Below are 52066 nucleotides of genomic sequence, written 5' to 3'. Positions count from 1 at the left end.
ATTCCTCACAGGACAAGTTCACAGTTTGTCGGTCAGCAGTCTCAATTATTGAAAAACAAATTGCATTCTTTAACTATGATTCATCCTTTTCAATTCGATTCCCAGAGTTTGCTTCATTTTTCCCTTGAGATTCGTACATTCTACCGATTTTAGAGCCCAAATTATTCTCTTTTTCTCACTCAATATTTTATTTCATGGCTACTCTGTCAGGCTTCGCTTATTAATTTTACTTAAAAAAATCAACTTTAGTTCTTTGTTTATGGTCCTTCCGTATTTTTGCCACCAAGGTATCTTTTGAAATGTCCAAAATAACTAAGCAGTTTTCTATCTCATTTTTCTCCTTAAAGGTTCTATTACTTGAACATCCGCGATTTAAGCATTCTAAAGATACATTATTGACATTCGGGTTATCAAAAAAAGGATACATTATTGACATTTACGAGAAAAAAATTATTGAACAATATATATTATGCATTATATATTGAGTTGTCCTGAACATTACCGAAATTTAGGTTATTGGACCTTTTTCCTGTTAACTTTAGTTGCTATACCCATTGGGTAATGCATCTTCTCCCTCATTCACATAATTTTATTTAATCTAGCTGTATAAATTTGTAATATAGCATGCATAAAAGTCACTCGAGAACTTCTGTCACTACAACGCTCTCTTCAAAGTAGTGTCACATGCTATTGAGAAGTCATTATTTCGCAAACCAAAAGGAAAGCTATAAATGGAGAAGAATTTAATGACTTAGATGATTAAATATTGAACTACTAGATGTGATATCTTATGAAAGAGGAATCAAATAATTGGCTACAAATGTACTAACAAGAAGGAAAAATTTGATAGAGAAAACGCAAAATACTGAAAGTTTAGAGGGAAAGGAAAAGCAATGTCGTCCAAGCGTTTTTGTCTATAAGGTACTCTAAGTTCTTTGTTATTGACAATCTCTATGCAACTATGATTTCTTACCACTTCATGAAACATGATCTACTCTTTTGAATTGAACTTCATGAAACATGATCTACTCTTTTGAATTGAACTTATGGTTTTCTTTATTAGTTCTTGACAAATGCCTATTTCATTTCCTTATTTTTTCCCTTATGTCTTCGTGAAGATAGGAATAAGCATATGACTAGCCATCAATGGGGTTACAAACCCCTGTACATAATAATAATTGCACAATTCTTGAAGGCAAGAATTGACTTTCTGATAAGAACAGAAGAGCAATAATGTTTTAATTTTTAAGCTTTTAATTAGAGGTGAAAATGTGCAACCACTAATGATTGCACAACAATTGTTAAATTTTGGATTCCTTGCAGTTTTTAGAACTAATTGCGCAAGTTTTTCATGAAAATATTTTGTCTTTGAATCTTCAATTGACACGGCGAACATTGTTTTATAAAACTTTTATTGGATGGTGAAGTTTGGAATATCTAGTGGTGCAGCAATGCGTATGTAGGAAGAAGATCTCCATTAAAATTGCGAGAGTTCACTTTACTTTTAGGGGACCTTAAAAAGTGAAGATTGACAAATCTTGTGCCATAGAAGTGGAAAGGAAAATAATAAATAGAAGAAGAAAGTGGGCATGTCGTCTCATAGATGCTTAGATGGTGATGCTTGTGCCTAGTTTATTGCATTACTCATGGTACAAGTCGTTATTAGGTACATCACCATATTGCTTTCGAAACTAATATCATTTGGGTGTATTGAACATGTGTGATGCTTGTCAGAGTGTTGGAGTGAATTTAGACAACTCTAATAGTGATTCAAATAATGGAGGTGAATTTACAAGGCCATATCTGGAGCACCGCAATATTGGGACATATTGATTGGACAAAGGGCCAACGCAGGTCAGTAACCGTTGTGCTTCAGTCACTTCAGTAGAATATTGAGTTACATATCTTTTTGGATGTTTATAACTTATAACATTTCATGAGTACATATATTTTGTATTTGAGGTAACTGCAAATGATTTATTTTAAATCAATGTCATACTTTTGTCACCTTTCGGTTTGTGCGTTTATCCAACATATATGATTAAGAAAATTCTTGCATTTATATGATTCGTAGGTTTCATATTAGTTTAAAAGTAATCAAATGTTGGGGTCTGATGAGTTTATAACAAAGACAATTGATTCTTGCTTACGTCATAGAAGTAATACATTTCTTTCTATATTGCGATTTGAGTAATCTACCGAGTCTAGATAGCTTCTGTCACGACCCAGCCCCGTAGGCCGCGACTCGTGCCCGAGTTGGACACTCATACGTACCCTTACCCCACATCAGCGTAATAGCAAAATAAACATATATAATAATTAAAGATATTATCAGATGACGCACAAAAGTGAGTATGACGCACGAAGGCCGATCAGGCCATCACGAAACATACATACAATCCCCAACGTACGCAAACTTACAAAATATACACGAACCCACTACACACGTCTACGGACCCTCTGCATCGAAAACATAAACATATGACGGACAGGCCCCGTCGTACCCCTGAAATCCGAATGTACATACATATCAGAAAAAGGTTGTACCAAAATGTAAGCTCCGAACAAAGGAGCGGTGTAGTAGCTGATAGATGACCTAAGCGGGCGGATCTGCAAAGCGCGTGTCTGTACCTGTGGGCATGAAACACAGCCCCCGAAGAAAGGGGGTCAGTACGGAAAATGTACTGAATATGTAAAGCAGAGACTGTAACAACAAAATTGAAAATCAGAACAGGATGTACGGAGAACGAACGAGATGCGTAAATAATCAAAATACATATCAGAAATCATAAATGATGTATGCAGAAAACATATAAAAGCGGCCCGTTAGGGACTCGGCGGTCGAGAGTGTGGACGCCCCGACGCCGGCGCCACAATCATAACATAACAAATGGCCATATCATCAACATAATCAACATAAGCGTACATGGCACATCATACACCGTAACCCATGCACGTATATACCGCCCTCACACCGGAGCATGGCGAACAATGCGAGAGAATTACGCTCGAGAACATATCCCGGCCGGGCTCGGTGGGAAACATTCGAGGCATCCACGAATGGAGTAGTGAGAAACCAAATGCAATAAAAATAACATATATGTTTCAAAGAGACTCGATGAGGCATATCGAATAACAAGTCAAATCGATGGAAATCGGACGGAGACATAGAAGTGAGTTCGGATGTCATAATGAATTACGGAGGCATAACTCTTTCCCGAGATCGTTTCCAAGGTCCAAAACAATTCATAAGACTTAACGGAATATTCGAAACAATTTTTTCTAGAAATAGAAAAGAAGTAGTTAAAACATTTCCTTTAAAACCGCTCGAAAACAAGTCATAGTCACAAAAGGGTAAAATCGGAAATAGTGGGTCCACCTCGGGTCAACCGAGGGGATGGACACAAATTATGTATAATAGGCTTTATGGAATCCATTATAAAGGTTTTAGGGTAATCGGATTTTACTTGCACAAGTTCAGGTGTTTAGACATTTTCCTAACTACTTACAACAACTAATTCATTTCTACCGAAAGAAAATGGGACAATTTCGAACGTGGATTCCGAAGAGTGGAGTTGTCCCCGAGGCCGAATTCAAGCCTAGTATACCTAGGACATGCCAAGAGAGAAGGAAGGAAAGCTTTACATACCTTTTCGCGCTTGTTAAGCTCTCGAAACTCGATCCCGTTTCGTCAAAAATCCTACAAATGGTCATCTTTACCATAAGGCTATTCATGCATTGACATTTCAATCTTTTTTTGTCTAACAAAATTTGCAAAGACTCCCCTATAATTACGATACCCCGAGATTTGACTCGGCTCAAAACAATTAACAACAACCAACAACCACACCAATAACATTAATCCACAACAAGAATCGCAAACCAACACGAATAGTCTTTTCAACATAAAGCGATAACTTCCAAACTAACTTTGCATTTATAATTCAATATCCATATTTTCATACTCATTTACCCACCAACATCATCCCAACATCATTTAGAACATTTCATATAATTTTACATATTATTCGCAAAATATATAAATTTTCCACCGAAGCCATAACTCGCCCAAAACTTCCATTCTTCAATCAACATGTTCATAACACATTATCATTTCTCGAATTCATTAACAACCATCATAACTAGCACTTAAACACTGCATTTCCATATTTCCATATCAACTATGTAAAAACTCATATACTTTCCTACAACACATATATGCAATTCTAATGCCAAGCTTAATCCGTTAAACTTCCATTTACCTTATAACGATCGCGACGACGCAACTAACATATTAAACAAAATAAATTCAACATAATTTCTCCTTCCACATATCACACGGCCATAGGCTAAATTCGCATTCCAACAAGTTTTTATCTATCTTTCCTTTCCAATGCAAATTCTACAATGTCTACAAGTATAGTACAACATAAAACTTAACATAATCATGCTACATGTTAAACATACACACGGCCACCAACATGCATCCACTTCCACCATGCAAACTTCCATGTTTCTATGCTCTCAACTCATTTGCATATACTACAACACAAACAAACCTTCAAAACACAATTAGAAAGGATGAATTCTTACCTTACACTTCCAACTTCTTCACTTCCTTAAGTTGTCCAAGCAACAAAACCAAGGCTTAATCTTCCAAACCAATTACACCAAGTTGTAAAGGAGGCTTAATTTAGTAGGAAAATCACAAGATATAAATTTTTGGAGCAAGATTTTTGGGGGTGAATTTCTTCTATGGCCGGTACCGAATAGTCTCTCTCTCTTTTTTTTTTTTTTTTTTGCTCTTGTTTTCTCTTGTTTTCTTGAATTTTCTTGAACCTTGGCCTCTTTTATAATTGTCTAGGTGGTCACATGGCTTGTCACATGACCACCTCATGGGTTGGGCCAAGACAAGCCATGGCCGGCCACCCTATTCTTTTTGGGCCAAATTTTCATCATTTCTTTTAAGCCCAATTGGTGAGGGATCGTTTTGGAAATTTACGGGTCTAATTTTCAAGATTCCAATTTTGCCCTTAAGCTTCCTTAATATTTCCGCGACAATATTTCCTTCAACATCACATGCACGTTAAGTAGAATCCAATTGGAACCTTATTTCTTAGTATTCCGAATTATTTCCAATTTTTCCGAATACACACGAAATGCGAGGTATAACATCCTCCCCCCCTTTAGAACATTCGTCCTCGAATGTTAAACTAACCATATAGGGGTGTATAAATAATTCAGGGAGGAGTTCCTTTCTTTGTACTCAGTTCCTTTCAATCCCCCAAAGATCGTTGTGCCATCTTCTTCTGCACCGGCCTGTTGGGCCTTAGGCTACCTGTCTTTCGTAGGGTTTCTAGTCACTCCAGATATTCTAATTTCCTTTGGGTTACCCCACACTGCCCATTTGACTTTCATATCTACACTTGCGAAAATTTTTTTGTTCACTTCCCAGGGGGTCGCCCATCCCAGAATTGTCCTGGCCTTAGCACGCTTAACCTCGAGCCTTTAGCAAATTCTGATGCGTCCGCTCTGATATGATCGCATCCACTACCCCGTACGAGCTTCGCCACGTAATTTAAGGCGGGTCGGGATCTTAACGAAATTTCGGAAGATTTTCGTAGTGGGTCCTACTCGATTCAGGGAGGGTCTTTCATTTTCTGATTATATCTTTTTCGTATCAGCTTTCTAAGTCGGCACTATTCACCTTTTCATTACCTATACAACTATATTAGCGGTTCTATCGGACGGTACTATCCCAATCCTATCAGTGACTCAGAGAAGAAAATATACCACAAAATAGAATCTAAACCGGTCGATACAAATATATATCGAGAAAGAAATGATAATGTACCTGTATCCGCATTTGGTGGCGTCTCCAAATCCTGCCGACCAGTCAGAGCATAAATGCGGTTCGAAGGACCGCCTGAACTGGAAGCGCCGCCACGGCCCTCTACCGCCGCGGCTCGCCGACCTCTCGCACATCCCCGCTCCGCAGGCGTCCTAGCTACGAAGGAGACGATGAACCCACGGCGACCCCGTAGGCCGAGCCACGCCATCCGACCGCCTATACCGGACACTCTCTTACGGCATGGCCTCGACGGCCGCAAGAAACAGGCACTGTAGCGCGATAGCACTCTCCAGGGTGGTGCCTCCCACAATACGAGCACTGGGGTCTGGGTGGTCTCGTCTGACCAGAACCTCCATCCACCTGCGAACCAGCCGGCCTGGAGCTCTGACCTATCTCCGAATACCCTGCATTACCTGACTTCCAGCCTGAAAACTGCGGGGGTGTGCTTCGGGCTGGCTGGGAAGAACGCCTGGTACCCCGCTGCTGAGACGGCCCACTCTGAAACTCTCCAATATATCCACCGATCCGGCCCTTTTCGGGCCGGCTCTCGTCGTAATCCCTCTCGTGCCGACGCCCTCGTGTCGTTCTTCCATGCCCCCGGGCGTACGCCCGTACGCGGGCAATGTCCATACCGGGCCGGGCGCCCACGCCTACAATTATCAATCATATACTTATCCAAACCCCGATAAAACGACGCATCCCGTCGTTCATATCGGCTACCAAAGTAGGTGCATACCGAGCCGCAGTCAAACTCCAAACTATACTCCCCGACACTGCGGCCTCGCCGCCCGAGTGATAAAAATCGTCCAATGCCGGCCCTCCGTAGCTCGTGGCAGAAAATGACGCGTAAAAGCCTCCGTAAACTCATCCCGGACTTGCAGAGGGGCTCCTCACCCCTAGCCAACCTCAGACTCGAACCGTTGGCCGCGACATCATGCAACCGTATGAGGCCAACCCACCGACTCCGTCGGCGAGGCCTTAATCGACCGTAGGGTGCGCTGCATCTCCCTTAATGTGAACTCCCCGGGGGTCTTCTTCAAAGCTTTGTCCGAAGAACTCCCGAGGGTTACTGTGTCAAAAACTCACGGGCCCTCGAACTACTTGGCCTGCGTGCCTCATCACCCCCTGACTCGCGCCGCTGCTCCTGAGCTGCCACCCACCTGGTCAATAACTGCACCGCCTCTCGCATGGCTCTATCCTCTGTCCCTGGCTGTGGGGCTAGAGGCTCAGGTGCTGGGGCTCCCAGAATTCCGAAGCGGGAAGCCGCCCTCGTCCGCATCCGGCGACGGTACGGCTCTAATCCCCTCGGCACAGGTGGCGGAGTCGCCGAGCCGGTGTCTGAGGCACGATCTCCCGGCCCTGCCGAGTACATGGGCCCTAGTAACTGCGGGCCTGACTAGTCTCACCAGGTGCCGTGGACTTGCCCTTTTGGGCTGCCGTAGCCTTACTCGGAGGCATATCCGAAAAGACAACAATTCGATTCGTTAGGAAGGAATCATCCTACTAATACGGTCTACCGCACGATCTAAGACGAAAAGAAGGGTAACTTCCTAAATGCCGTAGCCTCCACCCTTTATAGATGTGGTGCACGACACACCGATAAACGGGACTGCTACTAGACACGGTGCCGCGTAGACATTCCGAGGACCTAACCGCTCTGATACCACTTTTGTCACGACCCAACCCCGTAGGCCGTGACTCGTGCCCGAGTTGGACACTCATACGTACCCTTACCCCACATAAGCGTGATAGCAAAATAAATATGTACAATATTTAAAGACATTATCAGATGACGCACAAGAGTGAGTATGGCGCACGAAGGCCGATCAGGCCATCACAACATACATATACAATCCCCAACGTACACAAACGCACAGAACATATACAAAACCCATTACACGTGTCTACAGACCTCTACAGACTGAAAGCATAAACATATGACGGGACAGGGCCCCGTCGTACCCCTGAAATCCGAATGTACATACATATCAGAAAAAGGTTGTACCAAAATGTAAGCTCCGAACAAAGGAGCGGTGTAGTAGCTGATAGATGACCTAAGCGGGCGGATGCGCAAGCGCGTGTACGTACTCGTGGGCATGAAACACGCCCCCGAAGAAAGGGGTCGGTACGGAAAATGTCTACCGAATATGTAAAGCGAGATCGCCGTAACAACAAAATTGAAAATCGAACAGATGTACGGAGAATGAACGAGATGCATAAATAATCGAAATGCACATCGAAATCATAAATGATGTATGCGAGAAAACATATGCAAAGCGGCCCTGTTAGGGACTCGGCGGTCAGAGTGTGGACGCCCCCGACGCTGGCGCCACAAGCATAACAGATCATAACATAACAAATGGCCATATCAGAACATAATCAACATAAGCGTACATGGCACATCATACACCGTAACCCGTACACGTATATACCGCCCCCTCACACCGGAGCACGGCGAACAATGCGAGAGAATTACGCTTGAGAACATATCCTGGCCGGGCTCGGTGTGGGAAACATTGAGGCATCCACGAATGGAGTAGTGAGAAACCAAATGCAATAAAAATAACATATATGTTTCCAGAGACTCGATGAAGGCATATCGAATAACAAGTCAATCGATGAAATCGGACGGAGACATGAACGAAGTGAGTTCGGATGTCATAACGAATTACGGAGAAATAACCTTTCGAGATCGTTTCCATAGGTCCAAAATAGTTCATAAGACTTAACGGAATATTTAAAACAATTTTCTAGAAATAGACAAAATAGTAGTTAAAACATTTCCTTTAAAATTGCTCGAAAACAAGTCATAGTCACAAAAGGGTAAAATCGGAAATAGTGGGCCCACCTCGGGTCACCGAGGGGGTGGACACAAATTATGTATAATAGGCTTTATGGAATCGCTTATAAAGGTTTTTAGGGTAATCGGATTTTACTTGCACAAGTTCTAGGTGTTTAGACATAAACCTTTCAACTCAAAACAACTTAACTAATTCATTTCTACCGAAAGAAAAGGGACAATTTCGAACGTGGATTCCGAAGAGTGGAGTTGTCCAAGGCGCGAATTCCGATCCTAGTATACCTTAGACATGCCAAGAGAAAGGAAAGAGCTTTACATACCTTTCGCGCTTTTAAGCTCTCGAAACTCCGATCCTTTTCGTCCAAATCCTACAAATGGTCATCTTTACCGTTTACTATTCAGGCTTGACATTTCAATCTTTGGTTTCTATCTTGTCTAACAAAATTCGGCGGCACCTCCCTATAAATACGATACCCCGAGAGATTTGACTCGGCTCAAAACAATTAACAACAACAAACAACCAACCAATAACATTAATCCACAACAAGAATCGCAAACCAACACGAATAGTCTTCTTTCAACATAAAGCGACAACTTCCAAACTAACTTTGCGTTTATAATTCAATATCCATATTTTCATACTTATTTACTCACCAACATCATCCCAACATCATTTAGAGACATTTCATATAATTTTACATATTATTCGCAAAATATATAAATTTTCCACCGAAGCCATAACTCGCCCAAAACTTCCATTCTTCAATCAACATGTTCATAACACATTATCATTTCTCGAATTCATTAACAACCATCATAACTAGCACTTAAACACCGCATTTCCATATTTCCATATCAACTATGTAAAAACTCATATACTTTCCTACAACACATATATGCAATTCTAATGCCAAACTTAACCCGTTAAACTTCCATTTACCTTATAACGATCGCGACGACGCAACTAACATATTAAACAAAATAAATTCAACATAATTTCTCCTTCCACATATCACACGGCCATAGGCTAAATTCTCATTCCAACAAGTTTTTATCCATCTTTCCTTTCCAATGCAAATTCTACAATGTCTACAAGTATAGTACAACATAAAACTTAACATAATCATGCTACATGTTAAACATACACACGGCCACCAACATGCATCCACTTCCACCATGCAAACCTCCATGTTTCTATGCTCTCAACTCATTTGCACATACTACAACACAAACAAACCTTCAAAACACAATTAGAAAGGATGAATTCTTACCTTACACTTCCAACTTCTTCACTTCCTTAAGTTGTCCAAGCAACAAAACCAAGGCTTAATCTTCCAAACCAATTACACCAAGTTGTAAAGGAGGCTTAATTTAGTAGGAAAATCACAAGATATAAATTTTTGGAGCAAGATTTTTGGGGGTGAATTTCTTCTATGGCCAGCCGAATAGTCTCCTCTCTCCTTTTTTTTTTTTTTTTTGCTCTTGTTTTCTCTTGTTTTCTTGAATTTTCTTGAACCTTGGCCTCTTTTATAATTGTCTAGGTGGTCACATGGCTTGTCACATGACCACCTCGTGGTTGGGCCAAGACAAGCCATGGCCGGCCACCCTATTCTTTTTGGGCCAAATTTTCATCATTTCTTTTAAGCCCAATTGGTGAGGGATCGTTTTGGAAATTTACGGGTCTAATTTTCAAGATTCCAATTTTGCCCTTAAGCTTCCTTAATATTTCCGCGACAATATTTCCTTCAACATCACATGCACATTAAGTAGAATCCAATTGGAACCTTATTTCTTAGCATTCCGAATTATTTCCAATTTTTCCGAATACACACGAAATGCGAGGTATAACAGCTTCGTTGTTGCTTCAGAGAATTTTCTTCGGGATACTTGTGTCTTTAATTCAATTACCTCTACCGTTTTGCATATATGGCTTTGACAAGCTCAAGCTAACTGTTTGGGCATCTTCACATGGTTCTGGCCATCAATAACTCCATAGTCTTGTTTTTAGTACTTTTTTCCCCTTACTCTTTGCTAAAGTTAGTACCAGAAAGTTGGTGTTGGCACATTCTCCCGTAAATAATACATAGCCACATCTCTATAGTCATTGTTAGAAATGATAATGGAAGCGGGATAGTTTAAACGATTTATAATTGAAGCTTTTTGTTTGCACCACTACAACCTTTCAAAGTTTGTTAATAAATTCATGAAGCTATTATTAATGGAATAATATCTATTGTTGTTTTATTATTCTCTGGCTTTTATTCCATAGTATTCAAGATGCATTTCATAGAAGTGTTCCTATGTATGCTTCCCTCAAATTAGTGTTGATCACAAAAACTTGTTCTAATCGGAGATTTCTTGAGCGACAAAAGGTTTTCCATAAGTAGGCTTGGAGCCTCCCTTTTGGCGACATTTCAGTAATTCAATTCTATTGGTGTAATTTTATCCATTGCTAAAATATTAGCCTAGATATAGTTATATATACCTTCTTGAGTTGATGGATTTACCTAGAACAAATTTTGGTATGATTTTTGTTGTTGTCGAGAATCTTCTGTTGGTGGTTATGCTCTAGGCCATTGTATGGACCTTATTTGTTAGTTATGTTTTAGATTAATAAAAGAAGTTTTACTTTATATTTCTAATTATTATATTGTTTTCATGTTACATATAATAATATATATCCCTAGTTAATCATTTATAATTTGATTATAATGATATAACACTAGTATGAGCTTAATCGACAATTATGAAATAATTATGTGTACGGTACAAACTAAACTCATAGGTATTTGTTAGAGAACAACATACTGGATAGACCCGTTATGGGATCACTACATGAATTAGTGTCATAAGTGATTCTCATAATAGTTATGTCAATTAATCCTCACACCTGAGATTATCACAGTATCCTACATAAGGAACATTTTTTTTTTTTGATATTCACAAACGTTATCTTTAACCGGATAATCATAAAGTGTATGATTGAACATAATGTGAATTATGTGGAGGATAGTGATTATTAAAGATGGAATTTGTCCCTCTCTTTGAGAGAGATATCTTTTGGGCCCCTCGATTAGTAAGCCTGAGAAATGAATGGCCGTGCTTAGATGAACTGAAAGAGTTATCAGTAGTATTTGACTTATCAGTTTACTAAGGGATCGGGAAATTACATTTGAACAATATAAGGATGACACTATACATGCCTTATGTTCGAATTAAATATCGTGTGACAAAAGGACTATGACATATGCTATTTAATTAGCTTATTACGAACTTTAAATTATTATGACTTGGGTTAGTCATAATGTTTTTCTAGAGACCAATTATGATTTGTAAAATTAATATAGTATTAATTCTACTGCCAACGTAATATAAACCTATTGGGTCGCACATCAAGAATGTGATGAACGGACTGGGGTTATTTTAGTTAATTTGTATTTATATATTATGAATATATAAATTCGTATTTTTGTTATTGCATTATTTAGATAATGTAATCCGAATTTATTTTATGGTTAAAATGTAATTCAGATTTATATTTATATTATTGGATAACTATAAATATAGATAACAGTTATCTAAAGACTGAAATATTTAATCAAGTAAGGATCCCTAGTTAGTTAGGATCTTAATTAATTAGATATCCTAATCAGTTAGGACTCTACATGAGCTATGGCTCGTATTATTAGGATGAATGTATCACTATTAATAGTAAGAGACATTAATATTTCAGTATACAGAAAAACCTTTTGCATAGTTATTTTCGAAATAACTATGACCTAAATTCTGGTAGCCGACTTAAGCTCTGCAACCTGAAATTATACCCCAGAACTTGAAGCTAGCACTTCGTGTCTATTTGTGATCATTCTTGTGTGAATCTTTTGGTAGAGGGTGGTCGTTTGTTTTCGAGCAGCACCTACAGTTCATTTTTGGCAGAAAGTATATCGAGGAATCACGCATAAAAAGGTAAGTAATCTGATCCTTTTGTCGAATTGATTGAAACACATAGATCTTGTATAGGGATTAAGCAATAAATTTTATATTCCGCTGCTATTCTGTATTTGAGATTGCAAGAATTCCCTTCACCTTCGTGTAAAAAAAAGTTGTAACGATATTATGTAAACAAAATTTAATTTACCTTTTTATTTGTTCTTTACTTGACAAGTAGCATTGTTTCTCATAAGACATGGAGCAAATATTGGCATACGAAGAGGGAAAAGTTGACTGCGCTTGGTCGACTTGCTAAGTTGATTCACAAAATTTGTCATCTAGAATGATAACAAAACAGATCCTTTTGTCATTTTGATTTTGATGATTTTAAAAATTTGTCAACTGGTACCTTTTATGCAATAAATTTGGGTTTAAGTGTGTACATTTGAATACTTGAACCTTCCCATTTGAGGGATTTGAAATCAAAGCTATTTATTTCAACCAATGTATCGTTTCTTTAAAAAAAAATGAAGTTTTAATCATGTATCACAAGATTTGAATAGTTGGGACCATCTAGTATCTTAGATACTACTCATGTAATTGTTGAAGATTGTTCGTCAAACTTCAAGTAACATGATAATATCTAACTTTTTCTTATTTGGATGGGTAAAAATGGCGTATTTTCCTCTAGCAAGAGTTCATACTCTGTGTACAATCAAGAACAATGCGTAGTTGATGATGATTAACAGCCTTTAGCAATGAGTGGTAAACATCCCCTTAATGGATGGCCACTCACGGAAAAAAGTATCTATGACGTCGTTTATAGCAAAGGCTAATGCAATAGAGATTCTATGCGTTGAATAAAACTCCGCATTTTCTACATTAAACTTAGACATTTGTGAAAAATTATTATCTTTTAAATAGACATTCACTTTTTAATTAATAATTCTAAAGTACAAATGAATTCAATGATAAGAACATATGAATATGATCCTGAGTCATGGCTTTGTTTTGGGAGAATCTTGCTCCCATTAGGATAGTAATCCTCACATTAAGTTGTCTATCTATTTATTTTTTTTAAATCCAAAAAAATCATGTACATTTTAGGTATTGGCTGTCTTAATGCTTGTGAAGGGTGCTGTTACTCTTACTTGCTGTATGACTTCTTTGCACGCTGCTTTGTAAAAGTCACTCAACTCCGACCTGTAGAATTATGGCATAATGCTTACTTTCTTAGTAACCACATTAAAGACTATTTGTCCAAATTGCTCATCCAAAAGAACATTGATACAACTTCCAAAATTAGAAAGAAAGGGTCACATATTTCTTTGTCCTACAATACACAAATCTGCTCAAAGTTATGGCAAAACTTTTGGGTCTAATATAGGCCTAAGGAACCCTTCACTAAATTGTACTTCTACCTCATAATAAGGCAAACATTGGTAGGTCCAATAATTATAATTACATGTTCTTGAAGCTCTTTCATTGCAGACTGCTAAAATTAGTTAGTTTAATCACATGTATCTGGTATACAATTTTTTTTTTTAAAAGGTTAGAAATAAGCTGCTATAATTTGCTGATGTTGTAACATGGATCTGTAATAAAGAAATCCCCAATATGGTATGTACCATTTAACAAAGTTGGCTCGAAATGGTTTCTTGAAGCTCCTTTTAAGTTTTACTAGCTGCTAAACCTGGTTGATTCGATCACATGTTTAGACGTTGGAACTTTGACTACTCTATATGACTGAAGTTCACTTTTGTGTAATTGATTAACGAAAGGAATTGCTTGTACTTTCTTTTGAATATTTTTACATATGTAAGGTGTTTGTATAATATAATTGAAATGTTTCTTGAAAAACCGAAAACGTAATTCAATCCTCTCATATGATTATATGTAAGTCGAAGTCGAACAAATCATGGTTACCGATTTACTATACCACAAAATATAGGAAACCGAACTTAATATACCAAACCATACCGAATTAATTGGGTATGGTAATGGTATAATATTTTTAAAAACATAAAATCGAAGTAACCAATACCATACAATACCACAGCCACCCCTATTTCCAACTGAACTTAATTGCCTTGCTGCCTCGCCACTAGCAGAAGCTAAGCACTTGAAAAGCATACTAAGGTAACTTTTATTGCCCTTTCGGAACAACAATCCACCAGTAAGGAAGAGAGGATTACTATACATACTAGTCTATCAATTCTTACCTAAGCTTCTTTCTACCAGTTAATTAGGCAGTACAAGAACTGTTCTCCATTTGTGGAAGACACCCATATCCAATCCTCCACATTAATAGTGATCAAGGCTTCATTCTCATATTAAAATGCCAGCCTTCAGAGGAAGTTTTTCCCCGTTCTAATCTGATAAGGGAAGAATTACATCCATCCAAACAAACTTGGTGTTTTTAGTTATTGTTTTATAAGGTATTTAGGATATTTGGAAGGGTATTTAGGTCTTTTAGCTTTTCAACTGTGGCATTCACACTTCTACAGTCTATAGTAATATAGATGAATTTCGTTAGTATCGCAAACTCCGTTATATCTTCATCATACAAGCTCGAAATTATACATCCAACACTTGCAAAATGTTCCCTTCCGCCACAGCAAATTATACAGAATTTAACAACAATGGAAACTCAAACTCTCTCCTATACAAATTAACATGAAATGAATCAATAATGTTTTAATGAAGCACCTGAAAGCAACAAGAATAAAGACTCCTAAAATACAAAATTAATCATGTAACCGGTAACTTAATTGGTTTGATTATCCTAATCAAACAGCTGAAAGACTAGCCCATTTTCCGAGCTCGTAGGGATCAGCATAATAATACAACTTGATTCTATTAGCCAAAGAGAGTCCTGCTGCCACAATCCGGACCCTAGCATCCGAGTCATCCTGCTCTGATGGATCATCAGTGAATGCACCAACATCTCCAAGAAGCCGAAATGAGATTCGACGAGTACTAATTTGTCTAGGAAAATCAAAGTACATTGCTGTCCCCGCCTTCACTTCTGGCAGTCTGTATTCAGCAACAGTGACCATATTGTGTGGTTCCTGTAGATAATTGTCATGTGAATTGTCTACTGTAACTGCTGAAAATCACATCATATGGGTATAACAGAAACCAGATAACAGTTTGTAGAAATAACCAGACAAGTGATTTTTACAGCTCAACAAACTTGTTCATACACTAAAAACCATATCAATCTCGTGTGCCAATTGGAAAACATTTCCCTTTGTGAAGGCAGAAAACAGGAGGGATTTGGGTCTCCGTCCTGTTTTGGGGTGACCTATCTAGTATTATCATGAATTACTTAGCCCAAGAACTCTTACTACACATAGAAGGAAAGAAAGTCCATATCGCTCAGCTAAAGATGTGATTTTAGTGGTCATAAACCAACACAACATTAGCTTGAATTTCTATTTTTGGCATGTTCACCAAGGATGTCTAGATGCTTTTCTTCTCCATGAAGCAAATTCTAGTTGAACTCGAAGACAAACATATTATACTCAAATGTAATAGATCTTTAGTAACTAAGAGAATAACATAAAAATGTCAATATATGTTTAGCTCCTCATGTCTGTTTGAAGCATTGTCACAAAATTCTCACTTTGATCTAGAGGAAGTAAAATTCTGGTCAACCTTAACCATCCATCACTAGCAGATGAATTCTAACGGCGTTCTGTTTATCCCTATGCAAGCAGAGGGAGACACCACAATGGTAAGGATTTATTGCTGGCGTGGCATATTAAACTCTATATATCTACCTACTTCATCAAGGTCCAACACTACTAGCCTACTGAACACAGGGATGGACCCACAAATTGAATGGCAATCAAGAGGAACGGCAAACCACATCAATTACATGATGAAAGAGAAATCACATGAGCAAGAAGCAAGTCGTTAGGAATCTGTATCACTTTATACAAAGTGAATTTTGTTTCTCTTTCATAACTTTTAGTACAACATGCAAGTATAATTGTTGGATTTATTTATTACTCCATATTTTAGCTTAATTTGATTTGGTTTATATGGAAACTGTTTATTTGTTCTATATTGAATTTTTTGGCTTAGCATATAAGCTCTCTAAGCTATTTAGATAGAACTTTGGTCATAATTTAAAAAATCTTCAAATTTTGTCTCTTTCATAACTTTTTGAAAAACATGCAAGCATATTTGTTGGATTTAGTTATTATATTTTAGCTTAATTTGATTTGGTTTATATCGAAAATGTTTATTTATTCTATATTGATTTTTTTGGCTTAGCATATAAGCTCTCTAAACTATTTAGATAGAACTTTGGTAAAAGAAAAAAATTATCTTCAAATTTTTTGAAAGTCTTGTTAAAGTAAATAGATAAATTATTCTAAAGATAAATTTGAATATCCAATTTGTCAAAAAATAACGAACGTGATTTAGAGATGATGATTGCATCATGAGAGCGCGATAAGAAAGAAGAAAAACAGAGTTGCAAGCAATTCTCGCTTGCTACGTCTGATGCTGCTTCTATTCTTGGCTACTGTGGTATTTATTTGAACCCGCTTGTGCAAAATTCTAGGTCCTAGGTCCGCCACTGACTGAACCATTTGAAACATGGCTGTCAGGGGATTACAGGAGTCTTTCTAATAATACAATTCATGCATGTATCTGTGAGCAAGATTAACTTGAATATAGAACATCTCGCACCAGTGCACACATTTGTCAGCATGTAAGTACAAATAAATAGGCATGGAAGAACTATAGCCATTTGAGGGAGAAACTGACATATATGTTACATGCTGGCAAGAGATACTAGAGTAGTTTTAGTTTACTTAAGATGGTACTTGAAATAATTCTTAGGTTATGCTAATCATATCAAATTTAATCACACCCTGCAGGTCATTAGCAAAGTGGCATTTTGCATTAGTGATGAGATTCATCTAAAATGCATGTGTCTAGTACTGAAACAGGGAAGAGCAGTAGCTTTAAAAGATCAAAAAAGGAATCAGTTCGCAAGAAGGATGTCTAACAGTTTGTTGACAAAGAAATATATCAGTCGATAAAATGTAAATCGCATCAATAGTATCCTCATACCTGGAAAGCAGACACTTGAATATACAATACAGCTGGACATATGAATCTGTCCTCCAATATACAAGAAGAAACATCCCATGGATTCACCTGTGAAGGTGGTGAATGGGTGACTCGAGGTTTTATTGCACTAAAACCGTCAAGACGAAAACCTGCCAGCATCGGTGAAACTGGGGGTAGAAACTGTTCTAAAACAAGGTCGTTGTCAGTTAGCCTCTCAACCTCAGTGGGAACCTGGATGTGGAATGGATTAGAATTATATTTTTCTTTTTTATTGCAGGAGTTTGACAAAACTTTAAATGGTAACAATTGCTAGAGAGAGTTGTTGCTGCACCTTAAATCTGTTTAGTGGAGGAGCTTTATCCAACAAATTGCTTGTATTTATCTGGTCAGAGCCTTGACTTGGTGCCCCAACATCTTTCCTCAATGGGCTTCCAACCACCAAGATTCTTTTAGCATGAAGACATGGGTCACTTTCAACTGATCCTCCAAAGGAAGCACGCCTCACAGGCTCCGCAAATGGGTTCTCCTCTAAGGACAAAAGACTAAAGTCTTTTCCAAAATTTACAGAACTCGAGCCAACTTTTTGTAGACGCAACGTTATCCAAATAATGCGGCATCGAACAGGATTACGGAAAGAAAATTTTACATGTCTAGGCACTTCAGAAGATTTTTCTTGTCCACAAAGCTCAGATGAAGAGGTGATCAGAGATTTCATATCCCATTTCCCCACACATGATCTTTCTTCCTTGTGTATTTTACTGCTTGCCCAAATCTGAACCTGCACAGACAGCATAAGTTTCCGTTATTAAAGCATTAATACAGTGGTGTAAGGAATGAGAAACCACATCAATTATACAATGGAAGAGAAATTGCATGAACAAGAAACAAATTGCTAGGAATCTGTGTCATAAGCAAGTTGGTAAACCTGCAGGTAAATAACAAGTTATTTAAAGCATGAATTCAGCAGCACCAGAGGAATGTCAAACCACATCAATTACATGAGAAATCACATGAACAACAAGCAAGTCGCTAGGAATCTGTCATATGCAAGTTTCATCTTTATGGTCAATCTAGGGCCATTTAAACTTATAGGTATGTTATAAGTTATTTAAACAATGAGCTTAAGAGTAGGAGTAATTGATTAAACATATTGCATAAATTTGTAGACTACTTAACAAAACATTTAAGATTGCTTTTTTCAGGGAAAAAAAAAATTCACAGAAAACAGAATGAGAAACATCTTATTACAATCCGTCCTTCATAGGGAACTCCAAAATTTCCACATCTGAAACTCAGTTCTCCCAAATAATATAATGGGAACATAGGGCAAACTAACATACTACTGTAATCCCTCATCTATGGAACCTCCAGAGAGAAAAGGTAAGTGCCACCTTGGGCGGGCAGAGTAGGCTGGAAGAGAGAACTTTAAATTCCATAGAACGTCCCTCTCCACCCGAAAGAAAGGAAACCTTTTTTCCATTATTTCCAGTTCAATTTATATAGTCCTAGAAGACGGCACATTTGAGGCCTTTTTTCTCATTTCAACATTTTACACTTCCGTCTTTGAGGTGCAAGGTGAGATTGGATAAACAGTTTGATTCTTATGTCTCACCATAAGAAAAAAGCATTCTCTGATGATAAAGACAGGCAAATCATGTAATGAATAACCAAAGGGGTCATAAAATATCACATGCAATTTTTGTTAGACAAATTATAATTGCTTTTGGAAGTCAATCTATGAAATAACTTAAGCTAATAAACTATAACAAATTGCACGATAGCATGACATTTTCATCAGGTCCAAACTGTTTTGGCTTCTCCATATTTGAATATGACACAAAACTTGCTAGAGCTAAAAATCTTGTTAAGCGAGGAGTGAACTTACAACAGGAGCGTCAGCCATCGAGTAGCCACAAGGACTAACTAGAAGAACAACACCACAAACATCAGATAAATCGCCAAGGACAATGACAAAGTCAACAGAGGAAGCACTTGGGGGAGCTCTCCAAAATGAATCTTGTGCTCCAGAATTCAATGGAGCAAGCAACGACATGAATGGTGCAGATCCTGCTGCTGTTTCAACCTACACAACAAGGAGAAGGATCAAATCTACTTTTTTTAAGCCCTTCAAATGTTTCAGTATCATATGCTAAGACCAAAGAGAAGGATATGTCCCAAAACTCAATTTCATACTTCATTTAAGCATAAATGAATCACATTTGGTTCCTGAACTTGTAATTGTGATCATACTTATTTAAACTTATGATGGATCAAACATATATTTGCTTGTAATAGATCAAACTTATTTTAGGAACCAAATGTTTTTCGTCAACAACTTGATAAAGGTCTAAAGTTGAATTTGGTAAAGATCTATTTTGCAAGTTCTTTATCATTTAAAAACAAAAAACATATGCCAAAGAAAATATTTCACTAGATCAAGGATAGGGAGTGAAAGAGAGAGCTCAGTTGAACGTAGAATCAGGAGAGAATTAATCAAAATATTTATTGAAAACACAACCTGTCATCTGTGGTCTTAGCATTTCATATTCCAGTATTTTTTTGTCACTTGCGTACTTTTTCCATGATCTTTCTACTTGAGCCCTCAAAAGAAAATTTTAAATGGAACACCGAAGTGGCTAACCTCTTAAAATTCTATCTTCTTTCTCATTTCGACGAAAAGCTCTGGAAGGCAAAGGATCAACGGAGGGGCTCAAATCGGACCATAATAGGATTGTATTTCTAGAGGTTAATTCTCAAGAAACAAAAACATATTCTACTCTTTAAGCACCAGCCAAAAAATGATAATTATGTAACTCGGCATTTGGTCAATATTTGATTAAAGTTAAGGAAAAAGTATTTGAAATTTAAGTTGAAAAGAGTATCTGGAAGTTGAAGTTGTGTCTAGGCATGACATTCCCATGGAAAAAAATTAAGGTTTTGTGGGTGAAAACCATTATTTCACTTGAAATATACCTCAAACCAGTTTTTCAACTTCAAATTTTTTATTCAAGTTGAAATAATGGATCAAATACTAGAACAAATATTGATTTGCAAATAATATTTCAAGTTGAAGTTTAAAGAATGAAATACTATTGTTTAAAAAACAAACGAGAGGCAGGCGTTTGGAAAAACATTATTTGCAAAACACTGTTTTATAATTTTGACTATTTTTTCAACTTCAACTTGAAATGGAGAATTTGAAGTAGAAAAACTTGATTGGTAAGCATGTCAAGTGAAATAATAGTTATAGCTCATGATTTCAACTTTCAAGTACTTTTTTTCAACTTCAGCTAAATATTGTCCAATCAGGGATTTTACTGGCATTGTTTGCAACAAAAATACAGCCTAAATCAACAGAAAATTGTTAGTTAAGTTGATCTTTGCCAACTTGAAAGCCGCCTAGATGGTTTCTCAGGGAACCTTCATCATACAAATCTCTAAATAAATATAAGCTAGATTTTGAAATCTAAAGACCAATCTTATTCTTTCATATCATTTAGCACTGACCCCAGTAGGAACAACATAGTTATTAGCATACAATACATTTTATAAAGTCACGTGAAGAACGTGATGTGATTTGTACAGTTTCTACTGAAGATTTAGTTGTTAACATTAAGGAGCTTATCCAATAGACTTCTATTTGGAATTCAAAAACAGTCTCTTCCCTCCCTTCCACTTTTGCTTGTTATCACCTATCCAGATCCGCCTGGCAGTCTTAAGCCCCGTTACTGGCTACCTAAATTCCGTTCATCCATCTAATACTATCAACTCTTGTTGCCATCTCAGAACAAGCCCAAAATAGCTTAGAGACCTCCATTCTTCCTATACCAAATTTCAGGCAAGAGAATCTGGTTTTCTCATCAGGACAAAGATAGAGAACTGACTTCTTTAGGAAGTACGGTCGACAAGAATGGCACAATGTTTGAGCTAAAACCTAGGCTTCCATCAAATCAAGGTTCCCCTTAGTCACTGCATCGTCACTGCAGATGATGCTAGATGGAGAAAATAATTCTTTCAACGGCATTTAGTAATTAGGCAAATTAAGTAGAAGCCTTTTGCGTTCAATCCAGTTTTACATCAACCATGAGATGTTGTGTCACTCGCATTTGATTTCCACAGATTCATGAAAACATGGAAAAGATTAAATCACTCCTCTTGCATAAAGTTTTAGAAAAACTAAAACAAGAAACGGTTTTCTAAGAAGAAAAATGCTGTATAATTGGGATTAGGATAGATCCAAAATATTACCGGGTGCAAAAAACTTGCAAAAGGAAACTCAGCAAGTGATTCCTCTCCATTAAATAATTCCGCATGCGCATTTGGAGTAGATTGACAATTCCTCGAAGTAAATCTGATCACATGGTCTACAGCTTTTTGAGCAGCACTATCTGCACGTGCTTTTCTCCTCTGGCCAACCAAAACCCTGATGTAGTCCAAGATCAAAGCCTCAAGCACAACATCAATGCAGCAGGCTTTGCAAATGACACCGTCAAGTGTCATGGAATGATTTGAGGATAAATCAACTGCGTTTGCATAGATTGCTCCCCCCTGGCTGCTCATACCATTGTAGATAGGAACCTCCTTAGAGTTAAACATAGCAAGTAAAAGAGCTCCTTTCCCTGCACAACAAACTTTACAAACCTTTCTCTCACATTCAGAACACACAAAAGAGGTCTGTGCAGCAGCTGAAGTTGATGATACATAAGGCACATTCAATACAGGCCCATTTTCATAATGAACTTGACATGCCCCACCCAAACATCTTTCGCCGATTCCTGCTATATTCCAGAAATCTATGGCGCTATCATCGGCAATCTCAAGACCAATGGATGCAGTAATTTTATCCTCAAGAGAAGCCTGTCCAAGCAAAGCAAGGACATTTGCTATCCTGCAGAATCCTCCCATACGAGAATTGTCAAGCAGTAGATTTGGACTTATACTGGCAGGGTCAACACCAATTGACAACAATGCCCTATCCCTTTCAGCAGCAGAGAGGTTCAGGCGAAAGCGTTCAATTTCAAGTTTCATAGCTGCCATGTAACTTATCTTTCTCTCCTGCATAGTTAAATGGTCATAATACGGGTGTAAATAGATGACAAATCTTCTCCAACTGGATCAGAGTCGGAGTACTACAAATAAACATGCACATAAAATAAGTGAAACTTTTACAAGTGTAACAGCCCCAAAGGACTATTAATAGCAAAATGGAGTTTCATACACAAATTATTAATAACAAAAAATGGATGGTCATGAGAATCATCTTTGAAGAAGCACTGATAGGGAAATGATGAAAGATATTGAGTTCCCACATTGGCTGTGGGATGGGTATTTGGTCTCCTTATATGGTCTTGGGAAATCCTCCCCTCATGAGCTAGCTTTTGAGGTTGAGTTACAGACAGTTGGGACGTTTAGAAATCCAATGATTTTGTTGTTTAGAGCTTCATGGCTATTACTTTTCATCACATTGTAGTTGCGGGACAATCAAACACTCGTCATGCAAATCTATAATCTTGATAGCATATATAAGCAGCCACCTTCCAACCCCTTCTCGAATTGTCTGGGCCTTCTATTTTCTTTTAGTTATTTAAAGTTCTGTAGTTAAACTTTAATCTTCTTATGGGTTTTTCTTTTCAGTCCTGTTATGAAAATTTGTTGTTGTTATTATTTAAATTAGTGTATGTAAACAGGTCGAGTTTCAAAATTTTCGAAATTATTGGTAAAAGCCCATTTTTGGGCCGAGGGAGTAGTTCACATTAAAATAGTCACTTAAATGCTCTCTTTTATACACCCTCTGTTTTATTTTATATGCCAGTATATCCTTATAAGTCCATTTCGAAAAGAATTCCCTAAACCCAAAACCCTGAAACCCTAAAACCCTGAACCCTGAAACCCTAACACATTTCTATATTTGGAAACAATTTACCATTAAACTTCCCTATTATTGTTAACAAGCATCTTTTACAAAAATATTATGCTATGTTCAAGACCACACAAATGTTATGGCATATTTAAGACCACAAGTTTCAGTAGTCTTCATTTCTTCCTTAAACTACATGTCGTTCAAACTATGTCATGTAAATTGAAACAAAGAAAGCATTTATTTACGTTGCCAATGAGTGTTTCCTGAATTGATATTTTACTTTATCGAATTTCTTTTCAATTTTGTTCATATATTTGTTAGTCCAAAGTGCTAATACTAAATAAATCATAATTTAACTAAACATGAAATCCCTCCTTTTCCTTTTTCCACGTGACAACTTGGTCAACTCCTCAAAGAAACTTCTAAGCTCTACATCTTTGACATACTCAAGTACATTAAACTCCACATTAGAAGCTAAATTCTTTAAAACACACTTCCTAATATAAAGAACAACCTTTTGTTACACCCTTTTGACAAAATGCATCAAAAACTCACATTTAAAAGAAAATTTGGGAGAAGGGAAACCTGAACTTCAGAGATTTTAATTTGGAGAATTGGCTCATATATTTTATTAATTTTTCTATACAATTAAGTAACGATTTATCCGCTAGAAAGAACGTTAGTTTGGACTTCACATTCTTTTCGGTTTTTTTTTTTTTTTTGATAACTGTGGTGTCCGGGCCGGCTTGCGCGCACCTCGACTAATTCCACGGGATACCTACCACCTCCCTTCACATTCTTTTCGATATAGGTAAAGGATATCATCACAATTCAACAAGCTAAGTAACAATAAGCATTTATAACTACGACAAGGTGTTTTCATGATTTAGACTGGCTAAGATCACAGTTTTTGCATTTATAGCCAATTCCTAGAGCAGTTAGGTCATCTGAACATTTCTTCTTGCACTCTTAGCAATTACGAGTGTAGAAACATATAGCTCAGTAGCCTATCATAAGTAGGGGTGGCAAATGGGTCGTTTGGGCTGAAGTTGGGCGAGTCAAGATGGGTTGATGCCCAACCCTGCGCAAAGCTTGTTTGGGCTAAGATGGGCTAAATGATGGGTCATAACCCAACCCGCCCAATTTGACTGAAATTTTATTATTTCCTTTTAGAGATTATCAATAAACTTCTTAACAAATCCACAAAGAAGTCTTCATAAACACTAAATATCATATAGTTTTAAAAAAATTTATCTACTTGTACAACCACAAATCCCTTAGGTGTACTACACTACAAATCCCTGCTACAGACTACAGTTAAGTGGAGAAGTATATAACAAATCCCTTATGAGTACTATACTAAGTAATACTACGTACTCTGCCTAACATTTTAAATAGGAGTGGAAAATTCAGCCCAAACCCATTTGACCCGCCCAACCCACCCAAGTTTTAATGAGTTAGGCATGGGCTATATTACAAATGGGCTAAGTGTAGGCACAACCCATCTTAATTCATGACAAAAGCTAGCCAAAGTCAACCCATGAAGCAGCTCAAACTCAACCCATCACTATCCAACCTTCAACCCAATAATTTGATTCTCTTGTAACTTTCAACCTTGAAATAGTTAATTTATCTTAACTATATAATGAGTACTGACATTACAAAATTCGGAGCTTTAGTCATTGTAATTTGTAATTAGTAGCATGTAATTGCATTGAGCTCATATTAACTAACTAATTCCTGAAATATCAGGCTCCTTCAATCTCATCATTGTTCTTTCTTTATTTCATAGTTTTAGGTTTTCACCTTTGCAATAAAGCATTTCTCATGTGTAAATTCAAAATCAGATTAAATTTTTATACTCTTTACAAGCTAAATCATTTACTTCTTCTAAAGTTAAAGAAGAGATTCAGAAGCATAAAAGTAACAATTCAGAAAGTAATATAAAAATCCAAAAAGACACGTACCATTTGGGGTCCCACAAGGAGTTTGTAACAATCTAAATAGCGTTGAGTGTTATTGTCAGTAGGCCCTTTAGACGTGCTGTTGGAAAAAACGTTAGTTTCTTTTGGTTGTTGGACAAAAGCATCATCCAAGAAGTCAAGCAAGTCATCTTCGCCATGGAAGACAGTTTCAGTCTCTGGCTGCCTGTTAGAATCTGAAATTCTGCTTTCACCCGTTAAAAGGTCTACCCATAAGTCAGGAGACGAGTTTGCTTGTGTACCAGTGGTTAAAGCAGAAGCGAAAGGATTTTCCCTGGGCTCAGTCACAAAAGGGTTAGTAACATCATGATGGGTTTCTGCTTGTTCAGAAAATCCAGTGCCCGAGCCTTCATGTTTCAGTATGAACCTCCATGGAAGACACACTCCAAGTATCTCAATCTGCATTTTTTTTACAACAGAGAAAAATATACTGAAGAGTTGAAAATAATGTCATGCAACAGCATGGCTCCACAATTGAGTAAAGCCATCTTACTTAGACCATGTAATTGCATGATAATAAAAAAAATGATGCTTTCTTTCTGTAATGCGTTTCCAAATTTCTTTTTGAGAATTGGATGAACACTGCTATTTTTTCAATCAGGTAACAAAGATTCCTTTTTTACACTGGTAATCTATACTATTATAAATGTGGGAAGCCCTAAAACCAAAGAGTTGATTGACAAAAATACAATTTTAAAAATATGTTTATATTAATAATGATATAATATAAAAAAACCTGCAAAATATTGATTTATATTGTGTAAATAATTGAGTTCGTTCATTAATAACTAATTTTTAAAGAAACTATTTGGCTGTTCGTAAAGAACTTTTCAAAGGATTAGTTGGTTTATTGAAAGGACGCAACTCTTTGTTTATTTTATAATAATATTATTAAATAATGCTATATATAGAGAGAGAGAGAGAGAGAGTTATTCAATCCAGCTTTTACGGTTGGTGTCATGAACTAATGAATTAGCATTGATTTATGAAGGAATAATTCAATTTTTCCACCAATTGTACAGAATATAAAATGATTAAGCATAAAGGGAGAAAGAAATTAAAATTAAAACATCTAAATTTTCATGTCATATTACGTAGAACAAGTGGGTGACAAGAAATGAATGAAATAGTCAATAAGTACACCAGATGGCATTTATTAAAGGGAGCCAAATTATGGATGCAGCACTCATAGAAAGTGAATGTGTGGACTCAAGAATGAGAAGTGTAGAACCTGGCATAATGTGTAAGCTAGACATTGAAAAGGCTTATGACCATGTTAATTGGGATTATCTTCTGAGTATATTGAGGAAAATGGGGTTTGGAGCAAGATGGTTGAAGTGGATGGGTTTCTGTATCAAAACTGTCAGGTTCTCTATACTTGTGAATGGAGAACCTGTGGGTTTTTTTCCTTCTGAAAGAGGACTCAGGCAAGGTGATCCTCTTTCACCTTTCCTATTCCTCATTGCCATGGAAGGACTCAACAGTATGGTAAGATTAGCTATGCAAAAGAGATGGTTGAAGGGTTTTCAAGTAAGCAACAGGCAGGAGGAAAATGTGGAAATTTGTCATCTACTCTATGCAGATGACACTATCATCTTTTGTGATCCAGAAGCAGCTCAAATCAGTTTTATAAGAATGATACTTATAATTTTTGAAGCTACTTCTGGGCTGAAGGTCAACTGGAGGAAGAGCAGCATTTTTCCTATTCAAGAAGTGACTCAAATAGAAGGAATAGCTGGGATTCTGGGTTGCAAGATTGACCAATTACCAACAACATACTTAGGCATGCCCTTGGGTTACAAGCACAAAGAGGTGGGCATCTGGGATGGGATTATAGAGAAAACAGAAACGAAGCTCTCAAAATGGAAGTCTCAATACCTTTCCCTTGGAGGTAGCCTGACCTTGATAAAGGCAGTGTTAGACTCATTACCCACTTATGTGATGTCTTTGTTCCCTATTCCAGCGGGGGTGGTGGACAAACTAGATAAGCTCAGGAGGGACTATCTTTGGAATGGGAATGAGGAAAGTAAGGGTATTCATTTGGTGAATTGGGATGAGGTTCAGCTTGATAAGAAAGTAGGGGGTCTTGGTGTTAGAAATCTAAAACTTCACAATAATAGCTTATTGATGAAGTGGTTATGGAGATATGTGAATGAAGATCAAGCTTTGTGGAAGGATGTAATCAGAAATAAGTATGGTCAGACAAATCAGTGGCGCACTGATGAGGTGGTCAGTACTTATAGTGTTTCAGTTTGGAGGACTATAAGAAACTTGTGGCCAAGTCTAAATGAACAGATAGTTTGTAAGGTGGGTGATGGCACTAAGGTACTATTTTGAAAGGAATTCTGGATTGGGCAAGCTCCTTTGATGAACACTTTTCCTGATCTATTTACCATTTGCAGCATCCCTGATACTACTGTGGTAGAGTCCTGGACTCCACAAGGGTGGAATATTTGTTTCAGAAGAAATTTGAATGATTGGGAAATTGGCAGGGTGGCTGAGCTCTTGAAGGAAGTTGATAAGTTTAAAGGGATTTCTCCAACTCCAGATGTAATCAACTGGAAACATCACAGTGATGGGAGTTTCTCAGTCAGAAGAATACACAAGTTGGAAGTGCTGGAGCAACCAGGAGGAAGAACAGGTCCATGGACAAAGGTGTGGAAAAGTTTGGTACCATCCAAAATCAAGTGCTTCACTTGGCTTGTGACCAGAAAAGCCTGTCTCACCCATGAAGTCTTACAGAAGAGGGGAATGCAATGGGTCTCTAGATGCTATTTCTGCAATGAGACTGCAGAAACAAACAGTCATTTGTTTCTGCACTGTGGAGTGACAGCCCATCTTTGGTCACTGTTCTTCAGTCTCACTGGAAACAGTTAGACCATGCCAGAACACACAGCTGATTTACTAAGTTGCTGGATTAGAAGAGGAGGAAGCAACTCTCAAAAGAAATGGTGGAGAGCAGTTCCATCATGCATCTGGTGGACAATTTGCAAGGAGAGGAATGGGAGGTGTTTTGAGGATAAATTTAATACTCTGCAGAAAATTAAGTGGAACTGTATTGCAAATTTTCATTTTTGGTGTAAAGAAGCAAATGTAGAGGGAGCAGAACAGTTGGTAGACTTTTTAGGAAGCATGTAAATATTTATCTTACTGCTCTTTGTGGATAACTTTTTGGAGGTCTCCAGCATATCCTTAATGCTGAGGAATACAATTTACCAGTTTTCAAAAAAAAAAAACTATCAAGTCAAGTTTAATTGCAAAAGACGTACATATTCAAACTAAAATTGCAAAAGAAACATTTTCTTTTTGAAATTAGTCTTTATGATCATTAGTTATTTATAAGAAAGTATCAAGAGGGTCTTGAACGTTCTTTAATCAGTACTCTAGCACTTGAACAATTACTACATTTTAAGTTCACATAGACCAACCAAATTTGCGAGAAAATGAAGAATATTACGTTGAATTAACATCAATTAAAAAGAGATATTAAAGGTAATATATATTAATATTAACAGTAAAAAGAAAAGGACGGAAAATTGAGGTGAGCTACGCTTCATAACATATTTGTACCTCATAAAATTGAAACAAGAAAATCAGGTGTATCTAATGAAACATTGATTGTTTATCTTCGTAGGTTTAGACTATATCTAATCATCTTGACCCTGACAAATAAGTTACCATGCCACATTGATTATTTACTCAAAGCTTTGATCTAATAATATTGATATTATTTCACAAAACCATGTACAACACGTCTCGATATTCACGTGCAGTGCACGTGCCGAGAAACTAGTGAGTAACAAAAGTTTGTACAGAAGTTCTTCCCAAAAGAAGATATGCAGAGTTTTTCATATTGAAATAAAGGGATGGTGAAATGTTACTTGCCTATCATTCTGCTTTTAGGAATTTAGGTATAACACAAGTTTCTTCTACGCACGTCCAGTTCCCTTTTAAACATTTATCATTGTAAAAGAAAACATATCAATGAATAAGTAAAACAGCACAATGTACACTGATAACTCCCGCACTAGCACTCGTGAGCTTGGAGACTTTCCGACATCTTTCACGCGCTAGAGGAATCTTAAGAGAGTCATCCAAGACGATTTGACGAAGGTCCACAATATGCTTAAGTGGTTACTTACAAGGAAAAGACCCAAGACTTAGCCCATTTAGCTTATTTTAATTAAGATGTAGTTTAAGGGTTTTTGTGGTAATTACTAATGTCTCATGTAACCCTTAGGATAAATAGTTGTTATTAGGGTTTTAGTACACGAGCTATTGTTGAATTTGGATGATTACTCCTTGGAGCATTGGGGAAGAACCCTTGTATCTCTTCTTTGAACCTGTCTTGGATTCTCCGAAGTAAGGATTTCCATTTATGAGTCAATTCTCTTCTCCCATTAATTTAATCTAGTAATTGAATGTAATTTATTTATTAGATTATCGTTTCATTCTTCAATTTATCCTATTCTATTTCTTCTTGTTGAAAATTGCTTTTGTTACTGCTGATTTACTAGAATAATAAGTAGTTTAGTTGTAGGATGAGTCTACTTTATTCTGCAGATTTTCTGTTGTTAAGTTGGCTATTTAAAGTCCTCCTATGCTTAATAAAATTAATTGAGAGACACTTTCAATCAATATTTTCAATCTTTTTGCTGCACCGTCTTTTAGAAAACCAACACTTCTCCCTAATTTTCTACGTCGTTCTTGTATGTTTACTTGAATTCCTTGCTTCATTGAATTTGGTTGTTATCATTCTGCTTTTAGGAATTGAGTTATGTCCCAATTTTCTTCGACGAATATCCAGTTCCCTTTTAAGCATTTCTCATTGAAAAAGAACCCATATCAATGAATAAGTAAAACAGCACACTGTACATGATTGCCTTCAACATGTATAAAACATGGGAAAAGTAGAAATAAACTTATGATAGTAGATGATAAATGAATATTAACACCACAAGGCAAATATATATATATGTACATCAATAAAAAACGAAAGGACAGCATACAAATGTTGTCCTTTATTTAGAAGCAATTATAAGGTACTTACATAATTCTACCTTATCCAAAGAGGTACTTAAGTAATTCTAACGAGTAGCTCATAGTGGATCAAAGTAGTGAAGAAAAGTTTCACCTTATACAGCTATTGGTAAGTCTAGAATACCTCCATAAGATCAAATCAAATTACTAGTTGATTGCCCTTTAAGTCACAGAGACCTTAGACTTCCCAAAGAAAAAATGAATACGTTCAAAAGCAGCATCTTTAGATCTTAGAGATGCTTTTCAAACAAAAATCAATCAAACTGACAGAGACAAAAGTAAATCAACAACCCCTTGACTATATTTAGGAAATTAAAGACAAAAGTAACAGGTATCAAAAGAATGTGGTCCAGAAAATTTATGTATTGTTTTTCATGCATCTCGTATGCAGCGTCCGTACCTTCTATCAAGTGGTTCATTTTCTTTTATTGGTTTGTGTCTACGACTTTGTTTCTAATATACTCCACTCTATTCACTACTACGCAAACTTTTTTTAATCTATATAACAACATTACACATCCAACGACACTTGGTGGGCTTCATTTAGTCATGCACCGCTGTCAAAACTTAGGTTAGTCATCAGACTTGGACCATGTCTTCTTTTTCATATGCAGAGAGATGTAGTCAACACTTTCACACAAGACTATGTTAAAGGGTGTAAAAGTCTATAAAACAAAGAAAGGGTGCCTAAAAAGTAGAATTATCTTGTTTCTTTGTACCTCACCGAGAGTTATAGGGCCTCCACCATCCGCAGCAGGATAAAACGTGAGTGCAACAACACGAGTAAGAAAATCCACTTCTCCTTCAAGTTCCTCAAAATCATATAATAATGGACGGGTGGATGTATCTTGAGCATGAAGGCGTGCACCTGCACCAGTGATAGCCATGTCCTCTGCGCTAATTGGTCCCGACAATGGTATCAAAATATTTGTCCCGTTTGCACACTGTGGTATAGAAGCTCCCTGTGAATAAATTCATGTAAAAATTGTGAACTTTTGACAGTAACCCGACATATAGGCACATGAAAACTTTTTTAACTATTTTATTTTTCTGTGAAAGGTTTCCGTTTTCGGACATTTGGTAGGATACGTCGTAGCCTGTAGGAATACCAAAAAAAAAAAAAAATCCTTTATCAGGGAAAAGGAGATATAGATGCATGTTGTTTTCCCAGTAACAGATGGAAAGCGCAAATATCGGCCTATCCTACAGACACACCTTTAGCTATTATCAGAATCTAAAAGGCAAGGCACAAAACACTCATCACAGTTGAGAGAGAAAATGCCTATTCAGCAAATTGCATAAGCACCGCGTAGATTTGAATTTTATGAATAGCAAAGAAGCAAGTAACAACCAGGTACAGGCATAATAATTTCACAATAGAAATGTAACAGACCTCCAGAACAAGTTTAAGTCCATCCAGATAACGCCCTGTCCTGACATCAACTGTTGATGGGAACGTTGAATCATCAGGACCATGTGCAACAGTGAGAAGTAGCTGACAAACATGACAAGGCTCGGCAAGGTAAATAAAAAGTTCAACTACATCAGTAGCCTGTGGGGTAACCTGTATGAAGATGTGTACACAACTGAGACAAGGTGCACAATGCTGCAGGATATAGATGAACCTACTGTAGATGAAACAGCAGGGGATTTTATACTGTAGATAATTCTTTTTATCAAATAATTTGCAGTATAAAATGCCGAAAGGTAGGTACCCATGTCATTGCTTTTCTTTTAAAACTAAGAAGACTTGCTCCACCATCAGAAATTGGAAACATGTTCACAATTGGCTTTAGAAAGCATCCAGTGGGACGGGAAGCGACCTGTCAAAATCAGCATAAACTGTGATATAGCCGCTATGTAGTGATAAGAAACGGTGACAGAATAAGTTTCAAATAACTTTCACAATAAAAGGTTAGCCTCAACCAAAGATATAACCTCAACTACAAAAAATTTGACGAAAAATTTCTCTGATTACAAAAACAACACACCCAGCGTAATCCCACAAGTGGGGTTTGGGGATATGGGGACTTTTAGGCTTATGCCACTTTTATCATTCAGCTTAAAGATAATTCAACTGGAAAATAATTTCCTCTTTAGAAGGAAAAAACTTCAGCAAAACTTTCAGGATGTTTTTGAATCCAGGCAGTATGGAAACCAGAACGTCATTTTAGTTTGTAAGTTATTACATTTCCATATGTGGTGTCCTGTTTGTCTTTGTCAAATCATAATCAATGAGTCCACACATATATACACCTCGTAAGTTAGGAATCTGGAAAATAGTGACTTAACATCTTGAATCCCTTCGGAGTCGATTGATGCAACCTATTGTTCAATAATTTTGGGAGTTATCCTTTCCGTTGCCTGTTTCAATATTAAGCCTTTCTTACCACATCTATATTAAATCTTTTTAATTATTGAAAAAACAGTTTTATATACAAGATAGTGCCAGAAAGATGATTCATGGACAAAAGGCATTGCAAGATCAAGAATAAGAGCCTGGCATGAGTGGAAAACATGAATCAAGAGCAGTAAAAGGAAAAAAAAAAAAAGGCAACAAAAGAAGCCTGCATAATCTGCCCGCAAAAAAACATAGTAACAAACCATGAAAGATCCTAGTTGTTATGAACCAATAAGAAACCAAAACAAAAGGATTCTACTCTCTGTTGTGCAGACTCTTCAGAATCCCTGCTGCACCCGTGTTGACAAGACATGGGTGTGGAATCCATACCAGATTTGGTCGATTTACCTTGGTACTTTGACCACATTCTATGACCGAGAACTACAGATTGATAGGGTATTTGGTTTGATTTTTGGGTTTATGTCGTATATAGAGAAAGTTATAAAAAGTAAGAGAATGCTTTTCTATTAACGAGATAAGAATAAAATATTGGTGTTTATAAAGAATGAAGTTTTATTAGTTTTAGTTCAATAACTTTAACTAATCAAAATATACACTCTATATGTCGTAATATACATTACTTGGCTGTATCCCAGCACCTGTATCCGCACTCGGATCCATACCCCCGAATCCTAAAATTTATATGATGAAGAATCCGACCTCTATATCCGCATCCAGATCTAATACCTGCACCCGTATCCGAGCAACATAGATTTTACCCAATAAAACGCTCTTCGGTCATGTACTTGTCCAGGATTGCACTTTATCAAGCTAAAAACACCAAATATCCAATATAGTAGCTAGAACCTCGTTCTCCACTAAAGGTTGGATGAAAAGATGAAAGGCGTGAAGAAGCAACATGGATTACAAACAGTTAGGATCTTTTTTTTTTTTTTTGGGTGCTGTCCGGAAGTAAATGGGAAAGGCAGAAAAAAGTGAAGAGATATGCAGCTTCTCAAGTCAGCATTTCAAACCCTCTGACACTAGAAATAAGTTTCCTTCATCTCCATTCACCCATTAAAAACTGCAGGGGATTATCAATGTGTCATCAAACGGGATCATCTCCTCCCACTGAACCAGACAGATTTCTCCAAAGCAATAGGTGGAGTAAGTTATCTTCCTTTTCACCTTCTCCTCTTCCTTTCCCATTCCCAACAATATCCAAATAAAGCACACTTTTGAGGAAATTATAGAAGTTCAACGTGATTTGAACAAGTTGTGGTTCATGCTTATGGATCAAGAAGAATGTGGGAAAGGAGAACCATTATTGTGATGTATACATAGAGAAAGACCGAGGTTGCTAACAATTATCAAAGATTTGAATAAAAAAGCCACTTCCTCGCTTATATGGTGATCAGGTCAACTAGGATGTGCTCACTGGGTGTAAAGAAATAAGCTTAGAAGAATGCCAGTAAGAAGCTAAAATTGATAATTCAAGAAAACAATAGTTAAAGCAAAAGAAAAGAAAATGAAAGAAACTAGAGTCACATGTAACAGAGTGTAGGAGAAAAATATAAAACATACATGTAATGGCTGGATTGGAATTGACGGGAAATGCTTGAAAAGCCTTAATCCAAGAAAAATCTCTAGTTGCTTCTGACGAGAACTATCTACAACAGCATTCTTATATCTTCTCTGAAGGGTAATTTTCATATTCTGCGCAGCAGAAAACTGTTTAAATTTGCCGGCTTCTTCATTAAATATGCTAAGAATTTGGCTGTGCATAGCTTTGGAGCCAGTATACAATGTTGCGTGGATATCACCAGCAAGCAAAAATAAATCTGCTAATTGAGAGACAGGTGATAAGATTGTCGATCTCTTAAACTCATCAAATGTCATATCAAATCTCTTCCAGGGTTTATCTGGACAGGGATGATTCCAAGTGGTTGTCCTTGTGTTGTGATCAATAAAATATGTTTTCCCAGTTACAGCATCAGTCCGTTTCTCCCAACCAGGGGGTAATGGAGCTGTGTATCCCCCATTGTTGTTATATGACTGATACCCATATGCCAAATCACTGTCAAGTGATATACCTAACCGTCTGCACTGCTCCATAAAAACCTGGAGGGCACCAAAGAAACTAGCAGCATTGGTCCTATCTAAAGAATCAGCGCAATTGAAACGTATCACTCCATTTTGATGCGATCTTAAGCAGAATGCTCCATCAATGTCATCACTGTAAATTACTTCACCTTTGCAATCTTTGATGCGCTGAAGAGAAGGCAGATAATCCCCTTCAGTGATGCTAATAGCAACTGTGGGTGCTTTTAGAAGGTACCAAAGTCCTTCAATTGTTTGTTGTTCTCCTTTCAACTTCACACTGGCGTGCCAATCATAGTTTATTAAATGAACCCGAGTATAAGGTAGTTTTCCAACTGATCTAATATAATTCAAAGATTCCTCAAAATGCTGAACCAAAATCGATTCTGATTTGCCTTCACCATTCCTAAGCAAGTTGACACATATAATTGGAACAAAAGCACTCTTTCGCTGATTTCCACTAGCAGCTATATCTAGGTTTCGTGCATCATATCTTTTAGTTAACCTTTGATAATATTGAGCACTTCCTTTATAAGGGTCACGATTCGAGACATAGATTTCCGCTTCTGCAGCAGTTAACTTCAACTCCGCACCCCACCACATAGGAATAGTGCCTCTTCTCCAGATGTAAGTATTGAAAGGAACACTTTGAACAGCCCTTTTGGGAACCCAAACAAGTTGCTCACATTCAACTTCATTGCCTGCGCATCAATCAGTAGCGAAATTAATAGGGATCATAATTACAATAACGTGCCTCATTTACAGACTCGCAATAGATTACAAATTGACAGATATCGTTTAGTAAACATCTCACAGATTCTTTTTCTTGCAAAAGTATATGTCCAGCATATCACACAAAATTAAACTATCTAAACATCATTAGGTTTTATAAAATATTTAATCAGAACATACCGTGCTGGAAAATTGAAATTAAATTAGATATAGAACGGATACCACCATTCTATGCAGAGAACAGAAAGTATACACTAAAGGCATATAGTGGATCCCTGGCCCATTCAATCAATAATAGAATGAGCACAGAAATGCTCGAGAAAGAAAAGAGACAACTACTTTGCACCAGAGATAAGGTTTGAAACATATGTATTATCGCTAACCAAAACATGCAGATCCTGCAGAACTATGTCAAACAAACAGTAATGGAAGAATAAATGAACAAATGCAGAGCTATTATAAAGGAATATTCTTAACCATATCCATAAGAACAAAATCAACAAAGAACAATAATAACCTGGCCTCCTTTTTCGACAAGTGATATAACTTGTGCTGTTCCCAAAGGCCAACAAAAGGAAAAGAAAAAATCAAATTCAAGATGTACAGGGTAATTTTATGCTACCTGTACTATAGCAGGAATTCAAGCCCCTTGCTAGATACCGAGTCCCAGGGTGGAGCCTACTACGTCGAGCAGTGAGGGCAACAACCCCTTCTTTCTGACCTAAGCTTCCAAAACTTCGGCATTCTGCAAAGCCCTATGGATTATCATCGTCCCAATGAGAATTCATATATCACATTCAACATAATGGTTCATAACAGTAAGACTTTTGACCCTATTTATCAAAAAAAAAAAGAATATTACACCTGAGGTACAAGTTTTTCCTCTTATTTTTTCTTCTCTTTTTTTTTTTTTTTTTTTTTTTTGGGGGTGGGGGTTGTACAGACGGGAGATGACAGATAGTTACAACTTCAGTTTCTGATTCAGATACAGCCAGCATAGGTAGGAATAGAAGAACAAAGGCATGGAATACGCTGGAGCTAGAAAACAGCCCAGACAGTTACCAATAAAATTATCAAACCAGAGTAGTAATGCAGTTCGACCTCCAATTTAACCAACAATCTAATGGTTCTTTCTTTATGTTTTTGACAGTTATCAGAAAGTTTTTGAAGTCCTAAAAGAAGACCATTTGTTAAAATATGATGTGGAATGATCATGTCTTCATCTTACTAGCATTTTAAGTTAAAATGCAGAAGAAGAGGGAAGGCGGTTGATAAGACTTCTCACATAAACACTCAAAACAACCAGGACAAAAGATCAAAAAACAAAAAGTCATCAGATTCTATTTGTAACAGTGACCATTGTACAAAGGACCAACATCATAGCCATGAGGAGTCTATCCATGAAAGGATCAGATGATATTTCTATTCAAGCATAAAAGAATGAATTTGACACATATTTTCATAATTTTATGTCTTCAACTTCTGAAAGGCTGGCACAGAGCATATAACTTATAACTTACTGATGAGCCAACTAAAGCATATCCTATTTTTTAAAGCTCAGGTGGATCTGGAGGAGGAAAACCCTTTTCCTCAATAATAGAACCGAGAGAGCAAACATTACGATTTCACTTCGAATCCTGGTGCTTTGGTTTCAGATTGCTGGAATAGTCACAACCAGTATCTTGATTTTCATAGAAACTGTTTTGATTGGGAAATTCCTAGGATGGCCGTACTTTTAGATGATCCTGAGAAGGTGCTCCTAGAAGAACGGGTACCAGATACTTCCATATGGATTACGAAGGTAGATGGAGTTTTCTCAGTGAACTCTTGCCATAAAATTCTGGCGATTATGGAAGTTGAAAGCTCCTTACGAAGTCAGTTGTTTATGTGGACAGCTTCGCACGATGCATGCCTTACCCAAGGCAACCTTAAGAGAACAGGTATGTGTCAGCCATCTATTTTTGCACTGCACAGTAGCAAGACAGATCTGGTCGCTGTTTTTTAATCTTTTTAGAGTCTCTTTTGCCATGCCCTATGCAGTAAAGGATCTCCTAGCCAGCTGGGCATTAGGGGGATGAGAAAATCAGTGAGGAAAATTTGGAATACTATGTCAGCATGTGTTGGGTAACATGTAAAGATGCTTTGTGGGGAAAATAGAGGCTGTACACAAGATTAAGTACACTTGTTTATGGTTTTTGGCCTTTTGGTGTAACCTGTGGGATGTTAAAGATGAAAATAGTATGCTTGACTTTATAGACTCACTACAGAAGTAGGCTTTTGTATAGGTGGAATATACCCTTTCTTGTTCTGTACGGAATGATCCTAAAATATTTTTTTTGCCTTGGCACCAACTTAGTGCCAGATTTCTGTTTTCAACAACTACTACTTACCAGTTCAAAAGAAGAAGAAAAAAAGGTGTGCAAACATTACGGAAGAAGTGCATAACAAAAAGCTTCCTTCATAGGTGGAAGGAGATGAGAGAATCTACCAAGTTAACTACAATTTTTACATCACAAGGTTTACACCAAGTACAAAAAGTGAAAACATGAGGTTCTTATTGTTTCACAGATCATAAGGCTTTGCTTTGTTTTTCTTTCTTCTTTTTCCTTGCATCATACACATACCAGTGGAACTCATTGCAAGTATCAAATGCCACACAAAAAAGTACAATATCTAAGGTACCAAGTATGAAGTAAAACCTGCAGAAGAACAACACAATGCTCTGGAAGTCCAATCTTTTTGAAGGGCATTGAAAACCATTTATTCCACACAAATTCATCATCAGGATTCTGCAAGGGCATACGACTTGGAAAAGGTCTAGTAATGTCCCGCGATTCACAAAAATAATGCTTGCCATCAATATCAAGCTCCGTCACTTCTTGAACATTCTTTGTTTCACCTTTGCCCAATGGCTGAGGGTTTTGAAGTGAAATCTTGATCCATTGGGTCTCAGTTACAGTATATACACATCCGCCCCCAGGCAAATTTGGAATGCTGGCCGACAACTTTGTCGCAACAAGAAGTAAACCATAGCTCCCAAGAGAAGCATAGCCTAACACAGCTCTGGCATAGATTACACTCTTGCACAGCCATTTTGAACCATTTGTCACGTAATCTAAGGCTTCATTTTGAGAATTGAAAATATCATATCCTGTCTTTGCATTATAGCGAAGATTCCCAGTTGTGGGATCAACATAGATCACCTGTGTATCCGTCCTTGAAGACAAACTAACAATAATGTATACTTCACTAGATTCCAGAGTAACAACAACAACAGATGTATCCCGCAAACGTCCAGCTGAAGTGAGTAAAAAACAAAATGAGTGAACATGCCAGAAAAGTAGGCTAATGCACTAAATTCAATTCTACAAAAAAAAAAAAAAAAAAAAAAAACTTTAACGGAGAGAATAAGTTATACAGCCAGTACAGGTTAACTCTTTTCTAGCAAGCGAAGATGAAAAAAAAAGATAGTTTTAGCGCCACTAGCATGGTAACTCATACTAGCTGTGTCCAGCAAACAGACCCAACCAAGAACACAGACCCCCACAATTTGTTCCTGCAGATTCAGTACTCCCATTGGATTTAACCTCCAACAGGCACTTCTAAGTAGCAAATGAGATTGAAAAATCAAGATGAATGGAATTGAATATCCCAGTCAAAAGTTCACATGAACATATAGCTTGGTGAACAAAGACAAGTTGCATGCTCAAATAGAACCAAGTACTTTTCTTAGTGAAGTAATCTCAATAAAAGGCATCAAGGAGATGCAAAAAGTACATGATACAAGATTTGAAAGACTTATCTCCGGCTGAGAAATAGGTTCTCCCCTCCATCGTGGAGGAGAGAAACTCACCGGAAACGGACCAAATCTAATCAGAAAAGGTATCTTTTAAAATTGGCTAATTTCCCAAGAGTGAGTTCCCAAGAGAAAAGGGGCTTTTTTGGGACAGGTGGAAACTCACGAAGCATATCTTATACAAAAAAGGGGCTGTGATCTAGAAATATCTTCCTAGTAGACAACACCATTCATCGTACCAGAACTAAGTAATGTAGCCTTTTCGTCAATCATTCAGGATTCTCACATAAAATGCACACAAGAACGCAATTTCCGATATTTACCACAACAAATAACTAGAAAAATCGCACTGCGGCTAAATTCTTATGAGTTACCATTTTTTAGCAAAGAATTTCCAAGCAACTGACTGAGAAACAGGTAGTAATAGTTTAATGTCCAGAACCAAATTTTGCATCCAGGAAAAGACTAACCATCACTGTAACTTAAAATATGTGCATGTAGAGAGAAAACAACAGTAAAAGCAAAAACAAGAATCTTCTTTAAGAATTATAACTTACAAATCTTACCAGGTGAATCCATGTCGTGATAACTAAATAGTTTAGGTACTCATGAGACCTTTGAGAATTATAATTCCAAATCTGAAAACATGCATGGAATGAAAAATGTCAGAAGATTACCAAAGAGGAAAAAAAAATGTTTGCCTCATTTCTTTCCTATAGGAAAAAATTCTCTTTGCTATATAAAAAGGCAGAGTTCATCTAACTCACCCAAATTTACAATATCTTCACTTCATCGACATCCTCAAAAAATGCACCTTTCTGGCACAAATTCTGAATAAGGTTACGGCTTTCAACTCTGCAAAATAAATATCCCAAGTCTGACAGTTCTATTCCATATGTTCCCAAAAGCAGTAATGAAATTGAACTACAGAAACAACATGGCTTATTCACAAACAATACCACCAGAAATCCTAATCTTATCAAGATCTTTAATATCCCTCTGTTTCATTTTGTTGCCTTACTTTCCTTTTTAGTCTGTTTCAAAAAGAATGCCTCTTTCCTTTTTTGGCAACTCCATAATTCCAACTTTCCACATAGGATATTTAAGACCACAAGATTCAAAAGTCTTAGCTACTTTCTTAAATTTCGTGACAACTCAAAACCAGAAAAACAAATTGCAACAGATGGAGTATATTTTATGGATCCTTTAAAACATCATAAAAACCTACCAAACAACTAAGTCCAAATTAAGCTTCGCTAACCAAAACAGGAACCTAATCAATAAACACTTAATCTACATCGGGTGTCTATACCTATCAAAGGAACTTAATCTAGCAATTACTCCCTCTGTCCCAATTTATGTGACACTCTTTCCTTTTTAGTCAGTTCCAAAAAGAATTACACATTTCTATATTTAGTAACAATTTGCCTTTAAACTTCCCATTTTACCTTAATGAGATGATTTACAGCCAGACAAATATGTATGGCTTATTTTAGACTACCAAAATTCTTCCTTTCATTCTTAAACTTTGTGCCCAGTCAAATATCTTCACATAAATTGGGACGGAGGGAGTAAAATTTAAAGTGGATATATCACCTAATCATGATTAACTGATAAATTGTATATGAAAGATACATGCCCTTGTATTCATTAATTTGGTAAAGTTTTACGACTTATAACCTCCCAAATTACCATGTAACTCATTACCAATATTATAATTTGGAAGAAGAAAAGTCGAATATTTGAAACTTGAAAAGAAATCATTTCAGCAACTAATTAATTGATATATTGTGAATCAAAGAAAACAAAAATTAATGAAGAAAACCCTGTAAGAATTGACGGATCACTTTAAAAATAAGAAAGTAAAAGGAAATCAATCAATTTATACTCACAAAATATTCAAAGATTGAAGCAAGCAAAGATCCAAATGTAATTTAGAGGTTGAAATCAGATCAGAATAAGTTGGAGTTGTGTTGGGTAATGAAAACATAATTAATCAACAACAAAAGATCAATATTGATCCGGTATGCATTCGAATACTGGTCAATCAAAGAATAATTACATCAATAAAAAGCTGACCTGATGTTCAACGTTTTCCTGCTACACGAGTTTCTGGATTTCAATACCCAGTCTTATATTATATTAAAAAGTAATAATAATGATTTTGGGGTTTCCAATTTTATACTAGTAGCAAGTTTTGTTTTCTCTCTTTTATATTTTTTGCATACCGGGGTTATTTTATTTAATAACTCCCTTTGGTCTAATTTATGTGTCTCCCTTCAAATTTAAAGAGTTCAACAGTTTAATTTTGACCATAAATTCTGCCATAAAATCTTCAACTTCTTTAAATTAAAACTTATAGATTTGAAAACTATGTAAAAGGTACTATAAGTAATAATTTAAAATATTTTTAAAAAAGAATATATGAAAAAATTACGTTAAAAAAGTACATGTTTGAATCTCGAAATGCAAAAATTGTCACATAAATTAAGACAGAGGGAATAATATTTTACCAGTAAGTAATTTATTTATTAAACTATAAATAAAATAAAAAAGGATATAACATAAATATGTGGTTGGTTTTACATTAGAAAAAATTAAATAAATTTATATTTTCAATTTTAATATTTATCTTCTTAAAGACTTTGAAAGAAGAGCTTTGGAGAAAAACATCATTGACCTTGTTGTTTTATTCCAGAATTAGTAATTTCGGGATTGTTATTTCACATAATTTGTGTTTGATAAGAATAAGTCACAATCATAGGTAGCTCAGTGATATTTGTGGCCTAAAGTCAAATTTCAATGAGAGGCTTGAAAAACTTTCTAAGAAAAATTATCTCTCTAGAGACATCGTTAATCTTTTGGTAAGCTTTTATTATTTCCACAAAGACATTCTAACAGAAACTACTAACATTATTATATATGTAATGCAGGCCTTTAGGAGGAAAAAAAAAGTACTAAGTTAGCTTTTGGATATAGATTTGGTTGAAAACGAAAAGAAAGTTTTTGAAGTTGTATTAAAAATAGATTTTAAAAATTGAAGTTGTGTTTGAACATGTATTTTACTTGAAAAATAGTTCAAATTTTATAAGTGGAAGAAAAATTCACCCAAAAACTGGCTCAAACTAGTTTTTGCAATTTGAAATTTTTCCTTCTACAATTTTATATAAGCAATATAGATATTTAGAAAAAGAAAATACTAATATTGTACTTTTCCATTTAAAATACTCAATTTTTTAAGAAAAATTAATTATTTATTAGTAAAAAATGAGGCCTTCATAATTGTGGGCCTAATTAAGGCAAAGACTTTAGTTGCCTTATGCTTGAGCCGTCCCTGGTCACAATTGAGGTGCAAGTAATTGCACGGCTTGTCCTTCAAATGGACTTGTCTTTAATTGTTGCCCTTCGAATGAGCTGGTCTTTATTTTTGCCTTCAAAATCGAATTAAGTCTATAGGGTATAAGTTTTTTAAGGAAATTGGCATAACTTGTGGATATTGTGATGCGTAACCTATGCCTCTATAGGCATAAATTCGATTATGAAGGGCAAAAATTAAAGACTAATCCATTTGAAGAACACAAACTAAAGACCAACACAAAGTAGGGACAAAAGTGCAAATGACCCACAAGTAATTACAAATTGTTATTCTACCTTGCGCGCAATATAGAATAATATCACAATTATGATACTATAAATAATTTTAAAATTTCTTATATCAAAATAAAAAAATTCAAACAAATACAAAATAAAATATAGATAAAATAAAGGAAAATTTTCAAAAATATACAACCCAACACAAAATATTACGCCATGTTAGCCCAATATACAATATTATACAACATTATACTTGGGGAAAAACTAAATTGGATAACAAATTCAAAATATGGGCTAGATGATGTAAATATTTTCTCTCAGTAGACATAGAGCGTAATTTTCCCTAAAATGCTCTCATATTTTATCCTCAAATTATGCTCGCTTGTGCTTATAGGCTTGAATGCATTGTTAGTAGGGCAATTCACAGAATTGCCCTTCTTTTGGGGTGGTCTTTAAATTTTGCCTCTCATATTTGAAATCTTTAAATTTTGCCCTTCGACTAAAACCCATGGGTTCCAAATTCGAACCCCCACACAGTCAAAATTTAAAAAAAAATTCGCAAGGCAGAGTTTAAATTTCGCTATGCCCCCACCGGCATACACTTGTGAAGGAATTACCAAAGTTATGCCGGACCCGGCATACTTATGCCTTATAAATGAGACTTGGCATAAGTATGCCGGATCCGGCATAACTTTGGTAATTCCTTCACAAGTTTATGCCGGATTCGACATACTTATGGGCAAACTTTTAGTTAAGCCTTAACTAAAAGTATTTTCCTAGTTATGCCTTATGGGGCAGACTTTTAATTAAGCCATAACTAAAAGTATGCCCCATAAGCGCATAACTTTCCTTAAGACATAGACTTTGTTTTATAAGCCAAATTTGGTTAGTTCAAACTCCGCATATTGGCAACCAAATTGAACTTAACATCAAGAAAGCGATAACGACGGGAAAGAAACATATCATACATTGGCGAAACGAGCATGCTCATAAAAGGCCGATATTGTTTTTATATTTTATCTCTTGGTGCATTGTAGGATGTGTCAATTTGCACAACTTGGTAAGTGCAACTACTAACGATCGAGGTACATTTGCAACATTTTAAGACACCGAATATGCATTAAGATACATTTAGGTAGAACGGAGAACATTCACATTCTTTATTGGTTTGTTATGATTTTTGGTTTGGTCCCATTAAAAGTTTGTCCATAAATATGGTCGACATCAAAGATAAACTTGTTAAAGAATTATCAAAGTTATGCCGGACCCGGCATAAAATTGTTAAGCAATTACCAAAGTTATGCCGGACCCGGCATACTTATGCCAAGTCTGCCCATAAGGCAGAGTATGCCGGGTCCGGCATAACTTTGGTAATTCCTTAACAAATGTATGCCGGGTCCGGCATACACGCGACCCAAATCTTGCCTTGCAGTTTTTTTTTAATTTATGCTTGAGCGGGGGTTCGAACCCAGAACCTCATGATTTTTGCGTGAACGCTCAGGGTTGCAACGCAAAGGGCAAAAATTAAAGACCAGTAATATGAAGGGCATAATTTAAAGACCACAAATATGAGGGGCAAAATTTAAAGACCACTCCAAAAGAAGGGCAATCCGCGCAAAAAAAAGTTGTTAGTGCATAGGAGCCCACTCAACATTGGCAACTACTTCCGGACTAGAGTCATTCAGATGCCACAATTGTGAGGTAAGTAATTTCGAGATTGCTTATATTGGAATAATCTCTTTTAAAAAAATATGATATAAAATAATTTCATTTTATCCCTTATTCTTATAAATGATCACGCGACACTCACTCTTCCCTCTTTCTGAGAAAAATCAAAGAAAAAAATGGAACTCGTTGTTTTTATCACCCATTTCCATGAAATTTTAGGGCCTCTTTAACCTATGTATTTTTAGAATGAAAGAGTAGTATTTTTTGTAAATATAATATTTCTGGAACAAAAGAGTAGCATTTTTCGATTGTTTTTTGCTCCAGAGTCCAGTGTAAACAGAAGCATGCCATGTAATTGTCCAGGATACGAACAAAAGAAGAAATAATTACGGGTAATACAATTGAAACCCTAATGTTATCAAAATTGACCCACATTTTAAAATGCTAAAAACTAGCTCATACCGTATATAACTTAGAAATTTCTTGTTCATCCTTTAGCCCAATATTAAAGACCTAGTTCTAATTTCTCAGCTCTCTTTTTTTCTTTCTTTTTTTAATTAATGTTTCTATGACTCTCTAACTTCCGACGATATTAATACCAGCAACAGCACCTGAAAACAACTTGTTATCAGCTAACCAGAACGTATAAAATTAATCTATTATCAACTTGTTTATATTAACCAGGAATAGTAAAATTCCCACTTTCTTGTGACTAAGCGACTCGGAGCTTCATGCACTTGCCTATATATGCTAAATTCTAGATGGATGAACTAAACCAAGAAATGAAGAAGGAGATTATAATGATTGAGCGATCAGAAGAAGAAGTAGATAAGTTGGGGCTGATTGAAAATGTTCACCATGGACAGCCGCTCGAAGCTTCCATTTCGGAAATTGAGTTTTACGAGTTTGTTAGTTATTTAAATTGGGTATTGTTCCAATCGATTGGAAATATCAGAGGAGTCCAAAACATAAAAGTTGAAGTCATTTGAGCTAGATTTGAGTTAAATTTCGGAAGAGGTACAAGGAAGAAAACAAAGTCACTTTTTGTATAATAGTGTATAATATTGCATAATAGCGTACATGGTTGTACAAACAACTTTTATACAGTATTATACACCTATACATAATGCTTGTATAAAGTGCAATTCTTGTTCAAAACAGTCCAAATCTCCATTAAATGACTTTCAAATTTTGTGTAAATAACCTCCTTAGACCATTTCTAACAAGTCTAAACAACATCCACTCTAAATTTCGCACAAACTCAAAATCGAAACTTAAACCCACTCATTTAATTGGCTTGCTCAACAGTGGTGGATTATCTTGAAAATCTATTTTTCACAATCCAAATGGATTTGGTTTGTTGAACTAATGTTTAAGTCACAGTTATTCATTGGGAGATTGGGTGTTTAATTTTTTTTTAAAAATGGATAGCAATTTGGAGAACTTATTTGGAGTTGGATGTTGAATCTTGTCCTATTGCTTTTGGACTACAACTTTACAAAATTATATGTAGGTCTCCTGGTTGCAATGTATGTGTGTGAATTGTACTTAGGGATAATTCCCTCGTAAAAGAATCATTTTTTTGCACGGATTTCCCTTCAAAGACGCTAGTCTTTAATTTTTGTCCTTTGCTTAAAAAAGTGGCCGAAAATATTCTGAGGTTTTGGGTTTGAACCCCCGCTCAGTGAAAAAAAAAAATCGCAAGGCAAGGCAAGGCTTCGCGAAAATTCTGCTTTATAAGACAGAATTTAGTTATGCATTAACGTAAATTCTGCCTTATAAGACAAAACTTGTAAGGTAGAACTTGCCTTAAGGCAAAAGTTTGCCTTGAGAAAATTTGCAAGGCTGATTTTTTTTTTTTTTTTTTTTTTAACTTTGTTGCGATTCTACAAAAGTTAGGTCTTAACTTTTGCCCGAATAGGCCTAATTTTGCTACGAAATTCTGCCTTGATTTTTTTTTTTTACTGAGCCAGGGTTCGAACCCAGAATCTCGGAGTATTTTAGGCGAAGGGAAAAAAGTAAAGACCACCCCCGAATAAGGACAATCGTGCAAATTGCCCTAAAAGAATATCAAAGTAGTAGAAATAGCAATTTCCCATCTATCATCCATGGTGTTAGCACAAGACAATAAATGTGCAATTTTTTCTTCTCTGCGCTTTTGGTGCTGAATTTCTTTATTTATTTAACGTTCATGTAGTTAATATAGCTTCAATTTGTATTCCAAGCACTCCGAATCAAAATTCTTGTTGGGGTTCTCCAGTTCATTGCTTAAAAACTATATTTTAGGTCCTTTTATTCTTTAATTTATCTGGATAATGAACCCCCTTACTTACTTATGATAGTAGAGACTTAATAACCGTAAAGTAATTTTGACAATCCCATTAGTTCCTCCTGTCTTTCCTAAGGCTTTTTTACTGCTAATTAAAAAGTTTGTATTTTATTAATGTAGATTTTCATCTTCTAATATACTAGCTACAATAATTGAAGTGTTTTTATTTGTCTAATTCGTAGAAGTTAAATGAAATTTATGTAGTTTTTGTTTAAGTTTTTTTTTTTTTTTTTTTTTTTTTTTTGTAAAAAAAAATAATATAATTTAATACTCTATTGAACCGTTCTTAATTAGATGAAATTTAAATTAAGCTTTCTTGCTAATAGATAATTAATAACAAATTACAATGAAGTATTTGCTTTAAATAAATCTATATTTATGGACTAATAGGAATTAGCCCAAATATATGTTATTATAACTAAGTGTCTTCTTTCTTATAGAAAAAAGAATGATATTTAAGTTCGTTATTAACACATTAATCTCTTTGTAAATTAAAATTTATAAACAAAAAGGCATAAGCTATAACAAAATTAAATGAGTCTTTTGATATGACAATGTAGCAGTATTAATAGTCAATACTTAGATTCTACTGTAATGCTAAATAAACTTGAATTAAAGAGCCAAAAAAATTAAATTCTTCGAGAAGTTGGGGATTCACACATTCTGCAACAGTGGCAGAGCCAGGATTTCCGTCGAGGGGGTTCAAAATATAAAAAAATAAACATACGAAGAAGCCTAAGGGGGTTCAACATCTACTATATATACATAAAAAATAATTTTAACCTCAGAAAAACGGCGTTTTTTTCCATAGGGAGTCGGATGAACATCTCGATACGTAGTGGGCTCGCTCCGCCACTGTTCTGCAACTCTAATCAAACAAGCTAAACATCGCCTCATCATCACTCTCTTCTTTTATTTCCTCCTGAAGAAACAAAGAAGAAAATAATGAGTACGACTTACAATCCACTTTCCACGAGCCATGTAATAAATATACTTTGTTCTTGAAAATTCAAAAAAGAAAAAGGACCAATAATCCATATTGACTTATTAACATGGAACATTAATTTTTCACTATAGCTTGAGAAAAGGGAAACTAGCTAGATCATTATTAGCAAACGCAATTCATGTATAAAAAAGGACCCTCTAAACCGAATTTAATTTTATATACGTGTCAATATTGATGGTCCAAAATTCAATATTTGACATATATATCTATGTTCTATATCAAATAATTAGGTGTCATGTAATGCATTAATTCTCCTCTGAGGGCACTTGAAAAAAACAATTAGGAGAATTAGTAACGAGATATTGGCAGTTTACCTTTTTGCTCATCAATGATCAATGGAGACAGTTTAAATAAAGAAAAAAAACGTATCACAAGAAACTAATATAAGATCAAAGTATACCTTCTTCTTGTCACTGGCAGAAGGTGCAGTGGCGGCATCGTTACTAGTAGTAGGTGGAACAGCGTTGGTAGACGCTGCTGTTCCGCTAGAGCCAACGTTCATGACAAGTTCATCCACGTTCATCTTCTGACAAAGTTTTGCAAAGAGGCTCGGCCAGTATGATTCCACCTTTAAATTTGATGCTTTTATAAGTGTGTCAATTCTCTCAACCTACACAAAAAGATCATTCAACATTGAAATAAAAATCAGATTCAAGATTAAATTTGATGAGTTCAATTTAAATTATGGGTCAGAAATTAATATCCATTAAAATTTTAATGATTATTTACATATATATACTTATGCAACTTGTCAAAAATTATGGTTAAGTTGAACCATTTTTTATTTACAAGAGAAAAGAGTTCTTTCTAGAGAAAACAAAATTTAAAAAATAAAAGAGTAAAGGTTGTGAAAACCAGAATCTGGTTGAATAATATAAGATTCAAAACGCATGAGAAAATCAAAATTATGAGAAATATAGGATATTTATAAAGATTGGAATAACAAAAATATAGAGGAATACTATCATGAGAGAAAGGAGAAATTAGACTACATTGATAGGAATGTCATCATCATGAAGGATTAAACAAGCGTAAGTACAAGCAAGTTCACCCATGGAAGACATCTTTTTCTCTGTCTTAAGAAATATGCACAAACCCTCTTAGAGTACTTGAATTTTGAGGGCACGGAAAGATTTTGTATGGAGAATTTAAGCTTTGTGGGGGTATTTATAGTAGTATAATTTATGCTAATCCTATTTTAATTTGGTTAAAAGGGCTACCAAAAATAAATTTACTTGTAGGAAGAAAGGGACTGATATACGATTACATATAGGTCTAGGCGAACTAATTTCTTTATTTATTTATTTATTTTGGGAAGGAACAAGGATTTCAGAAGGATCAAAAGCTTAAAATATATTGTATATTACTCCCTCCGATTTATAATAAGTGTTCATTTAGCCTTTTTTAATTTTGATTCAAAATAAGTATCTACTTATATAATCTAGAAAGAATTAATTAGTTTCTTCGGAAAACTTACCCCTATTTAGATAAGTGAGTTTTTATGTAATTAAGAAGCTATATTAGGTAGTATATTCAATTAAGTATAGTTTAGTCAAAATAGCTATTTCTTTTTAGAAATTAATATTTTCTTAAGCGGCATGCAAAAGATTAAGTGGACACTTATTTTGAACCAGAGGGAGTATATATTGGTTTACATCAGGAACTCTACTGCTATTAGTAGGGTGCCGCTCGTCCAACTACTAATACTACATTATTACAAACCATCATGTATATCATTATTTGTGGTTTTAGCTTAAAATTCCAAAAAATAAAACCCTACGTTAAAACTGTGTATAAAAAGGACTCCCTAAACCCTAGAGAACCATACTACCAACACTAAACTCTCATAGAAAACATTGAAAGCTGTCGATGGAGATCACTATACAAAGAGATGAAGTGGACGAGAAGATGTACACAACAACCGTACAAGCTAACAATAAAGTCACCATATTGGAGACTTTATGGCACGGAAGACGCTTTTCTGATCATGATTCTCCTGTCGTCAATTGGGTATCCATGATAAAAAAGCTTCAAGAAAAGAAGAAAGAAAAGAAATTAATCATCAGTCTTGTGGCAGATCGTAGTGAACATTATAGGAATAGCTCCTTTATATGGAATAGGCCAGACCACATGTCAAAAACTCCCTTTGAGTTATTACAGGTTTGTGTTGATAATCGTTGTCTTTTTCATCAAACCGAAATTTATAACTCCTATAAACCCCCAACGGCTCTCTTGCAACTTTTGTCTAATAACAAGACCATAGTAGTTGGATTAGGGATTGGCGATGTGGCCAAGAAGTTAGAGAATGATTTTAATATAAAGATTAACAAGTGGGTGGACTTGAGGGATAAGGCTAGGGAAAAGGCTACTTTTGGTGAAATAGCTAACAATTGTAGTATGGTGAAATTGGCTAAGAAGGTTTTGGGTGATGAATGGGATGTCAACAAGCCTGCTAATATGGAGTGGTGGAATCATGGAGAACAAAACCATTACGGCAGGTTTCTATCAGATGAGAAGGTTAAATTTGGATCGTTGGAAGCTTTTCTTGCTTATAGAATTGGCACAAAGTTGTTGAATGAAAATTAATTAACTAGTGTTACTACTGTTTTTTCTCTTTCAGTTTTAGTTTAATTTCCTACATGTACTTAGTTGAGGACTTTCTTGTCCATAGCAAGTCTTGGTTAGGGTATTATTAGATGGTCAATATTGTCGTATGTTCTCTAGTTGCATTGTTGTGGACATATAATATTCGTATCTTTTGCACGTATTTAATTTATTTGAAACTATTGGAGAGGCATTCACTTTATATCTTGGGAATATATGAGTCAGAAACAATGACAAGGAAATGGTTCATTAATAGATTAAGGGAGAAAATTTATCATATGTGACGATATGATCTAATGAATGGATTTCTGCGGCATAGATCTAAATTCCTCGAGAGTTCATATTAGTTGACGTGTCGTTGGAAAGGTTTAACTTTTACAAGAGTCAATATATCCCTAAAGATCTTGAAGATTCAGGATTGTAAAGGCATAAGGGATATTGACTCCAAATTTGGTATCACTAATATAAAGAAAGTTATGATGATAATGCATGCGTGGTTGTGTACACTAAGCTGGGGCAGTTGGCCAAAAGGCCATATTGAAAACTTACTTTTCCCAAAGTCCACAAGTCTCAAAAAATTGGTGGAATAGCCACCATTTATGACGTCAGCATGTCTGACGTCCTTTATGTCAAACCCTAGCCCCAAAGTTTTGAAAATTACACTTTGGTCCCCACAGCCCCAACATTTTAATTACCAGAAATAGAAATAAAAAAATAAAATATTTCCCTCCAAAAGCTCCCAATTTTTGCAGTTTAGGGATCTCGTTTTTCGGCGAAAATTCCGACTTTTCACCGGAAAATCGGCCCCCAATGACGGAAAGCTTCCATAGTTCAGCCATTGTAAGTAGAAGCCGGTAGAAATCGTGAAGAAGGAGCTTTACCCATTGTTATAAAGCTTACTTTTCGGGCGAAAATTCCAGCCTCATTCCGACAATGGAGTTTGTTTTGGGAATACAAATTGTCTTATGGAGTCAATTCTCCATTGAAATAGCTCAGTTCGTAACTGGTAAGAGCGTTATCCCAGCTCTTTTTGGTTCTGCATATGGTACAGTTATCGGCTAGTCATAGACTACAGTCATCAAAAAGTCATCGACCATCCATAGAGCAAAGTCGTAGTCTATTATAGATTTATTATGGCATCGATTGCAGAATATATTATAGTAGGTGTTGATTACATAGGTGAATGGGAGGAGACACCAAAATGTTGGAATTGGAATTCTGTGAGCAAGGGGACATTGTCGATTGCCGTGCGTCGCAATGGTACATATAATGACTTGGTTACGAGCGTAATGGAAAGCGGGGAATTAAATTGTGAGTCTAGCGACTTGTGCATTAGTTATAT

At 36.0% G+C, this 52066-nt stretch overlaps 2 protein-coding genes across 6 annotated transcripts; both read right to left on the bottom strand.

Annotated features, from left to right (window-relative positions):
* Positions 1–15108: 15108 nt before the first annotated feature.
* LOC132055314 (probable phosphoinositide phosphatase SAC9) lies at positions 15109–41744 on the bottom strand. 5 transcript variants are annotated; one of them, XM_059447058.1, is made up of 15 exons: positions 41603–41744; positions 40291–40378; positions 40081–40161; positions 38427–39025; positions 36350–36482; positions 34480–35696; positions 32270–32377; positions 31948–32118; positions 31274–31516; positions 25500–25913; positions 21921–22727; positions 19558–19755; positions 18004–18450; positions 17673–17903; positions 15109–15652 (listed from the first exon to the last, which is right to left on the bottom strand). In XM_059447058.1, the coding sequence occupies exons 3-15, from the start codon at positions 40100–40102 to the stop codon at positions 15371–15373; spliced, it is 4872 nt and encodes a 1623-aa protein (XP_059303041.1). In that variant the 5' UTR covers positions 40103–40161; positions 40291–40378; positions 41603–41744; the 3' UTR covers positions 15109–15370. The 5 variants fall into 5 exon arrangements, with proteins under 5 accessions (XP_059303041.1, XP_059303060.1, XP_059303051.1 ...); XM_059447077.1 differs by having other exon boundaries at positions 40090–40161; XM_059447068.1 differs by lacking the exon at positions 41603–41744 and adding an exon at positions 41416–41558.
* Positions 41745–47972: 6228 nt separating this feature from the next.
* LOC132030082 (large ribosomal subunit protein P1-like) lies at positions 47973–49241 on the bottom strand. The gene is made up of 3 exons (XM_059419558.1): positions 49113–49241; positions 48521–48730; positions 47973–48036 (listed from the first exon to the last, which is right to left on the bottom strand). The coding sequence occupies exons 1-3, from the start codon at positions 49182–49184 to the stop codon at positions 47983–47985; spliced, it is 336 nt and encodes a 111-aa protein (XP_059275541.1). The 5' UTR covers positions 49185–49241; the 3' UTR covers positions 47973–47982.
* Between the last annotated feature and the right edge of the window lie 2825 nt (positions 49242–52066).

This window comes from Lycium ferocissimum, chromosome 1 (genome assembly GCF_029784015.1).
Source record: "Lycium ferocissimum isolate CSIRO_LF1 chromosome 1, AGI_CSIRO_Lferr_CH_V1, whole genome shotgun sequence".
In the NCBI taxonomy this organism is placed as follows: Eukaryota; Viridiplantae; Streptophyta; class Magnoliopsida; order Solanales; family Solanaceae; genus Lycium; species Lycium ferocissimum.
Note: the sequence above shows the minus strand (reverse complement) of the source record. Positions and strands in the feature narration are given on the sequence as shown.

What these genes read in the sequence shown, in the direction of transcription:
- LOC132030082 (XM_059419558.1), bottom strand. Translation starts at nt 49,184, where the DNA reads ATGTCTTCCATGGGTGAACTTGCTTGTACTTACGCTTGTTTAATCCTT. An exon ending in ATGATGACATTCCTATCAAT is followed by an intron (nt 48,731 to 49,112) that starts GTAGTCTAATTT and finishes CTTTTTGTGTAG; the next exon opens with GTTGAGAGAATTGACACACT. An exon ending in CTGCCAGTGACAAGAAGAAG is followed by an intron (nt 48,037 to 48,520) that starts GTATACTTTGAT and finishes TTGTTTCTTCAG; the next exon opens with GAGGAAATAAAAGAAGAGAG.
- LOC132055314 (XM_059447058.1), bottom strand. Translation starts at nt 40,102, where the DNA reads ATGGATTCACCTGGTAAGATTT. An exon ending in TCCTTGTGGGACCCCAAATG is followed by an intron (nt 22,728 to 25,499) that starts GTACGTGTCTTT and finishes TTAACTATGCAG; the next exon opens with GAGAGAAAGATAAGTTACAT. An exon ending in CTCCACTAAACAGATTTAAG is followed by an intron (nt 17,904 to 18,003) that starts GTGCAGCAACAA and finishes TTCCACATCCAG; the next exon opens with GTTCCCACTGAGGTTGAGAG.